General features: G+C 34.7%; 2 protein-coding genes and 2 pseudogenes across 2 annotated transcripts; all 4 read left to right on the top strand.

Annotated features, from left to right (window-relative positions):
* The first annotated feature begins 22139 nt into the window (after positions 1 to 22139).
* LOC131857786 (serine/threonine-protein kinase PBL34-like) lies at positions 22140 to 22622 on the top strand. Its single transcript, XM_059210510.1, has one exon. The coding sequence runs from the start codon at positions 22140 to 22142 to the stop codon at positions 22620 to 22622; it is 483 nt and encodes a 160-aa protein (XP_059066493.1).
* A 21089-nt stretch (positions 22623 to 43711) lies between these two features.
* On the top strand, positions 43712 to 50005 carry LOC131067066 (translocase of chloroplast 34, chloroplastic-like; annotated as a pseudogene).
* A 150-nt stretch (positions 50006 to 50155) lies between these two features.
* LOC131857787 (probable receptor-like protein kinase At3g17420) lies at positions 50156 to 51520 on the top strand. The gene is made up of 3 exons (XM_059210511.1): positions 50156 to 50764; positions 51006 to 51018; positions 51378 to 51520. Exons 1-3 carry the CDS (start codon positions 50156 to 50158, stop codon positions 51518 to 51520), a joined length of 765 nt encoding a protein of 254 aa, XP_059066494.1.
* A 15396-nt stretch (positions 51521 to 66916) lies between these two features.
* Positions 66917 to 68077, top strand: LOC131857788 (probable serine/threonine-protein kinase At1g01540; annotated as a pseudogene).
* Positions 68078 to 72089: the final 4012 nt, after the last annotated feature.

Consider the following 72089-nt stretch of genomic DNA (forward strand, 5'->3'; position numbering starts at 1 on the left):
CCACCCCGATGTGTACAAGTTGACGGTTTAGTGTCGCAACGAGCGGATTGAAAGATGGCGCATTGTGCAACTTTTCATTGAACTCATCTGACCCCTTTTGTCGCAACCAAGAAAGTGTCACCACGAGCAACTGGATCTGAGTCTACCGAAACCAAGAGAGGCTTTTTTTAGAGTGCCATAACATAACCCTGTAGGATTAGACAGATTGTTCTTATGATTAACGGGCACTGAGAAACGCGATGCTGAATATTGACAACTTTGAGCTATTTGAGCACTTAGGCGATTTTGCTGCTAGGGTGTGTCTCGCAATGATCGGGCGAGTTGGAGAGTAAAAAGAAGGCATTACTAGCATAAAACCAGCCACCTTGACACATACAAGCTGACAGTTTGGTTCCGCAACGAGCGGATTGAAAGATGGGGCATTGTACAACTTTTCATTGAACTCATCTGACGCTTTTTATCACAACCGAGAAAGTGTCGCCACGAGCAACTAGATCCGAGTCTACCAAAACTGAGAGAGGTTTTTTTAGAGTGCCATAAAAAAACCCCACAGGATCAGATGAATCATTCTTATGATTAACGGGCACTAAGAAATTTGATGCCGAATATTGACAACTTTGAGAAACTTGAGCACTTAAGCGATTTTGCTGCTAGAGTGTGGCCCGCAACGATCGGGCGAGTTGGAGAGAAAAAAGAAGGCATTCCTAGCGTAAAACCGACCACCTTGACATGTACAAGCTGAAGGTTCGGTGCCATGACGAGTAGATTGAAAGATGGGGCATTGTGCAACTTTTTCATTGAACTCATCTGACGCTTTTTGTCGCAGCGAGAAAGTGTCGCCATGAGGAGCTGGAACCAAGTCTACCGAAACTGAGAGAGGATTTTTTAGAGTACCATAACATGACCCTATAGGATTAGATGGCTCATTCTTATGATTAATGGGCGTCAAGAAATGCGATGCCGAATATTGACAACTTTGAGCAACTTGAGCACTTAGGTGATTTCGCTGCTAGGGTGTGGCCCGCAATGATCGGGCGAGTTGGAGAGAAAAAAGAAGGCATTCCTAGCATAAAACTAACCACCCCAACACATACAAGCTGATGGTTTAGTGCCTCGATGAGCAGATTGAAAGATGGGGTATTGTGCAACTTTTCATTGAACTCATCTGACGCTTTTTGTCGCAATTGAGAAAGTGTCGCCATGAGCAACTGGAATCGAGTCTACCAAAACCAAGAGAGGCTTTTTTAGAGTGCCATAACATGACCCTAGAGGATTAGATGAATCATTCATATGATTAACGGGTGTCGAGAAACGCGATGCCAAATATTGACAACTTTGAGCAACTTGAGCACTTAGACGATTTTGCTGCTAGGGTGTGGCCTGCAATGATTGGGCTAGTTGGAGAGAAAAAAGAACGCATTTCTAGTGTAAACCTGACCACCTCGATGTGTACAAGCTGACAGTTTGGTGTTGCAATGAGTGGATTGAAAGATGGGGCATTGTGCAACTTTTAATTGAACTCATCTGACACTTTTTGTCGCAACTGAGAAAGTGTCGCCACGGGCAATTGGATCCGAGTCTATCAAAACTGAGAATAATTTTTTAGAGTGCCATAACACAACCCCGCAGGATTAGATGGATCGTTCTTATGATTAATGGGCACCGAGAAACGTGATGCCAAATATTGACAACTTTGAGCAATTTGAGCACTTAGGCGATTTCATTGCTAGGGTGTGTCCCGCAATGATCAGGCGAGTTGGAGAGAAAAAAGAAGGCATTCTTAGCGTAAACTTGGCCACCTCAATGCATACAAGCTGACGGTTTGGTACTGCGATGAGCGGATTGAAAGATGGGGCATTGTGCAACTTTTCATTGAACTCATCTGACGCTTTTTGTCACAACCAAGAAAGTGTCACTACGAGCAGCTAGATACGAGTCTACCGAAACCAAGAGAGGATTTTTTAGAGTGCCATAGCATGACCCCACAAAGTCAACAATTGAAATGATTGTATGAAGTGGAAATGTGTCCTTGTGTAACTTAAATTGTGAGTCCAACCAACGAGCTTGATGGTTATGCCTTGCATACTCATACACTATATTCTCATGAAAGATGCCCATAAACTGATACACTGGAATCTTCTCACTAACCAATTCACACCTTTTTGCTTCTTTTCCATCCTTTAGCATGTAGGCCACTGTCTTATATTTTCCAAATTCTACTAATTCATTACCAATTTCTTGTCCAACATCCATATGTTGACAAATTTGTAAATGTCACAATCCACCACAATCAACACATGTGCCATCCAAGCAACACTTATTGTAATATACTTGACCATCTACTCTTTCACATAAGATGCTAGATATGAATTCCCTTGAAGATGTCAGTGGACCATTTATGTTGCATTCCTGTAAAACATTGTTAGCACGCAAATCTATACATATGTGTTGATAAACATCATAATGGTTAGAAATTCAATATGTACTCTACAACAAGAAGTTGTGCGTGTGTGATTTATTTTGACATAAAAAGGCTTTACCATTTCAAAGAATCTTTGAATAATTTTTATTTGAGGATACATACCTTGAAACTTGGCAAAAAATTGTGTTTGAGTCATAACCAAAAAATGTTTCGGATGTGGATCACAGATTTTACTACCAATCCTCCTTCTTACAACATCTCTTTGATTTTGAGAGACCCTTGTGTTATTCTTCCAAAAATCTTCAATTAGGGATCTTGAGGCTTCAACAATTGCTTTATCTTTCCGTGGTAATCTACCGAAAAATGCCGATAACTCATTGTTATATGGATCCTCCGCTCTTTGTCACCTTCCCATAGATCTCATTAGAGTTTGTCTACTTATCTTCAATTGTTTTCTTGTCTTTCTAAGGAGCTGAGCTTTCTTAGTTTGAGTGCTTACAATTGTTGATGTAATGACACATTGTGTGGCATTACTATCTTTTGTGCGTGAGTTAGAACCAACAGTATCATATGCATTCATCAGATTCTTCACAATAGATTTGTCGCTTGATTCAATCGATGTTCTTAGCCCAAGAATCTTCATTATAGGCCTAAATTTTAGATTTCTCATCATTTCAACAAATAGTTGACATCTTCCTGTCTCATTTAAAGGCTTAAAAAATATTTTCCATATCTGGTTAGCATGTCTTTGACAAGTATGCTTCGGAAACTTGTCAACCATTGGGGTCATATGGTGTCCTATGGGGCCATAGAACACCATATGACCCCTTAGGTGTCGTTAGGGATCATATTGTGTCTTAACGAGTCATATGGTGTGTTATGACCCCTTAATACGCGTATGACTCCTTAGGACACCATACGACCCATAATGACACCATATGGTGTCCTAAGGGGTCATAGGACACCATATGACCCCTTAGGACACAATGTGAACCCTAATGACACATAAGGGGTTATATGGTATCCTAAGGGGTCATAGGACACTATATAACCCGTTAGCACACCATATGACCCCTTAGGACACCATATGACCCATAATGACAGTATATGGTGTTGGAAGGGGTCACATGGCATCATAAAGGGTCATATGGTGTCCTATGACCCCTTAGGATACCATATGACCCCTTAGGACATAATATGGTGTCGTTATTAGTCGTACGATGTCCTAAGGGGTCATATGGTGTCCTATGGGGTCATAGGACACCATATGACCCCTTAGGTGTTGTTAGGGATCATATTGTGTCTTAACGGGTCATATGGTGTGATATGAACCCTTAAGACACCATATGACCCCTTAGGATACCATATGACCCATAATGACACCATATGGTGTCCTAATGGGTCATATAGTGTCCTAAGGGGTCATAGGACACCATATGACCCCTTAGGACACAATGTGAACCCTAACGACACGTAAGGGGTTATATGGTATCCTAAGGGGTCATAGGACACTATATGACCCGTTAGGACACCATATGACCCCTTAGGACACCATATGACCCACAACGACACCATATGGTGTTTGAAGGGGTCACATGGTGTCGTAAGGGGTCATATGGTCTCCTATGACCCCTTAGGACACCATATGAACCCTCAGGACACAATATGGTGTCGTTACGGGTCGTATGGTATCCTAAGGGGTCATATGGTGTCCTATGGAGTCATAGGACACCATATGACCCCTTAGGTGTCGTTAGGGATCATATTGTGTCTTAACGGGTCATATGGTGTGCTATGACCCCTTAAGACACCACATGACCCCATAGGACACCATATGACCCATAATGACACCATATGGTGTCCTAATGGGTCATATAGTGTCCTAAGTGTCATAGGACACCATATGACCCCTTAGGACACAATGTGAACCCTAACGACACATAAGGGGTTATATGGTATCCTAAGGGGTCATCAGACACTATATGACCCATTAGCACACTATATTACCCCTTAGGACACCATATGACCCATAATGACACTATATGGTGTTCTAAGGGGTCACATGGTGTCATAAGGGGTCATATAGTGTCCTATGACCCCTTAGGACACCATATGACCCCTCAGGACACAATATGGTATCATTATGAGTCGTATGGTGTCCTAAGGGGTCATATGGTGTCCTGTGGGGTCATAGGACACCATATGAACCCTTAGGTGTTGTTAGGGATCATATTGTGTTTTAATGGGTCATATGGTGTGTTATGACCCCTTAAGACACAATATGACCCCTTAGGACACCTTATGTTGTCATTATGGGTCATATGGTGTCCTATGGGAACATAAGACACCTAATGACCGCTTAAGATACCATACGACCCATAATGACACCATATGGTGTCCTAAGGGGTCATAGGACACCATATGACCCCTTAGGACACAATGTGAACCCTAACGACATGTAAGGGGTTATGTGGTATCCTAAGGGGTCATAGGACACTATATGACCCGTTAGGATACCATATGACCCCTTAGGACACCATATAACCCATAATGACACTATATGGTGTTCTAAGGGGTCACATGGTGTCCTAAGGCATCATCTAGTATCCTATGACCACTTAAGACACCATATGACCACTTAGGACACAATATGGTGTCGTTATGGGTTGTGTGGTGTTGTAAGGGTTCATATGGTGTCCTATGACTGCTTAGGACACCATATGACCCCTTAGGACACAATATGGTGTCGTTATGGGTCATATGGTGTCCTAAGGGGTTATATGGTGTCTTATGGGGTCATAGGACACCATATTACCCCTTAGGTGTCGTTAGGGATCATATTGTGTCTTAACGGGTCATATGGTGTGTTATGACCCCTTAAGACACCATATGACCCCAAACACCTTATGTTGTTATTATGGGTTGTATGGTGTCCTAAGGGGTCATATGGTGTCCTAAGGGATCATCACACACCATAAGACTATACTGCCCCTATATTGTGTACTAGGATCTCATATGGTATCCTAAGGGGTCATAGGACACCATACGAACCATTCTAAAACCATATGGTGTACTAAGGGGTTATATGGTGTCCTGAGGGGTCATAGGACACCATATGACCCCTTAGGTGTCGTTAGGGGTCCTATGACCCATTAAGATACCATATGGTGTCGTTATGGGTTGTATGGTGTCCTAAGGGGTCATATGGTGTCCTATGACCACTTAGGATAGAATATGGTATCGTTTGTTGGCATTTTTGATGACTGATGTTGTGATTGTCATTGATGGACACACACTTGCTTTGAGATCACCTTTTTATATGTATGAGCTAAGCTCAACTGGTATTTGTTCCAACCGGTATCTTGTGTTAGTATTTAGACTATTGGTGTTTTGCAGAAAGTGTTTACCGATCTCAAGCGGTATGAAGACCCCAAGCGGTTCGAGGATCTCAAGCGGTACGAAGGTTCAAAATGGTAGAACACATATTTCCCAGTCTTTATTTTGCATAAACCGATATTTTGTATGAACCGGTAATACTCCGTGATGAGTTACCAACCGACATTTTGTGATGAGTTACCATCCACCGATTGTTTGATGGTGTTGACACTTTGGCGGTGCTTTTTGTGTCGTATGTCTAGATGCACTGAACCTAGGAAATTGTATTGTAATCCTATTGGACCGACATAAAATCAGATTCCTTTATAAGGACATCATGTCTAGGGTTTTATGTAGTTGTTAGGTTTTTGAAAGAGGTTGATGAGTTTTTGTAAGTGCAATCAATGAAGAGAAGTTTAGGTCTGCAAGAGAAGGCAGAGTGTGAATGTGTTGAAGACTGAAGTAATGTTTGAATGCATTAAGAATGAGCTATCAAGGATCTAACCAAGCAATCTGTGCTATCTGCTAGATCACTCACTTGTTGATTACTAACATCTTCGGCAAGTCTGAAGCCCTTAACCGGGTAGGCCCATAAAGCCTTTTGTAAATCCTCTAACAAGGTGGTTCACATCTATGGATCTAAAATCCTCCAGCAAGGTAGTCTTTAATCGGACTTATCTCCTAACAGAGATTGAGATTCCTAATAGGATCTGTTCTGGTAAAGAACATTATATGACCATAACCGGTCTGACCTTAACCAGTCTGGTTTCTATTCTGTAGATAGTTACTTGTGAGTTTCATCTCACCGTGGTTTTTCCCATTTGGGTTTCCACATCAAATATCTTGTGTTATGGTGTTATTGCTCCTGTGGGTGAATGTATTATTTTCTATTTGGTTTGCATGTGTGTTAGCTAGTTTGTTTGTTAAACTATTTTACTGGTTTACTTCTGGATTGTTTAAGTGTCTAAGTTTAGTATTTTTTGGCATACTAATTCACCCCCCCTCTTAGTATTCATCAATTGGTATCAGAGCCAACCTTTCTATAAGTCTAACCACTTGGAAAGAGATATGGGGGAATACACTGTGAGGGAACTTACTCATCAGCTCACTTAGTCTGAGCAAGCCTATAATGAACTTATGGTCAAATAAAAGGCCTCTCAGGCAAAAAGAAGAGAGCATGTTGAAAAACTAATGGAGCTATCTGAAAATAGTTCTTTTGATGAAGCGAACATGGAAGCCCTAATTCAAGAAGTACAAAAGCTAAATGAATCCAATTCCAACCTGAGAAAGGAGTTGGAAGGACTGACTATCTGAATATGTCAAGAGCTTGAGAACAGAAGGAAAGATGAAGATCTGGTAAAAGACAAAGATCATGAAATCTCTAAGTTGAAGCAAGAGATTAGTGCACTTACCGCTAGTCTTCATGAAAGAAAAATGAAAAAAGAAGGAGTACAAGGTGAACTAAACATGGCTATCTTTGAGAATGCAACCTTGAAGGAATCCAGTATTGCTATTTCTAAAGAACTCACCGTATCAAAGGGAGTACTTGCTAAATTCAATAAGAGCACTGTCAAGCTAGAGCAAAAGCTAGAATCAACTAAATCGGTAAAGAATACCAATGGACTCGGTTTCTCTGATTATAAGAAAGGTGAGACCTCTGAAACAAAAGATTGAGCATCAAAGAAACAACCGACATCAAAGGATAAAGGTAAGCAAAAGTTCAAATCTGTTTGCTTTAACTGTCTCAAAGAAGGACACACTGCTAATGTATGTAGAAGTAGAGCTTAAAATAATTTTCCTTATTTTCTAAATGATAATCCTAGATCCAATAGATTCAATGGTAATTGTTATGCATGCAACAATTTTGGGCAAAGAGCATTTAAATGCAGGTCTGTCATGCACAATATCGGAAGGTATCCTCAAAGAAATCAGGGAATTTTTCCTGAACCCTCTGAGAACCGGAACCCAAACCAGTTTAATACCTATAATCATCAGTCAGGTAGTGGTGGCTATTAAGCGACAACCAAATGGAGAGAAAAATGTTGGATTTGTCATGGTCATGGTCACACTGCTACAACATGCAGAAGGAAGAATGGAAACATGAATAATGGACCTCGGAGAGCACCTAAAATGGTTTGCTATCATTGCAACAAACCAGGTCATTCAACAAGATTCTACAGAAGTAGAAAGATCATATTGGATGACATACCGGTCACTCTCGAAGGAAAGATTGATGTTGAAACTATTCAAGCGGATATGAACAAAACCTGGAAAAAGAAACCAGGAGTGTTGCAAGAAGAATCGGTTTCTGCACCTAGTGTGGAAATTTTAGAACCGACAAACTAAGCATCAGAAAAACTTAGGGGGAGCAAATGGTCAAATGTTTCGAACCCTCGGTTGACACCGATAAAAGACCTTAACCGGTATGTGATACCTGTCAGATTGGCAGAAGGCCGAAAACGATAAAAGACAAATTAGGGTTTATGCCCTAATAGTGGAGCATTTATTATGGTAGGTGGAGAAGCTGTTTAAAAGGAATTTTCAAATCATCTCTCACCATCGTTTTTCGAGCGAAGAAGTATTTCAAGTGCAGAATGAAGAAAACCAATTTACACTGCGATTCAAAGAATTTATCAAAATCCTGAACAAGAATCTGAAGCAAACATCTGTTGGAGGAGTGTAGAATGCAAAGCGGCAATTCAACAACTGAAGGAGTGTGTGGCTAAGTTGAAATTGCGAAACCCTAAATTTTGATTAATGAAGGTATTTTTCAAAATTCTTTGTTTATCATGGATTCCACATCACATACTAGTTCCAGTGCACCCATTGATTCTGTAGACTTCATTCAATGGAAGTCAAAATACAATGCCCTATCTCAAATACCCATTGGTATTATAGTGGAAGAAGGCATTTCCGATTACATAGAATGTAAAATCAAAGACCTAGGGTCTCTTGTGATCCATTCTCAGTTGAGTTTGTTCTGCAGAAAGGATAAGAAGATTAAATCAGAATTTAGCGTTCTGGAAAAGAAGAAACTCCACAACGCAGTCTATTTTCTTGAAGAATTTTTAGATGATCACATTCACATCATTATGAGAAGAGTTCATGGTGATAAGATGTGCTTAGAGTGGATGCATGACATCACACTAGAAGTGATTCATACTGTCACCAGTTTTTGTAACATTGGGGAAGTGCCAGCCCTAAGGAAAGTCAGCAAGACTAAAATGTCCAAGATCACCAGTTCAGTGAGCGACTCACATGGAATGACTATCAACTCAATCAAGGACGATTTGGTCAAGTATGCCTGCATGGTGATAGGCTAATAGACTTTCTCTGCTAGTAGAATTAACTCTGTCTCTACTGTAGCGGTAAATGCTGCTTATAGGATGATCAAGGAAGATGCATCGTTTGATCTGTGCACTTGTATGCAAAGACAACTTCTGTTGAACCTTAAGTCAATCAAACAAGACAATGCATTGAGATTTAAGTTTGGACAACTATTGGTTGGGTTGTTCTTCTACTTCCAAGGTTACTTCCCAGGAGTTGGAGATATTCAGTGGTTTGCCGACCAAACGGTGTCAAAGCAAATCAAGGAAAGCCTACAAGTGGTTGGAACAGGTTATCCGGAAGTGCTAAACAAATAATTTGATGAGTTCAGACCCAAGATGAGCCAAAGGAAAATAATATTCGGTGATATAGTCAAAAAGTACGAGGAGGACATCTGCTTAACCATCAAAGTTGATGTGTGTATAATGGAGGTGGCTGAGCCTAGACAGGAAGAAGTGGAACCAATGGGATATGAGGTAATGAATGATATGCTGGACGGGTATGCCTCTACCCTACTTGCCTCACCTCTTGATCCAAAGGCAAAAAGAACTGACACCTATCTAGAAAGGGTTACACTGGTTAAAGAACCCTCAGTAAAGAAGGGAAAGGCAGTGCCTTCAGCATCAACACTAGTTACTCCAACAAGTCCCAAAGTGACCAAGCGGTCACCAGTAAAGAAGAAACCAGAAGCGGCACCTGCCAAAGTCTTCGAGAGGAAGTGAAAGGCAAAGAACAATTCACCAGACTCAGAGGATACTGTGTCTCAAGAACAACCTAAGAAGACTAGGCAAGTGAAGAAAAAGACTAAGAATGAACCAACAACATCGGCACCAGTAAATATTGACATGTCTTCTTACAAACCTTTGACACATTGTCAAAGAACCATTAAGAATATTAGGAGAAAATTGCTGAATGATTTAATAGATCATTTTGATAATTTCAATAATGATGAAAAGGAAGAAGTTGAATAGGAAATCATTAAGTATTTATGTATTAATGATCGGTCACCATCAGACATCAAATCTGTGATACCAGATTCTTTGTATTATTCTTTAGACATCAAATGGTGCATTGCCATTGAAAAAGAACAGGAAATAAGAGAGGAAATATTTGCACAATATTTTCCCGATGTATCTAATTCATGAGAAGAAGAAGACTCATGTTGCTTGAAGGAAAAACCTCTGAAGTGGTGAAAGATACTCACTCTCATACCAAAGCCACTTTGAGATTACATCAAGTATTTGAGGCAAACCATAAAGCTGAAAAGGAACCGAAAATCAAAAAACCGGACGAGGTCTTCGACAATGAAGGAAACCCGGTTACTGAATCGGTAGACAATATTGACATTGATGCTCTAGATGTAGATGATGTTTCTCTGGATGCACTAGAAGAAACAGAAGGTCAGGAGAAATAGGAGGAAGACAAGAGAAAACAGGTAGAGGAGGAAAGGAAGAAACAGGAGATGGAAAAGACAAAACAGGCAGAACAGGAAAAGGAGAAAGAGGAAGAAAAGAAAAAGAAAGAGGAAGAAAAGAAAGAGGAAGAGAAGAAAAAGAAAGAGGATGAGAAGAAAAAGAAAGAGGAAGAAAAGAAAGAGGAAGAAAAGAAAGAGGATGAGAAGAAAAAGAAAGATTAAGAAAAGAAAGAGGAAGAAAAGAAAGAGGAAGAGAAGAAAAAGAAAGAGGATGCGAAGAAAAGAAAGAGGAAGAAAAGAAAAAGGAAGAGGAGAAAAAGAAACAAGAAGATAAGGAGAAGAAGAAGGAAGTGGAAAAGGAAGAGGAAAAGAAGAAAGAAGAGGAGAAGAAGAAGAAGGATGAAGATGAAGTGAAGCGGAAAGAGCAAGAGAAAATGAAGGCAGAAGAAGACAAGAAAAGAGAAGTGGCACAGAGCACTCAGATGGAAACTCCAAAGGCAACCGGTAGTCAAGCCAAACTGGCTGACATTACTAGTACTATTGACCTCCAGTCTACAAGTGAATCAGAGCTACTGTAGAGCATTAAACTTTCTCAAGAGCGATTGGATGCTCTAAGGAGGAAAAAGGAGGAAGATGTTATCCAAACTGCGGTGGAAACACTCACCAATCTGATACCTAGTATGAACCTCCCCAGTACCGATTCCTCACTTACCTGATTAAAGCTTCTATGTATAGTTGTGGATGACTAGGTCCAAAGCTTGGAAGAAGTTGTAGAATCAAATGCCAAAAAGGAGCATGAAAAGGCTCTGAACATTGCCTTGGTGAAGAAGTTGAATGAACTTCGGTCAGGACTTCACAAGGCACAAAAGGAAATCAGAGATGAAATGGATGAGGGCAATCTACTACTTAGTAAGATTTGTCAACCTCATTTATTCTGTGATGATGTGCTCACTCAGAAGAACAAACTGCGATCTGATATGCAGTCATTTATTAGCACCTTGAAGATGCCATATGATTCCTTTTCCACATATGGTCAAACTATTCACCGGCTTTAACTCTAGTCTGCAAGACTTGAGGCATAGATAAGCATCCAGACACATAACTTGCAGGAACTTCAACTGATCCTACTGCCACGATTGCAAATTCTCCAGAAATTCTATCTAAATCTAGATGCCCTAACGGTCACTCAAGAGATGAGTACGATAGATGCCATGGAAGAACAGGTATCTCAGATGCAGATAGAGAAAGAGGTGACTACCTCCCTACTTGAGTCATGGTCCTTATCCATGAAGAAATTTTTGCAGGACTTTAAATCAGTTTGTGACAAGTTTTACTCTTTATTGTCATAAACATTTATTATTTTAATACTAATAAAATAGGGGTTAGTCTACAATGTTTTTGTCATTATTAGCAAAGGGGAGAAGTATATAAAATTTTGATGGTTTGATGTATACTTTCATGTTTATCTCTGATAAGGAATAGTATACATTGTATTTTCTGCAAAAGGGATAGTGTATATGCTTAGGGGGAGTAATTTTGATTATGGCATATTTTTGTTGTAAAACATTTAGATGTCAAAATTTTCTTGTGTTGCCATCAATGCCAAAGGGGGAGATTGTTGGCATTTTTGATGATTGATGTTGTGATTGTCATTGATGGACACACACTTGCTTTGAGATCACCTTTTTATATGTATGAGCTAAGCTCAACTGGTATTTGTTCCAACCAGTATCATGTGTTAGTCTTTAGACTATTGGTGTTTTGCAAAAAGTGTTTACCAACCTCAAGTGGTATGAAGACCCCAAGCGGTTCAAGGATCTCAAGCGGTACGAAGGTTCAAAATGGCAGAACACATATTTCCCAGTCTTTATTTTGTGTAAACCGGTATTTTGTATGAACTGGTAATACTCTGTGATGAGTTACCAACCGACATTTTGTGATGAGTTACCATCCACCGATTGTTTGATGGTGCCAACACTTTGGCGGTGCTTTTTGTGTCGTATGTCTAGATGCACTGAACCTAGGAAATTGTATTGTAATCCTATTGGACTGACATGAAATTAGATTCCTTTATAAGGATATCTTGTCTAGGGTTTTATGTAGTTGTTAGGTTTTTGAAAGAGGTTGATGAGTTTTTGTAAGTGCAATCAATGAAGAGAAGTTTAGGTTTGCAAGAGAAGGCAGAGTGTGAATGTGTTGAAGACTGAAGTAATGTTTGAATGCATTAAGAATGAGCTATCAAGGATCTAACCAAGCAATCTGTGCTATCTGCTAGATCACTCACTTGTTGATTACTAACATCTTCGGCAAGTCTGAAGCCCTTAATCGGGTAGGCCCATAAAGCCTTTTGTAAATCCTCTAACAAGGTGGTTCACATCTATGGATCTAAAATCCTCCAGCAAGGTAGTCTTTAATCGGACTTATCTCCTAACAGAGATTGAGATTCCTAATAGGATCTGTTCTGGTAAAGAACATTATATGACCATAACCGGTCTGACCTTAACCAGTCTGGTTTCTATTCTGTAGATAGTTACTTGTGAGTTTCATCTCACCGTGGTTTTTCCCATTTGGGTTTCCACATCAAATATCTTGTGTTATGGTGTTATTGCTCCTGTGGGTGAATGCCTTATTTGCTATTTGGTTTGCATGTGTGTTAACCGGTTTGTTTGTTAAACTATTTTACTGGTTTACTTCTGGATTGTTTAAGTGTCCAAGTTTAGTATTTTTCAACATACTAATTCACCCCCCTTCTTAGTATTCATCATTGTTATGGGTCCTATGGTAACCTAAGAGGTCATATGGTGTCCTATGACCCCTTAGGACACCATATGACCCCTTAGGTGTTGTTAGGGGTCATATTGTATCCTAAGGGGTAATATGGTTTCAAATGACCTCTTAGGACCTAGAGAGAAGAGGGAGTGAGGAAGAAACTGCGGGAAAGACATGAGAGAGGGAATTAGATGGGTGTAAGGATGAAGAGGGAGGTAGCTTGAGGGATAGGAGAATAAGGGATTTGTGAGAGCTAGAGAGGGGAGGGACAAAGAAGAGTATGTATCTATAAGAATGAAGAGCCCGAGAAGAGGTAAGGGGAAAGAGAGAATATGAGATCTAGTTCATAGAGAGAGATGGAACTATGAGGGAAGGGAGGTAAAGAAGCGAGAGGTGAGATGGGGGTTTCTATGTACACATTTGGCACTCTCCCTATTTGGCGCACACCAAATAGGGAAAATCCATTCATCACATTTGGCGCTCGCCAAATAGGGCGAGTGCCATATTTGGTGCGCGCCAAATGGCTCAATTTGGGAAACACCAAACCTATGGGTTGGATTTGCCTTGGGCATCCAGCCCAAAGGTTTGGATGACCATTTCAGGCTAGAGACGTGTTTTTATCAGAACATTGAAAATTTTGACATATTTTTGGTCGTGCTCTCCGTTAGGTTTGCACGTGTTTCAATGAAGTTAAAAAAAACACTGTGGTAAACTTGAGCTCCCTCTTAGCTATCCAACAATGTAATTTATTTCAAATTTTGATTTCGTTAAGTCTTTCGTCTATAATTTCTTTTGTCAGTGTGTCCGTTTTTTGTCAAAAACCAACATGCACTATTTTGGGTATAGATTTTTACACGTTCATCAAATTTTAAAAAAACTTACATTTTTAGAAAGTAGACTCCATTCTACACAATTTAAGAATTTTTTTTTGATTTTTGATTAGTTTTCAATGATTTTAGGCAGGAGCATGCTCAAATTTGTATTTTTAAGGATGTGTCCACTTCGAAAATTAGTAAAAAATCATATACTCTTTAAAAAATTAGCTAAAAAATCTGGCATAAACTATAAGTTGTTAGCTAATTTCTCATTGAAGCGATTTTAAAAATTCAAAAAAATAGTTAACATTTTAGGGGGGCCACAACAGATGCTATGTTATGTTTTTTGCATAAAAATAGGACCACTTTTTGTGGCCCCCCTTTTTGAAGCCCTTAATCTCCACCATTTTCAAAAAAATTAGTAGTTTAGAAAGTAGACTCAAAGCACTCTAACTCTTGTTCTTGTTGCATCTTTAAATTTGGAGTGTAACTATCTTTAATTTGTCGTTGAATTTCAGACTTTGCTGATTTCAGAAAAAAAGTTACTATCTTAAGACCCCGTTTTGGTACCACAACTTGGTGCACATACCCATATCTATCATATGAAACTCTATTCTAGTAGTAATCCCTGATCATCAAAAAGTGCTGCTATTATCTTTTAGGGCACCTAATTGAGTGTATCCTCTTGAGTAGTTTATCCAATTGGCAACGTATGTTCTATAATAAAATTGTCAATTTCAACCTTATCCAATTGGCAACGCATGTTCTATCACATAATTGTCAATTTATATGGTACTTTCTGTTCATCACAAAGTGCCTCGCTATATTCTATCCTAGGGCCCCTGCTTGGGTGTATCCTCTTGAGTAGTTTCCTGATTGGTAATGTATGTTCTATCACAAAATTGTCAATCCTAGCCCTCTTTGCTATCCTAGTCTTTCCTAGAGGCCCTGTTTGAGTGTATCCTCTCAACAACTTATCCAATCGACAGTGTATGTTTATCACAAAACCATCGATTCAACCTTGAAGACATAAACATGCGTTCATGACACAAAAGCACTTACATACTTCACAAACGTTTCTGCATTTCACAAACACGCCTGAAATACACAGCCGCGCCTCTGTTCTGCACAGATGTGCCTGCCTTGCATAGACGTGCATGCACTTCGCAAACGTGCTCACATTTGACATAGACACTTTTACAATCATAGATGCAGTTACATTCTACACAAACATGACTAACCAACCCAGATGCACCTAGTACTAACGTAGATGCACCTTCTCGTCTTTTGACCCACTTGACATTTTTTGCAACATACCTAATGCACATTTATTACCCTACCTAGCATGCATTTATGACAACAATTAATGCAACAAGGTACAAGGAGGTTTTGTGTTACTTACTGATTCTCTTGCATCTGATGGCCTCTGATATCAGCGAATGTGATCAAATGTATGCACCAATGCCATCGCTGCTAACTGCTCTTTGCTCTCTCTGCACTCTGATCTCTTAGGTGTGTGTATGAAAATGAGGATGTTTTCCCTCCTATTCTATCTTATAGACTACCCTAGCCCTAGTCTCTTGTGTTAGTCTTCTTTATCCTGTGACTCTATCACTCTATCCTATCATGTCAGTCCTTTCTAGCCTTTCTTTCTTTCTTATTGAGAGATTGTTTGCGATCTTTTTAGACATTTTCATCCAATCTCTCGAGGGGGCATATCATTCCCATCTTGGGGCAACTTTTTATAAGTTCATCTTATCTTCTTTGAGCCAACGCGACAAGCTGCATTGTCTCAAAGAGGGGCAAAATGTAGACACCTAAAATTGTCCTGTCTAATTAAATAAATATTTTTATTTATTTAATTATTTAGCCTAAGTCTTCTATTAATTAAATAAATTTTTATTTATTTAATTAATTAATTTATCCTCTTCTAACCTTTTTCCTCATTTAAATAAATACTTTTATTTATATAAATTATCCTTTTTTATAAATTAAATAAGTACTTTTATTTATTTAATTGATCCCATTTCTTCTATTAATCAAATAAATCTTTATTTATCTAATTAATTTATTAGCCTTTTCTACCCATGATACATGTCATTCATCTCTTAATTATTACACTACCTACCCTCTCATTATTTTCTTATTTCTTCTACCTACCCTCTAATCTTAGTCAACCATTTATCTTTTACACCTCTTAATCTTATCCCTCAATTTCCTAGAGTGTCTTCTATATAAGGAGATGCTTCCTTCATTATCAATCCCTTCACAAGCATTCTAGAATTCAAACTTTCGTATGCGATCACGCTATCAACCACATTTTTGTTCTTTGTTGAGCTCTTGTTAGAGACAGACATATCAGTTACCACTTTATGCAATACCAAACAAAAGGATGGGGAGTCATTTTCATCATTCTTACAAAGATGGAGGAATTTATCCAGTAGATGCTCTTGCAAAATTCCACAAAAACAAATGGTAGAGATGTTTACACAAAATGCCAACAAAGAAATTGGTTATGACTTGAGAAAAGCTTGTTTGTCCACTTTCAAGGATGTCATTGAGAAATTCTTAGTGACATAGAAGGTCTTAATTAAGAAAGGAATCATCAAGATATTCAAAGAAAATAAAGAGGATTTTAAAGGAAAGGACACACCACGATTTTGGAACAATAACAAAAACACAGTAAATGATGGCATTGTTGATGCCAACATAGTGAGACCAAAAATTATTCTTCCAGGATCAAGTTATTCTACAAACAACCAAGTAAACACTCAAGCAAATTCAAAACCATGAAGGAAATACACCCAATTGGGAGAACCACTTGAGTCAGCTTTTAGGAAGCTAGTGGAAAACAAGATAATAACAATTCCAAACAATCCTCCATATGAACCAAAAGTCATACCAAATTGGTGGAATGATGATGAGTACTGTGAATATCACAAGAGCAAGGGACATAAAATAGGAAATTTCCATCGCTTGAAGAACATTATACAAGATCTTATTGAGATCAAGGGACATACATCCAATCAAGAACATGAGATGTTTAAGGAACCATCCCCTAAACATGACAAGGGAAAATCCAAAGCCACAGATGAGCAAGACAACTATACCAAAGTGTCCTATGATAATGATTCAACCATTAATCACATTTCGATGGACAATTATGTTTCCACTATTATCATAAAGGACAAAACACCTAAAAGTTCTACTCAAAGAGCCAAAGTTGTCCTAAAAGTCATTGGACCTTCTTCTGAACCCACCTCCGAATGTAATGTCACAACTCATCGAGGTAAGTTAACCTTGCAAGGTGCTCCAACTAAAACCACCACTTCCTCATTGGCCAAACCTGAGTATGACCTAATAGAATAGTTAGGGAAGACACCCACACTTATCTCAATCTTAGAATTGTTACGTATCTCTCCTTCACATAAATCCATACTTGACAAAGTCCTAAGAGAAACCTCTATACCCATCGATATGAACGTGGACCAATTTCAAGCCATGGTGGGATACCTTTCCGTTCCACATTCTCTTACATTCATTGAAGCAAACGACACCTCCGTAAGCCAACCATATAATGCACCTTTAAACATTGACACTTTCATACACAAACATCAAATAAAATGAGTGCTGATAGATGAAGGAGCATATCTAAATATTTGTACATTGAACACTCTTAAACAATTGGATATTCTGAAAAGCCTGTGAATTCTACACATTTAATCACCATAAAAGTATATGATGACGAAGAGCGTTCATCTAAAGGCATAGTCACTTTACCTTTCAGAGTTCGGCCAGTTATGAAGGATGTGGTTTGTCAAGTCCTTGATCTAGAGCTCACATACAACATATTGCTAGGATGTCCATGGATTCATGAGATGAGCGGAGTCCCATCTACTTATCTTCGATGTATCAAGTTCCCACACAATGGAGTTGAAGTGACCATCAAAGCTGATCCAAACCCATTCATATATTGCAACAATCTACAACCTAGATCAGAAATAACAATCCTAGTCAATCAAGAGGGTGTTCTTTCATTATCATATGTTGATCCAGAATCATTGAAAGCTTCTACATCAAAACAAGTAGAGATCAAAGAAAAGTTCAAGATTAAAGATATGGGATGTGGTGAGTATATCTTTCATATTGATCAACTCCCACTATCTCCTAAGGTATTCAGTTGACAAGAACAACCTACAAACAATTTGCAATGCCAAGGAATTGGGTATGAAGCACCTAGTGTTGTATCTACTAAGTTTGAATGCAGATATCCTCTAGTGGTGCAAGCAGCTCTTGATATCAATAGTCCTAAGAGTGGTTCCAGTGAAGAATCTATTGAGCATATCGCCAACCCTCTTGAGAATTCACATAAGTTTACCATTTCATTCACTCATTCAATTTCTACTCCTCTCGTAGACTTGGATCAACAAGAATCACAAAATCCCTTACTAATTGGGGATAAGAAATCAAGCTTTGAAAAGAAAAATCTAAAACTCAAAAATAAAGAAAAGTCCTTTAGTCCAAATCAAAATCAAAAGCTATTGGACTCTGCAAAAATCAAAAGCTATTGGACTCTGCAAAAATCAAAGTCAAGGATAAAAATCCTATGAAAGAAAAAGAACAAGAGTTGATCTCCCCTAATATAAAAATAAATGGGGGAAAAAGTTCTAAATTTCAAGTTAAAAAGCATACTTGTTGATCCTAAGTCTACATCATGCTATCCTACTTTCACTTCTTTTCACAATCATAAGCCTTCACTCCTTATCCACTTGTTCCACACATCCATTCCCTTCTGGGGATACATCATGGACCTTTAATGGAACTTCCTCAAAGGAATTTATTGTCAGGGATGCCCAAAATTCTTTAGGTGACATGCATGTGGGCCTATGTAGTCCACACATTAGTAATTCTATCTTAGTTCTTTTATCAAGGAGGATAGTCACTCGAGCTACATATCATTTAGTCGAGGAACATTGAAGCTACAATCATAAGGTAAAGCCTCATACATTTTAGGTGGGTGACTTAATTCTCAAAGAAAATCCTAAAAATCAACAAGACAAAGAGAAGAAGGGCCAGTTCGAACCAAATTGGCTTGGTCCTTACATCATCACATCAGCCTATAGATTATGTGCATATCATCTCTCAACACCAGATGGAGAACCTTTGGAAGATCAAATCAACAACATGCACCTTCACAAGTTTTACGCATAGCTCTTTAGAATATCTTAATTCAAAAATACAAAAAAGTTATCAAAAATACATAAAAATCATAAACATAAAAAAAAATTGTTACTTGGTGAAAACCTAGCAAATAGGCGCCTTGTGACACACACACAAAAAAAAATAAAAATTGGTCTCATGGAAACATTTAATTCTTGACTTAGATTCAGTGGCTTTTTTTTTATGATTTGTTGGCCTGCAAACTCTTTTCAGAGGATTTTATCCTCAATTTACACACGACTTTCCCCTTAAAATGTGCGAGGTTCTAACATTAAGGAAGAGCGAAAACAACTATGCAATTGCAAATTCATCTGTAACTAGGTATGAATGGCACAAATTGGAGGCAATACGAAACTCGTGCTTAACCAAGATGCCTTCAATGACCTCCATAAAAATAAATTAAGGTTATAGCTTGACCAATGATAAATATAAGTAAACTTGCTAACTAATAAGATAATAAAGAAGAAGGGGTATCATGATTATGAAGTTTATCTGGTACATTAATAGATATAATGTCATTATTAAAAGACTTCTTGTCAATAAGAGAACCCTCCTCTTGATCTTCTATAGGATGTTGAGCATGAATAGAACAACTTACTAGTTCCAAGTGAGTGAAGTTGCTAAAATATGGATAGACAAGAATGAAAAGAGATAGAATGTGAGTAAAAGGGTTGAGTTCATCCATAGTTAGTAAAATTTATGTAAAATTACAACTAAGAGTCTTAAGATTGGGATGTATTATGTCATCTAGATAATTGACCATGACAACACCTTTGCTTCTAACATAGGGATGAAGTAAGTGTTATGGCTCTAAAAACTATGTAGGGAGTATTAAGTTAGTGGTTAAGAATATCTTGGAGATGTGGAACTTTATGATTCTATTACCTTAATTTATATTATAAAATTAGATTAAAGTATAATTTTAGTGTATAAAGAGAAGTGAACATTAAAAACAAAACTAAAAAAATGAGATAACTTTTTATCTTCCCAAATACTAAAGACAATAATCAACCTATAAAGATGCCAATTTTGGATAAAATTTAATGCAGGGCTAAGAAAATTGCCCAAAAATCCATATTCTATTTGAATGGGTTGAATTGAAAAGGACCGACAAATAATGTATCCAACTCCAAGCATCTGGACCTTTAGAATAGAGGAAAAAATGATGTTTCATAGATTCCAATTACCCACACAAAAGAGAACGAGGGTTGAGAAGTTCCATGTGAGAAAGAGAAAAACCAAGAAGGATAGTTTATGATGTTTTGTAGGCAATCTTATGGAAAGAATTCAAATTTGAAAGTGTAGTAAACAATGATTATTGAATGGTATATTGAGTTGTCTTGGAGGGTAAGGTTTTTCTGCTAAAAGGATTTTTCTTACATAATAATTGTGTTATGATTAATAATTTTTATGTTTATTTTTGTAAATATAATTTTTTGATAACTCATCTCATATATTTTTGTACGAATTGTGTTTTACACCTATGATTCCTTTCTTTGGTTCATTAGAGCTTGACCATCTTAAGTCATAGGTGAGAGGGATAATATTTTTCCTCCAATCTCAATTTTAATGAGAGGTTTTATAAGAATGTAGAAAAATTACAAGAAAATCAAGGACAGAGATGAATAGGTTCACCAAACCTAACTTTTGGCTATGAATGTTTAAGGTGGAGGATATGTTTGTAGATAGACCTAAAAATATATGTTGCACGAGTATTCAATTGTATTAATAACTAGTGGATGCATTGCAATGATTCACGTTATCCCTAGTCAACCCCTTGGTGTACCATCTTAATGACCCTTGCTGAGTAATTGAAGACAACAAGCTTACGGAAATAAAGTCCTAGATGACTTTGATACTAATTTTTATTTCTTTGGTGCTTCAAGAGACAATGTATTATTCATGTGACAAGTATTTAATGTAGATTATTAGTGACACAAAATGAATTATAAATCGCTTTAATGCAAATAATCAATGAGATTTTGATATAATTTTTTATAGGATATACCTAGTTTAGAGAATCTCAAATCCCAAGGAAATGGTTAACTGCATAAAATATGTATTATTGATGAGACAAATATATTGTTATAAGTGCAAATAGGTCAAAGATAAAATTAAATTTATGAGAATAAGTGAAAACAAAAGTAAACAACTATAAATGAACATATCAAGAAAAAATCAAACATACTACAAAAATTTATCATGCACTACTATGTAGTCAAATTGAGACATTTCATTAAAAGTAAACCCAAAACAAAATACAAATTAACATAATTACAAAATTTTACCATTAAAATAATCAAAACAAATAATATAACACAAACTAAATTGTTTAATATGCATATTTAATTTTGGATTGGCTGTCTATGTTTGTATGTAAATTGCTTAGTACGCATATTTAATTTTGAATTGGCTTTCTATGTTTGTAACTATAAAGGAAGGAAAGTGCAACACATTTTCCCAATGAGGTAATGTTTTTATCCAACTCAACCCTCTCCATTATTTAGCTTCTACTACTGTTGTGGAGAAACTGAAAGGGATTCACAAATTGTAAAGATATCTGCTTTTAAATGCAACTGACTATGTGGACTGTAAAAATGTTTTATTTCCATTGGCCTGAATCTCATTTACACCATTAGCAATGATAAATAGATTCCTACCTACATAGTTTGTTCCAGTTTAGAAGCAAATATATCCTACTTGGCCTACATGAACATAGATGGATGTTCTTTGGATGACTATTTGAGAGGAAATTGTAGAGGGTTTTCCTATAGCTGGAAGAAGCCTTAAAATGATAATGGGTATAGCCAAGGGAATTGATTTTTTACACCTTAATAAAATCATTCATGTCGATATCAAGCCACGTAACATTATGTTGGATGCTAAGGATAATGAAGCAAAGCTGGTTGATTTTGAGTTTTCTAGGCATGTAGATTGGGATGGCACACATAGGTCAACTGATAAAATAATAGGTACCAAAGGCTATTGGGCTCCAGAGTATTGCTGGAATAACAAGCTCTCTTATAAACATGATGTTTATAGTTTTGGAATTGTTGTGTTAGAGATGATAATAGGGAAAAGGCATGTTGATCAAGCACGAAGTTCCAGTCAGTTCCATATTCCAGGATACGTAAGGCACATTATAGAGAAGAATCGTTTTGAAGAAGCTGGAGATGCTAAACTTAAACAGCATGGGTGGGACATTTTTGCTGTAGAAGAAGCCTTCACCATTGCAAACATAGCCCTTAGATGTGTTCACCGAACTCATTTCGATGATTAGCAGAGCCCACAATCATATTAATCTTGGACAGGAAGAAGAAGAGATTGGAATTGTATTGTCCTGATGAAACTAGTACATGTGCAGGGTTTCTGGCCACTTTTGGATTCCCTAGTTGTTTGATTACTACAAAATTTTGAGTTTATAATTGAAAATGTTAAATAGTGAAATATTTTCCATGGATTAGAAATTTGGAGCCAAATATTATAAGCTCTATGACTTGTCTTTACCTATGGCTTCTATATTTCTTGTTTTTGATTATTTATTTATTATACTTCTTCAGCCCTATAAATTAATTTTGAATCATTATGTGTTTCAAGTAAACTACTACATTGTTCAGCAACAGAATAGAGCATAAAAAAACACACAGAAAATAGAGAAATTTGATACGATATTTTATTGATCAAGTTATATATATATATATAGAGAGAGAGAGAGAGTCAAGACAAACAACTTTTCTAGATATTTTCTAAACAGACTGACATAAAAAAATTGCAGACTGACTGGTAATTGGAAATGATGGACAACACATGTAAGTAAATGGACAGATAAATGGACTTCTTGATAGCTATCTAGATCTGGGGGACTAAACTTAAGTTAGTTATTGTTTGTGATTAAAAATCTTTGACATATATACTAATTCTATTATGATTTATTCTAACACTTCTCCTTGAAGGAATAATAGAATTTTGATTGACCTCTAACACATCCCTACAAATTGCAATTTTTTTTTTCCAATGACATATTAATTACATCAGGCATATTGTCATTGAAGTTACAATATTGTAGCTCAATATCTTTTGAATGAACCTTTTCTCTTATGGAATGATATTGATTTTCAATGTTTTTGATCATATATGATAAATTGGATTGTTTGCAACCTTGATTGTCTTGCCTTATTGGAGTTGCCTTCTTGCTTTTGTCCCATATCTTCAAGAATTTGATTTAGCCAAATTATTTCACAGGTACCATTGCACAATGCTTTGTACTTAGCTTCAACAAATGACAAGTTAGTAGTTTGCTGCTTTTTGCTGCTACAAGAAACAACACCTAATCCTATGTTGAATGTGTAGTCACATAAATCTGTCTAGTTTAATTAAATGAATATTTGCTATTTATTTGATTAAAAATCCACTAGCCATCAGTTAATTAAATTAATATTTAATTAATTCATCTTCAATCATTCTCCTATTAATTAAATAAATTATTCAATTTACTTTAATTAATTTATTAAAACCAAATTCATAATCAATTCAGTGAATAAATCCGATTTATTTAATTTAATCCTCTTTCCTCTTTTAAATAAATAAATAAAACATTTATTTAAATCATTAAATCCTCCCCACTTGCATTCTCCTAAAAATGCAACTTGCACCTATTTGTTGAAATAAATGAATTTTATTTTAATAAAAATCCTATTTTCCGTCAACCACCAAACCCATTTGCAATCCTAAACCCCTTCTAGATTCTTCTAACTCCTTCCTAATTATCCTAATCCATCCCCTAATTATTGTCACATTCCTAAGCAACTTGGAGTTGGCTTGATGTGTTCAACACTCTAACCTCTAAAGTCTTCTAAACCACTAATGGCTCTTACATGACCATTTATGGTTAAATCCAGTTGCACCCACAGTTAGGGACTTTGACCCGTAACTCAACCCTCATGTAACCCATGTGTCTTCTCAAGCATTTATTGCTTTGACAATGGTTATCCTCACTAACTCTTGCACAAGAGTTTATCCATTGGATAAAAGAATTATTCTTAAAATAATGAATTTATTCACTCAACCCAACCTTAACCTTACCTCCCAAGTTAACCCTCAGGTCATGTCAAGCATTTAATGCTTCCTCCCTCCCCTCTCAACCCATCTCATGTTGACACTTGTCATCATGAGATTGGGTTGAAAGTCCTCACATGGATCATAAACCATTCAATCCTAACCCTTGTTGAGATTACTCAATCTCAACCATCCATTGCTCCATTTTCCTTATAAATAGAGCCCATTTTTTCATAATCCAGATCCTAAAAACTTGTATGCATTTACATTATAGACATTTTTAGAGAACATTTAGCATAAATCAATCATATTCACTCTTTTGGTTTAAAATCAACACTAGCAAATTAGATAATCTCTTATTTTATCTTTTTTTCATACTTGCATAGTATTAGATTAATCATTTTTCAATCTTGAACCTCTATAAGGCATCCATAGTGCAACAAGCTACTGAGAGCTACACTAATTTGGAACTTGGAGAGGAAAGGAACAAGGGAGGAGCAGCTACAAGCATGGTGGAAGGCATTTGGAGATGCTTTATTGTATTTGCTTTCATTGTCAAATGCTTTATTATGTTTTTAGTGTCTCTCTTGGTATGCCTGCTTAGAATAGTCTTTGGTTGATTAACACTAACAACTCTTTGTTTCTTGTTGTTTCTCATATGTGTTATAACACCACAGGTTTTATCTAACATCTCCCATTTTGCAGAGCATCATTTGGTGAACCCGACATGAATCCAAAGCAACTTCTTTTCAAACTACTAATATTTTTGAATGTTTTAATTGCCACATAGGTCGCACTCTTGCGCTTTTGTTCTCAATTTAGTGCTATCTCAATTTGGTATTTTAGCACTATTGTTCCTCCAATAGTGTTGTTGTCCCCAAATTAGCATTTATGTTTATAGTCTAGCGCTATTGACCTTGAAGTAGCGCTATTGTTCTAGTATTAGCGCTTTTAGTTTTCTGTTTGACAACATTTCTTTTAGCGTTGTTGTATTTTCTGCTGCACTTTTGTGTTAAATAGCGCTTCTATTCTCACATAGAGTAGTGCTATTGTAACAGAGAGTTGTAAAAAATTCCTTGTAACCGAAAAATCAAAATTTTTTAGGCTTGTAGAGGGCCACCATGTATGTGGATTTTGCTAACTTTTTGCTTTTTGTGTAGGTTTGAACTAACCCCATTTTTCTTAGGATTTTAGAACTTCACTTATTTTATTGCAAGTTAAAAATCAACCTCAAACTTTATTTTGGTGTTTAAAACTCAACAAAACAAACTTTGATTTTCTTGCAAGTTAGGGAACTTCAAAAACTTCATTTTGGTGCTTTAAAATTCAACAAAACAAACTTTGCTTTTTTTGCAAGTTAGACAACTCAAAATCTTTATTTTGGTGTTTAAAACTCAATGAGACAAATTTTGCTTTTCTTGCATCAACTCAAACTAAAATTCATAATCCACACTTTGTTTTGGGCAAAATAAAAAGAACAAGCCACTTTTCTTTCAAGCTCAAAGCGATTTTCCTTCAAAGCAAAACGTGCTCTTAATTCAGTTGACCAGGATTTCAAATTCCTAGATTACAACACATTTTGCCATTGAAGGATAAAAAGAACACCATGATTGTTGGAGAAACATCTCCAAATAGCTGGATCACATTGCAATGATGAGTTAAAAAGAACAAGTGTCTTTTGTGTTTGGCACACTTGTGCAAAAAAGTTTGTCGAGTTGTCCTACTTCTAACACACACTATCCTCTCCCTTGGCTTTCGTGGTCCTAGGTGCAAGAGAAAAGTGTTATTAACACTCAAAGTTTATCTTTTTAGGAGAGGCCTACCAAGAGACACATCACTCTTGGGAATGACCTCACGTGATAAATCCTTCGAGCCGCTATAGAAATCAGGTGTGATTGAAAGCTGTAGCCTTGGGTATAGCTATTCCTATAGTGTAACTTACTGAAAGAACAAATGGGCCCCACCACAAGTTACAAGGCTCTTAAGTGAGTCATTGTAGAATGAACTTATGTCCAAAGATATCAAAAATTACTAAACACCTTTATGTAGTAGCCCACCCATTCTATTGATTGAGGATATTTGTGAGAAGTTCAGTGCAAGAGCATAGAAGGTTTTGCTCCCAAGATATTCACCATACATATTTCCTTGAGTAGAAACATAGCTTTTTGAAAGGTGACTTGTACCTTGATAAAAGAGGTGACTCCCCCATCATAGGGATCATCTATTTTTTATGCTCGTGCAAGACTTAGTATATCACATCCTTACCTACCACAACAGGATTCATAAGGTATGTAGTACCAAAGTTGAAGAAATATCAAGATGGCAAAAATTATCGCAATTGGCCATTTGACCTTAGGGATAAAGCATGTTTGAAGTGTCTTCATTTTGTGTCAAGACCAGTAATAAACTGTTCTGACTTCAGACTTTTTTGGAAAAAAATACTCAAAAACATTTGTAAAGAAAGGGTCATAAAAGTCCAGAGATTGGTTTGATCTAGACCCACACTTATTTGTGCCCTTTGAGGCAACATTCTTGTGTTTGTGTGCTTGCTTTGTTTTCTTGTGAAATAAAAATAAAAAATCAATTCCAAAACAAGTATTCATCCAACACAAAACATTTTCAAATACCAACAAAAGATCAAAATCAAAGTCCAAAAACAACAAAGTATCAAACTATATGACCATTCTTCACATTTTGAGAAGGAAGAATCTTCATCAACATATCAACTTGAAGAAAAGACCATTGAGCTCCAAGGCTTTCATCAAATGAAGGAAATTCTTCTATCTTAATAGACAAATCTTTGTCTCACATAGAACCTTCTTACGCCACATGCGTCTATATCTTCAAGGAAAATCAAACGAGTTTGATCAAGAGTCATTAAACCATAGAGCTTTTACTCAATATAGAGCTTTGAGTTATCATAAAAACAAGGGAGGCAAAATCAATCTCGTCTTCTTTCCAGACATTTGTATCACATATAAATTAGCTAGGGAAGAACCACCAACCCCTAAAAGAGAAGAGGAAGAGTTTATTCCTTTTGTAACATAGAGTTTCTATTGAAGTTAACATTTCATCCATTATCACATTCACACCTCATCAATCCTTTTCAACTCTCAAAAACATAAAGAGGTTTTGTCCTAAGTTCTCTTTCGGTATCGCTTGAATCAAACACAACATATCACTTTTTAGAGTGTCTCTACATCTAGGATAAACTCATCGTAAGCAGCATTTCTACATAAGTCAAAACTAGTCTATGAGTGCATCCTTTTATTACTAGGTAGTTGGGTCTGTAACACATCTCAGGTCTCTCTAAACCTTATCATATCAACATTGTCAACCAAACACAAACAAGCAATTCAAGAAAGGACTTTGGTAACATCTACCTTTAGTGCAAGAGATCCATATGCAAAACACTCCACCAAACATTAATCTCTCATTTCATCACCAACTCATCATCATTTTCACCAAACTTCAACAACACCTTGTAAACAAAATGGCTCAAACCAGATCAAGATCTAGACAGCTTGAGATAGAAGAGGAAGAGGAGGAAAATCTCAATGAATTCCAAGAAGCTCTTGGAGGAAACACAAATGATGAAAATCCAAGTACTCCTACTCCTGCAGCAATAGAAAGGGCACAACACAACCCTCTCTTTAATCGACTTTTTGATGAAATACTGAGGAGCAATGGTGATGCTCACTTTTTAAGACTTGCTCAAGAGGGGGCCAAATTACCCCCTGATTTTGATACTGCACAACTAAGGCAAGCATCAGGACACCAAAGTTGTAATGAGGATGAAAGGGGTCGAGATTACATCAGATACAACCTTAATCAAGGAAATCCCCCACCTCCTCTTCCTTCAAATGACATTGACATGTTGCAGCAACAAATTGAGAATTTAGCCCAACAACTCCACTGTGGTGTGAAAACAAACCAGTTTTCACTTAAAGATATTTGTCCCTATCCCTTTGATAGGAATCTACATGTACCACCTTTGGGACGAGGGTTTGAAACACCTAAGTTCGAAAAGTATCGAGGAAAAGGAGACCCCCGCGATCATGTTAGAGACTTTCATTTAGCTTGCCTAGAAGTGGCATATGAGGACACGTACCTAATGCGACTCTTTCCCCAAAGTTTGGGAGGAACAACCACATCATGGTTTTCCCAACTAGCAGGTGACTTTAGGACATTCGAAGAACTGGTCCAAAAATTCCTTACACATTACTCACACAACATTGAACGTGATATCACCATGGCTGATCTGTGTAACACTATGCAAAAAGCAGGAGAGCTATTTTCAACTTTCCTGCACCGATGGTGTCAAATGTCTAGTAGACATTCTCTTCAGTTACCTGAACAAGAACTAGTGGAAATATTTATTTCCAACTTGAACACATAAATGAAATTTCACCTAGACATGAAAGGCACAAAATCCTTTAATGACATGATCACCAAGGGTTTAAAATGTGAACGGGCCCTCATCCAAAAGGGGCTTATCAAGATATGCAATGAATCAAAGGATGGCCCTCGCCCGCGCTTCAACACTGATAAACCTAACTTCTGGAATAAAAATAAAAACATCGTCAATAACGGGGTTGTAGATGCAAGGACTATCAAAAGTGCACAACCTATGGTTTGATTTGCGGGATAAAACCCCCCACTCAAGAACAAAATGATTGTTCCCCCAAATCAAGGATGCAATGTACCTCAAGAGGAACCTAGACAATGCCAACAAAATTATAAACAAAAATGAATATACAATCCCTTAGAGGAACCTATTGAAACAGTGTTACGTCAGGTGGTTTCTTCAAATCTGGTGACCCTACCAAAAATATCAAATTATGAACCATAGGTCAAACCTTCATGGTGGAGTGACAACGAACATTGTGAATTCCATCAAGGGAAAGGGCATAAACAAGAAATTGTCACAGATTGAAAGATCTTGTTCAAGATCTTATTGACTAAGGTGAGATTGAAATTGAATGACATGACCCAAAAAATAGAAATAATGATCATCTTATGTTTAAGAATCCACTTCCATCACAAGATCAAAGGGGTCCTTCCACTTCAGGGTGAAACACAAATACCACTAATTATATGCGAGCCACCTATAATTACACTGTGAATCACCTATATGATGCCAATGAACAAATTGCAACCATTACCATAAAACATCCAAGCTCTACCTACAATGTTGTTACACGTCGTGGCAAGATCACCATTAAAGCATCTCCATAAGGCACACTTTCCATCCCAAAGTAGTATAACCTTGTGGAACAGTTAGATAAGATGCCCACACTTATATCCATCTTAGGGTTATTGCGCCTATCTCCATCTCATAAAACAATCTTGGATCAAGATCTCCAAGAGGCGTTAGTCCCTGCAAATCTAAATATAGATCAATTCCAAGCTATGGTTGGAAATCTAAGGTCATCACCACGTCTCACTTTCTTTGAAAGTGACAATAGATCCTTCCTGCAACCTCATAACGCCTCACTCCATATTGAAAGATTTATCAACCAGCATAGAATCAAGCAAGTCTTGATCGACAATGGGGTAGTTCTAAATATCTGTACATTATAATTGGTCACAACATTGGGATATACATTTGAATCAGTGGATCCTCACAAAAATATAACCATAAAAGCCTATGATGATGTAGAGCGTTCTTCAAAAGGAGCAGTTGTGTTACCAATCCGAGTGGGCCCAGTGGTGAAGCACATCATATGTCAAGTTCTGGACCTTCCTCTGCTGTATAATTTGTTGTTAGAAAGACCTTGGATACACACCATGCAAGCCGTTCCATCCACCTACCACCAGTGTCTCAAGTTCCCTCATAATAGTGTAGAAATTACAATCCTGGGTGATGCAAATCCCTTTGTATATTATCACAATATGAACCATCAACTAGAGATTATTGTTCCCAACAAAAGAGAAGCTATCTCATACCTCATACGTTAATCCAACCTCTCTTTCGAGTTCAAACATCACTATACCCAAGCAAGAGAACCTCAAGATGAAAATGGCAGAGGAAGGTCCTAGAGAGTACAATCTAAGCCAACTCTTTTGTGTTGGACAAATGCCCACTTCTCCTAGAACTCATGGTAAACCTCAATGGTTACTTCAAAAACCACTAGCCAAGATAGCATGCACTTTGACACCTTTCATCCTTGGAAAGAGTCAAGAAGAAGAGACCAGAGATGAGGACTTAGCAGAATGGATCTATAAAGATCCTATCACCACAAACATCCCACAAGCTAAGCTTCCCACAGATTAATATGGAAAAGGCCTTCTCATTATGGAAAGAATAGGTTATGATGGTTAGAGTGCTTTAGGACCTTGCAAGCAAGGATGACATGAGCTGCTGCAACTGGAATTAAAGCCCAAAGATAACACACGATTAGGCTTTCAAAAGGAAATCCTTACTAAGCTTAGATTCAAAGGGAAACCCAACAAACCTCTATATCAGCCTACTACAAACATAAAGAGGTCACCCTTGATTATATCTGTAGCACCACAAACCACACCAATTTCCCCAATGTGGCTAACAATCCCATCAACATCATCCACAACACCAATCATCCCACCAATCAAACCAACAACCCTATCAGCAACAACAACTGCATCAATAGCACCATTACCAGTATCAAAACCCCCAACAATATTGACAACACCAATAATTCCATCAAAAGTAGTATATTCAACAACACCGATACTTACAGTATCAGATTCACTGATCCCCATAATCCTTCCTGTAGCACCAATCATTTCCTCTACAGGTACATCAGCCAATCACACCTATAGTGTTTAACTCAAAGGATATCCTGATATGGTATAGTAATCAGATACTGGAAAGAGACTCACAGATCGATTCACATGAGTAGGAATTTGATTCAGTACACCTCAATACTTTAGATGAGGAAGACACATCACCACCTCCACCTCACAAAGAAATCCCTATTTATGGAGAAGTGCAGATTAAAACCTCTTGAGTTCCTGAATTGGAAACATCTTCCACAGACCCTATGTCACATCCTACGCCCGATTCTGATAAGGAGAGTATCATCAACGACGTTCACCACAACATCTTGACCCTCATTGACACATCTTATGAACTTAACCTGATTGATGAGGTAATGCCTATTATCCATCCTGAACTCATTGAATGGAACCAATCTAATCCCCCATGTCTTGACCATTTCCAAAACGATGAGGCAACCATTGACTTTTTGGAATTACAAGATAACATACCAAGCAGGGATCACAAATCTGGATTTGCCGTTGAACTTAATAGCGCAACATACTTTAGGGGGGATGCCAAACCTTTCAGCAACAAAAATATAACAATAACACATGGATCTTCCAGTGAAAACCACACTATGGCACTATTTGATCCCACAAAAGTAAAAAGAAAGAGCATATCCAATGGTGAAAACCTCTCTGAGGCACCTAAGGATGAAAGGTTTGACATTCTCCCCTCTAGTACACAACAGGAATGATCAACAATTCTCATTGAGGAAACAAAAGAATACAACATGGGGACTCCTGAAACTCCTCACCACATACATCTGGCATCTCTTTTAACTCCAGAGGAATAACCGAAGTTTGTTGAATTCTTAAAAAAACACCAGATCAACTTTGCATGGTCATATGTAGACATGCTTGGTCTTGATCCTGATTTAGTCATGCATCACCTCACTATGACCGAAGGAGCTAAGCTTGTCAAGTAGAAGCTTCGCAAGATGCATCCCTAGATTGTGGTACTAGTCAAAGAAGAACGTAAGAAACCCTTGGATGTTGGTTTCATTAGAACAATTGATTATGCAGATTGGATATCCAATATTGTGCCTGTCGGTAAACCAAATGGGGGAATCTGTATTTGTACTGACTTTAGAGATTTGAACAAGGCATGTCCTAAAGATGACTTCCCCTAACAAACATTGACATAATAGTGGACCTAACAGTAGGACATGCCATACTTTCTCTCATGGATGGCTTTTCAGGGTACAACTAGATAAAGATCGCACTGGAGAATCAACATAAGATGACCTTCACCTATCCATGGGGAACATACTCCTGGAATGTAATGCCTTTCGGTCTAAAGAGTGCAGGAGTGACCTATTAACGAGCAATGACAACCATCTTTCATGATATGATGCATACTATAATGAAAGATTATATTGATGACTTACTAGCAAAATCACTCACAAGAGAAGGTCATCTGGAAGTATTAGAGAAAATCTTTGATAGACTAGAACAATATCATGTGCGACTCAACCCAAAGAAATGTGTCTTTGGAGTAACCTTAGGGAAGCTGCTAGGATACATTGTCTCAAGCAAAGGCATTGAGGTTGATCATGGAAAGGTCAAAGCAATCATGGACATGCCACCTCCAAGGAACATCAGTCAACTAAGGACATTACAAGGGTGGCTACAATCCATCTGAAGATTCATTGCACAACTCATAGATAAGTGTCACCCCTTTACACACTTGCTACATAAAAACATCTTCTTTCAATGGGATACCAGATGCCAACAAGCATTCCAAATGCTTAAAGACTATCTCATGAATATACCGTTGCTGATCCCACCAGATCCAAATAAACCTTTACTACTCTATATCTCAGCAACAAATATAACATTAGGAGTGCTACTGGCTCAACACAAAGTAGAAGGAAAAGAGTGATCTATATACTACATCTCTCGCACACTGGACGACTATGAACTCAATTACACACCTATTGAGTGAGCTTGCCTAGTAGTAATCTTGGCAGCCACTAAACTGAGGCACTACCTATTGACACATAAAGTACAACTCATTGTGAAGATTGATCCACTAAAATGCTTCCTCAACAAAAAAGCATTGACAGACTGCTTGGCTAAATGGGTGATGATTCTAAGTGAATTTGATATCGAGTATGTGGACCATAAGGCTATCAAGGGCCAAGTTATTACAGATCAGTTGGCTGATGCACCCCTCATAGGCAATCATCCTCTCATTTCCAATTTTCTAGATTGAGAGATATTCACGATCATAGAAGCACAACCATGGAAACTATACTTTGATGGTTCATATATTAGGCATGGCTCAGGGGCAGGCATTCTGTTTATCACACCTGAAGGTGACAACATCCTGAAGTCTTACAAGCTCACATTTCCATGTACAAAAAACATAGTAGAATATGAGGCCTTGATCACAGGACTTAGACTATCCACACAATGGAAATTGAAAGAGTTACAAATATATGATGACTCCCAACTGGTCATCCGACAAGTAACTGATGAATATCAAACCAAGGATGACAAACTCATGCCGTACAAGAAAATGGTGGAAAATTTAAAGGTATCATTTACTACTATCACCTTTGAGAAGATACCCAGAGATCAAAATCAAGCTGCTGACGCTATGACTACCATTGCATCTCTCCTAGATCTTCCACATAATTCAACATGCTACGAGTTCTTGGTAGAACAACTTTGGATTCCTACTTATGATATCCCCAAATCCGAGATGATATGTCGCATTCTCAATTCCGAATCCCTATGGTATAGTGAGTTCTACACCTATCTATGCGATCACACACTTCCTCATAACCAATCAAATAACCAATGTAAAACTTTCATTTGCCAAACCGCTCGATATACCATCATTGCTGAAACCCTATACCAACGCAATCTTGATGGTACTCTCCTTTGATGTTTGGAACAAGATGAGATAACAAAGGCCTTGGAAGAGGTACATGAAGGAATTTGTGGGACTCACATAAGCGGTCCTTCCTTAGCAAAGAAGATCATGCGCACTAGATACTATTGGTCGTCCATGGAAAAAGACTCCTACTATATTGTCAGAAAATGCAAGAAATTCCAAGTTCATGGAGACCTGATACATGCACCAGCATAGGAATTGCAACCAATCACAACACCATGACCTTTTTTTCAATGGGGACTTGATCTTGTGGGTAAAATTCATCCCTCTTCATCCAACGACCACAAATTCATTATTACCACCATCGAATACTTCACAAAGTTGATCGAAGTTGTTCCACTTACCCAAGTCACCAACAAGCAGATCACCTCATTTATCCTTAATTACATCATCTACCGGTATGGTGTACCCATGTCCATCATCATAGATAACAGGCTTCCTTTCAAAAATCAGGACATCCGTGAACTTTGTGAGAAATTCCACATCCAACATTGCTTTTCCACTCCTTATTACCCACAAGAAAATGGCCAGGCTGAAGCATCAAACAAAAGCATATTGAGAATCCTAAAGAAGACAGTCAATGATGCTAGCCGTGATTGGCACGTTTAATTAAATCCAACACTGTGGGTGTATTGAACTAGCATTTGAAACCCTATAGGCGCAACTCCTTACTCATTAGTCTATGATGCAGAAGCTATCTTACCTATTGAGGTTGAGATACCATCTCTGCAAGTTTCCTTGCATAATCTCATAGATGATGAAGCATACAGAGTATCACATCTTCAAGACTTGGAACTACTTGATGAGAAATGACAATATGTAGACAATCATCTGAAAGCCTATCAGCAACACATGAGAAAAAGCTGTAATCATCGAGTTAGACCTCATACATTTGAGGTAGGTGATCTTGTTCTTCGAGAGAATCCTCGTAACCAACCTAACAGAGAACATCAGGGAAAGTTTGAATCAAACTGGTTGAGTCCATATGTTATTACTGCTGTATTTGGGTCCGGGACATATCAGTTGGCTACTTCAGAAGGAGAACCTCTAGCAGATGCGACCAACATCATGCACCTCAAATGGTTTTATACATAAGCTGTACAGAGCGTCAGAATCCAATACATACTTGAAAAACAACAAAAACATTCAGATAAATGTCCTGAAGAAAATATAAAAAAATCAAAATGGTAAAGAAAAATCATGCATCCAAATGGTGAACAACCACTCTGGTGGCACCTTGGGTAAGTGCGATGGTAAAAACCTGGCAAATAGGCACCACTCATAAAGGCTATGGCTCCATTGTCTTTCAAACTTGTTGCGATCACATTCATTGCATCCACACATCTATCCATCCAAACCATGGCTTGTTATTGATCTGCAATCAAGGATAGTACTTCATGCGTCTTGAATCCTGCTTTTTCATAGTCATGTCTCAACTAGGGGAAATGCCCTTAACCTATTTGATGAAAGTGAATTCTGCATTACTTGTGATTCATTGGGTTCTTCATTCAAAACTGTCTCACAAAATACCAAAAACATTGGAAAATTATCTCACAAAAATACCAAAAAAATTGGAAAACAATCACAAAATCCAAAAACATTATAAACCATCAAAAATCAATCAAAAACATGGAAAAACTTTTGTACATATGCTTTTCTTAAGTAGATACCAAACAAACATTGTGAAATACTCAAAACGATGACCACTTATTATATCAACCAAACGATCAACATCAACATGCAACCTGTCTTAGCAAGGATGCATCCTTCCTTACCAACACAAGGACATGATAACATTTTCTTTGACAAGAAACTTTTGTTTAAGCTATCAAGTACTTGGTTGATTTATAGGTTATTATTCATTTATATCAGGTTCCTCCGCTACTACGGGATATCCACAAGTAATTAGAGTTGCCGAGATGGTTCCTAAGCATTGTTTGTATGTCTTCTGCAAATTATTCCAATGAAGTTCTAGGGCATGTACTAATGGTGTCTACGTGGGAAGTTCACTAAGCTACGTGATCATACACAAAATGCAGTCATGGATCACTACGACTTGCTGACTACAGCGTATACCTCAACCATATGAGCATGAACCATTATGGAGTGTCCATATTCTTTATTATTTATTTATGCTACTTGTTTGGAGGTACAATGCTCCATCCTTGGTTCCTACTGCCTCGTCCAAGATTGATACTATCATACTCAATGATGAAAAATAAAGCACTATGGATCATCATTCCATCTCATCTGTGTATATTGCATTCCGTTGCATTCCACCCATCCATACATCCATATAGTTGCATACCATACATACATAGACATAACAATGCATACTCTATTTTACTCATCTTCCTCCACAGGACTCGATCCTAGGTCCTCCATATTTTCTATCTAACACTGAATCCCCCCTCACCCTTTGCAAAATGGGAGATGTTAGACAAAACCTATGGTGTTATAACACATATGAGAAACAAAAAGAAACAAAGAGTTGTTAGTGTCAATCAACCAAAGACTATTCTAAGCAGGCATACCAAGAGAGACACTAAAAACATAATAAAGCATTTGACAATGAAAGCAAATACAATAAGGCATCTCCAAATGCCTTCCACCATGCTTGTAGCTCCTCCTCCCTTGTTCCTCTCCTCTCCAAGTTCCAAATTAGTGTAGCTCTCAACAACTTTTTGCACTATGGATGCCTTATGGAGGTTCAAGATTGAAAAATGATTAATCTAATACTATGCAAGTGTGAACAAAAGCTAAAATAAGAGATTATCTAATTAGCTAGTGTTGATTTTAAACCAAAAGAGTGAATATGATTGATTTATGCTAAATGTTCTCTAAAAATGTCTATAATGTAAATGCATACAAGTTTTCAAGATTTGGATTATGAAGAAATGGGCTCTATTTATAGGAAAAATGGAGCAATGGATGGTTGAGATTGAGTAATCTCAACAAGGGTTAGGATTGAATGGTTTGTGATCCATGTGAGGACTTTCAACCCAATCCCAGGATGACAAGTATCAACATGAGATGGGTTGAGAGGGGAGGGAGGAAGCATTAAATGCTTGACATGACCTGAGGGTTAACTTGGGAGGTAAGGTCAAGGTTGGGTTGAGTGAATAAATCCATTATTCAAAGATTAAACTCTTGTGCAAGAGTTAGTGAGGATAACCATGGTCAAAGCAATAAATCCTTGAGAAGACACATGGGTTACATGAGGGTTGAGTTAGGGGTCAAAGTCCCTAACCATGAGTGCAAGTGGATTTAACCATAAATGGTTATGTAAGAGCCATTAGTGGTTTAGAAGACTTTAGAGATTAGAGTGTTGAACACATCAAGCCTTAAATGTTTTTCAAAGACTTTGAAGTCTTTGAGAAGTGACTCCAAGTTTCTTAGGAATATGACAATAATTAGGGGATGGATTAGGATAATTAGGAAGGGGTTAGAAGAATCTAGAAGGGGTTTAGGATTGCAAGTGGGTTTGGTGGTTGAGGGAAAATAGGATTTTTATTAAAATAAAATTCATTTATTTCAACAAATAGGTGCAAGTTGCATTTTTAGGAGAATGCAAGTGGGGGGGATTTAATGATTTAAATAAATGTTTTATTTATTTATTTACAAGAGGAAAGGGGATTAAATTAAATAAATAGGATTTATTCATTTAATTGATTGTGAATTTGGTTTTAATGGATGAATTAAAATAAATTGAATAATTTATTTAATTAATAGGAGAATGATTGAAGATGAATTAATTAAATATTAATTTAATTAACTGATGGCTAGTGGATTTTTAATTAAATAAATAGAAAATATTTATTTAATTAAACTGGACAGATTTATGTGACTACATAATGAATAGCTAGTTGTTGACTTACGATCATCTAGATCAACTGCCCAATTAGAATCTAAAAAACCTAGCAACTCAACATTCAAATGGTTAGTATATTTAATGCCAAAGTTTACAATACCTTGTAGGTACCAAATGACTTTCTTTCTTGATTCCAATGAGGCTCAAAAAGGTTTTGACTGAATATATAATATTAGGCCTTGTAGTGACCAAGTAGTTCAAACTTCCCACCATCTGCCTATACAAAGTCCCATTGACTTTTCAAGTATTTTTATCACAAAAAACTAGAAAGTTTGTTCTAATGGAGTACATAACACTTTACAATAGTACATATTAAACCTTTGGATCAACTTCTTTGCATACTTACTTTGAGTAATCAAAGTCTTACCATTTTGTCTCCACACTTCAATTCCTAAAAAATATTATATTTTTCCAAGATTCTTCATTTCAAATGCTTGTTATAAATCTTCTTTGCTTTCACCAATCAAATCTATAACACTTCCTAGAATAATTAATTCATCCACATACAATGAAATCAAAACAATATTACCATGTACATCACTCTTTTATGTACAAGTTTGGATACTTTTTACTCTTGATATACCATTGTTGAAAGAAGAATTTATTGATTTTCTCATACCATGATCTTGGTGCTTGTTTGAGACCATACAATGCTTTCTTTAACCTACATACCAAATGTTTCTTTCCCTTCTTTACAAAGCCTTTACATTGAACAAGGTAAATTTCATCCTTTAAATAACCATTTAAAAATGCTAACTTAACATCCATTTGATGAAGGTCCCAATTAAAATTAGTAGAAAGTGCAATCTTAAGCCTACAAGTATTCATTTTAGCTACATATGCAAAATTATCTTGATGGTCTATTCCTTCCTTTTATGAGCACCCTTTTACAAGTAATTCAACTTATTCCTAAGTACCATTATCCATAATTAAATCATATTCTTCTTGCATTGCATTCATCCATTCTTTATGGTCCTTAGCTTCTTTAAAATTTTGAGGTTCATCTACACTCATTACTTGAGCCATTATGAGCATAGTCATTATACCTAATTGGTGCCTTGATTTGTCTTGTTGATCTTCTTAATGCTTTATGCTAGCTAGAGTAACTTCACCTTGCCTTAATTCATGTCCACTTTGATCACAAGTTTGCTAATCAACAATATTTGAACTTTCATTATCTTCTTCAAGTAGTTTCCATGAACTAGATTTATCCTCCTTTTCTTCCTCTTGAACATCATCCACAAGCTCATGAACTATAACATCCCTATTAGCAAACATCTTGTGAATAGTTAGATTATACATCCTATAGGCCTTATGATCAAAACAATAACCAATAAAAATACCTTTGATTGACTTTCCATCTCTCTTATTCTCTTTTGGAATATGACAAAATGTCTTACTTCCAAAAATTCTCAAATGGCTAATAATAGGTTTAGCACCAATAAGAGCTTTATAAGGAGTTTAATTTCATAGATACTTGATAGGTCTTCTATTGAACAAATAAATAGCTATAGTAATTGTTTTAGCCCACAAATTGTTAGGAAGGTTCTTTCCTTGTAGCATACTCCTAACACAATCAACACTTGTCCTATTTTCTTCTTTCAACAACACCATTTTGTTCTGGACTATAGGCAATTGTGTATTATTTAATAATGCTTTTAGATTTACAATAATTCAATTTTTCTTTTTGAAGTATATTTCCCCCTTGATTTGATCTAAAAATCTTAATATTGTGAGATCTTTGTTTTTCCACCATACTTTAAATTCTTTGAAATATTCAAACACTTCATTCTTATCTATTAAGAAGTACACCCAAGTATATCTAGTGCAATTGTCAATAAATATAAGAAAGTAGGAATCTCTCCCAAGTGATTAAGTTTGCATAAGACCACATACATCTAATTATACTAATTCAAGAATATCTTTTTGTCTTTGATTAGAACTTATTGAAAATTCATTTCTATATTGTTTACCTAATACACAACCATCACAAATAGTAGAGTAATAAGATCCTTAAGATTTAAATGGCCATAGCTCCTGTGCCATAGCTCTTCGGTGGATACACATGTAGAAGTCATTTCTTGATAACTTTCAAATTTTACATCAAGTTTATACAAGCCTTTTGTTCTAATTCCTTTAGCAATCACATTACAATGATCCTTCATATCATTTACTTGTCAACTTGTCTTCAAAAACTCAACTTTAAGACCTTGATCTATAATAGCTGAAACTAAAATTAAAATTTTCTTGATTCCTAGGACATACATTACATTAGAAGTTGTTTTAGATATCTATTAGGTAGTTGAACACTAATATCACAGTATCCTTTTATGTCATGAAACCTATTATGTCCTTAATAGATCTTACTACCATCATTTTTCTCATTAAACATTTGTAAACCAATTTCTATGACATGACATATAAATTGATGCCCCTGAATCTATAAACTTGTTATTACACTCATCTATTTCAGATGAAAGAGCAACATTAGAAATAAAAAACTTTAAATCCTAAAGGTTATCACTTATTTCAGCCTCACCATTCACATAATTATGTTCATATTTGTTGTTTTTAGACTCATTATTCTTCTTTTTCCAACATTCATAAGAATAATGTCCAAATTTACAACAATAATTAAAATTTCTATTTTTCTTTACATTTCATTTGGATGATGCCCCTTATTGATATCTTTTATCTCTTTATACCTTTGGTTCTTGAATCTACCTCATTCATTGTTCTTTCACCATTGCTTTCCTTTGGATGATTTATTGTCTTTGCCCATGAAAGTTGAATTTGCACTTTGAATTATTTTGTCCATATGCTTCTTCCTCTCTTCTTCTTCTAGGAGGATACCTACCAAATTCTCAAAATAAGGTGGCTTTTCTCTTGCAACCAAACTAGTAATATCATTATTAGAGAAGTGTATATCAACTAATTTATCTATGAATTCCTTAACTTTGGATAAGTAATCACTAATATTTTTATTTACTTCTATATTAATTGAAAGCGATTTTGTTTTTAAAAATAAAATTATGTTTGTGTTTGTAATCTCATACAAAGCTTTGTAATAGAAGTAAAAACATTTCTTGAGAAATTCCAATGATCCAGAAAAAATTTAATTGAGGCTCAAGAACATCCAGGTGAGCAAGGTGAAAATCAAGATGAAGGTTTTATAATAACTTTTGTAGGTGCTCTTATGCTACAATAATTTGTCCATCTTTTTTTTGTCATTCTTGTTGAAATACTTAAACTTTGCAAGTGTATTGTAATCATTGTTTATTAATTTGAAACTAGGGTTATCTAGAAAAAAACATTGTAAAGAAATGACAAAAACATTAGCGATAAAGATAAAGATGTTCACCAACACTAACTTTTGGTTATGAAAAGTTAAGATGGAGAATATGATTATAGGTAGACTAAATAGATATGTTGTATGAGTATTCAATTGTAATAATAAGTAGCTGATCAATTGCATAGGTGCACTCAACTAGTCAAAAACAACAAGCTTAAGCAAACAATATCCTATATCAATTTGATGCATATTATTATTTATTTGCTGCTCTAAGAAAAAATATATTACTAATGAGAGAAATATTTAATGCAAATTATTAAGGCGGCAAAGCTACCATGGTAGGAACAAGGAAGATAAGGATCAAATTAAATATGTCAAAATAAAAAAAAATAAACATTGATAGACCAAGGTTTTTAAAAAAATCAAACAAAATACATTACTATATCGTATTAATATGTAATCATATTAAGACATTCCATTAAAAATAAAACAAAAATAAAACAAAAATAAAATAAAAAAATGATATAATTATACAATTTTATCATTACAATAGTCATAAATTAATTGTTTAGTCTGCATATTTAATTCTGAATTGGCTTTATATTTTCTTACCACGAAAAGTCGCCGTTTTGTCCAATTCAATCCCCCTCTCATTATGTTACTTCTACTACTGTTAGAGAGAAATACAGAGGAATTCACAGATTGTGAAGATATTGCAAAAGTGCAATTTACATAATTTTCAATGTTAAAAATCTGCCTAACTATATAGTTTAACCTAAGTTTAGAAAGAGAGGCATCCACTTCAAACTAAGAAGCTTCTCCCTCTGCTACATTAACTTTAAATGAGTGAGAATAAAGAAAACAATGATAGATAAAGATCAAAAAGGAAAAACCAAACGTTGTAAGGTAATGTCTTACGTATTATTAGTTCCTGCCAGCAGGAAACTATAGCCGAGGCAGTTGTTTTAAACAGTGATTAAAAGCTTTCCTTTCAACCAATCAGCATGTTCGAAAGTTTTGTATATCTTTATTTTCAACAATGTATTATGAAAGAAGTTGCTTTCTTTTTAAACGAAATTTTGCTGAAAGGTATCGTGGTAGCCTCTCATTTGCATTGCAGATTGCTGGCAGCTACTTTCCCATAGACCAAGATGAGAGAACGCACGTCTTCCCAGAAGAGGGCCTGCAAAACAGGTCTTGGGCTGCTCTAGCCTGCAATTTTTCAGGTCTGCAAAACTCCTGGGAATCACCGTAAGGTACAAGTGGAACAAACAGTTGGCAATTACTTGGCGATTAGGGCTTAAATTCTTTTGCATGTTTTTGAAAGGTGGAGGATGCTGGTAGAAGTTGCAGTCCATAGGACTAGTGACGCTGCAAACAAAATTTTATTTCAAACATTATCAATAAGGTACCAAATTTTACTCTCCTGATATTATGTTGCGGTGCTATACCCTACAGTTTCCAAGCACCAAATTTTACTCTCTTGATATTATTTGGCGCTGCTATACCCTACAGTTTCCAGAGAGTAAACACAATTTGCAGGGAAGATGATGAAAATGAAAGGCGAAATAGAGTGTGATTTGCTGAAAGACTGTTGAATAGATGAGAAAGATAAAGCATGTATTCAACGGAATGCTCTGCGAAAGATTTGAATTCATCAGAGGAGGTGTTCACACCACATTTACAGGTTTTGAATTAATCACTCACATTAGGATGGTCATGTTAGAGTATGATTTAGTGTATATTTCACTCAACAAAATATTTTGATCTTCCTATCAATAAACCAAATGCAAATCTTGGACTGAAAGTGTGGAGCATTTTTTCAACGCTGTATGCATAAATTGTTTCAAACAAGATATCTCTACATCCAATATGTCCATGTGTATTTGTTCCTCTGAAAACACACATGTATGTTCTATACACCTTAACCTTTGTTATATAGACTGTGTTATAGTCAATCTTAATGCATTGTGGGGATTTAAAAGTAGTTTGCTACTGAATTATCGTGCTTTGCACTGCACCACGGTCCTTTGGAGTACACTTTTCAATTTATCAAATTCATGGGGTATGCAATTAACTTGAGTTCTTCAGACAACCCTGGTTCATCTAGCCTCCATTAATGTAGTCCCATAATCATGGAGAGCGTGTTCAGCTGGCTCATCATCATGGCATCTGCTCCACCTTACTATTATGGCATGACCTGCCAGATTGAAACAATGGCAATTTATCCGAAGCAGTTGAAAACTATATTTAAACTCATTTGCCCTGTTGCAGTAGCCTCTAACTTGAACATGATCTAATCTGAGTTTGCTTTATAGGGTCTTGACTCTTGAAAAAAAATTCAAAATATTACATGCTAATTCAAAATATTACATGCTATATTTGGTTTGGCATACTTGTTCTAAAAATGCAGATGGTTTTGCAGGCCTACCTTAAGCAGGTTCCATGGCATCTCAATAGGCCCGGGAGTGGATGGGTATTCAGCAGTTTCCAGTTGCTACCCAGAATGCACTATACGGGTTGCTGAGTAAATTGAAGCAAGAGGTTGCTGAGTAAATACTGTTATTTTGCTCATCATGGATTCTTTTTTTTATTGTTTAATCTAGATGATGCCTTATTCAAGCATGAAATGCATTCAAGATGTGAACTCTCTTACTATTCTTGTTATGGGAAAAGGCGGTGTGGGAAAGTCTTCAACAGTTAACTCTCTTGTCGGGGAAAGAGTAGCTGTTGTCAGTGCCTTCCAAATATAAATATATTTTTGGAGAACATTCAGTTACAGGGCCTTAAATGAAAAATTAACCTCATTTGTTTAACAATATTGCTTTTTCTAGGATGTTATATTTCAGCCCAATGAATTTGTATGTGATTAATGTTTCTGATCATATTTTTTATTTCAAACTGTGCAGGCTGAGGCAATGCGACCTGTATTATGTTCAAGGTCAAGAGCAGGTTTTACATTAAATATAATTTACACACCAGGGTTAATAGAAGGTGGTTTTGTAAACGATCATGCTCTCGACCTTATAAAAAGGTAGTGATGTTTGAATTTTAGTACTAGTGTCATTCTATAAAGCCTACTTGCCACTCTTGAGTTTATGTACTTCTGATTTGTAGTTTGCCTGGTTGATATTTGTTACCAAGAAAATGTTGTTCCAGTGTATTACTTTGTTGCAATTACTTGTGTTAATAACAGTTAATGTTATTGTGGCAGGTTTCTGACAAACAAGATTATTGATGTCCTTCTTTATGTGGATCGGTTGGATAGTTATCGAGTTGATAACTTGGATAAACAAATTATCAAGGCCATTTCTGATACTTTTGTAAAACAAATATGGCAGAGAAGCCTGGTGGTCTTTACACATGCTCAGCTCTCTCCTCCAGATGGCTTAAGTTATGCTGACTTTGTTGAAAGGAGATCAGCTGCATTGCATGATGCAATTCTTGAAGTAGCTGGGTTCAAGAAATCTGATATCCAGGTGACTTACAATCATACTATGGATGCAAATATATTTTTTGATTCCCATGGTTGAAATTTCGTAACGATACAATCAATTTGTCATGTTAATATTCCTAGGAAATTTCTCTTTTTCTTTCAATATATCTGGCAATTGACAATGTAAAGGTTTTGATGTATGTTTTGATCTCAGCTGGGCAAATATCATGGTCTTTGTAAATGATATACTTAAGTTGCAATATTGATAAGTGCTTTATTGTGTTATTGAATGCCAATATGCAATATGATAGCTTCCTTCTTATATTTTTGTATGCTATGGTAGTTCTTTAATTGATAATCTGCATGGTATTGCCCTAAAAATGGGCTGGAAATGTCATGATGTTTTCAGAAAGGTACATGATGATTATGAGAACAGCCTGATGTGTTGGGCATTTCTTAAATAGTTCCGCATTTCTTAAATAGTTCCCACAAGGATCAGGATCAGGTCTAGAACCTGAAATGCTTTGGTAGTCAACTGGGAGGGGCACCTGGAGTTTTTTGCCAGGCAGAAGTTTCAGCAGTTTCTTTTAGTTTTATTAACATTCTTACTCCATCTTCGTTGGATGCATATATAGTGAAAATAAAATATCAAACTGAAACAAATGAAAAAGGGAGTATATCCAAATTTTTTATACATTTCCTCTACACTAAAGACTATTCAAAAGTTAAAACCTAAAACTTAAATTCTCAAATTGCAAAATAACAATAGATGGCATTCTTTTTCAAATTTCAAGTTTCTAATATGAAATATCAAATATATTTCAGTTGACAACTCATAGAAAATGCCAAAGTATGATGCAAAATCATAAAATATGCAATGATAAAGCTTTAAGGTCCAAAATATGCATCACTATACTAGTATCTACATGGATACTTTAGAGAATGTACCTGTAGTTATGCTTGGGCTCTCTTGCTTAAAAGAATTCTGGTCTTCATTATTGTGATTTATGCATCTCTTATTTTTGAATTGAACAAGAGAATGTTTCACATCTATATACTGAAAGATTACATTTGGTTTAGGATTTATGCATCTCTTATTTTTGAATTGAACAAGAGAATGCTTCACATCTATATACTGAAAGATTACATTTGGTTTAGGATCACATACCAGAATATGGCATTAATGAAGTCATCTACTAATGCAACTAAACAAATAATTTTTCTCAGAAGCTTTACACTAAAAATTCATATTTGTCACTGGCATCCCACATCTGTATATTCAACCCATTACTGTTATATCTTTTCCAATTTGACTTTGTATTCTAGGAAAAAATATACTTACCACCTCCTTAAATCAAAATTGTTCTTAGAATTTAAGAGTTTTTCTTTTACTTTTTATTATTGATGATATAAAATTAATAGTTTTTAGGGAGAAATGCTAGCATGCCAAACTGTTGGTAAATCATGTGGGCACCAACAACAACTCAGACGGTCCACTAGACTGAAACACATTTTTAGGATAAAACACCAAGCAAATATATGATAATCATGTGCAACATTGATCATTTGTTTACTCCAGTTACAATTCTTGAAATGTTTAATATAAGCTTGTTTACTTTATAAAAATTCTTTGCTTTGCCAATCATATTCACCAAATAAAACAAAGATATTGGTGGTTCTCTCGTGTAAGATATGAGGTTGGACTATATTATTTCTCTATTTTAAAATAGTTTATTAATTTTCTTTAAGAGAAATGGCTTTTGTTCACAATTGAACTCCAAATACCTATTCTTGATTGTTTCAAGAACTGCCATATTTTATCATTCAAAAAAATACCTATTCTTGATTGTTTCAAGAACTGCCATATTTGATCATTGAAAAAATAATACTGTATGTGCATTATTTATACTAAAATAATCTAATTTTCTAGACACAAAATCAAATACTATTTTTCTAGTCTTAGGCAGGAACTTCGCTGCCTGCAGCTCTTGTTATGTAATCATACTGAGACATTTTATAAAAAAAAAATTTAAAGAAAAATTAAACTAGTATAACTATACAATTTCACTTTTACAGTAGTTCAAACAAATAATATAACATATAAAATTAATTTCTTAACATATTTAATTTTGAATTGGCTTTATATGTTTGTACCTATCAAGGAAGGAAAGTTCAAAGCATTTTCCTTCCTTATTTCTTTTCTACTACTGTTGTAGATCGCAGAAATGATTTATTTCTGTTGGCCTGCATTTCATTTATACCATTTGCAATGCTAAAAAGCTGTGTGCCACTTTTAGAAAGAGAGGTACCCACTTCAAACCAAGAAAATCCTCACTCTGCTACACTGTGAGATCTATAGTTTAAAGGTATGAATATTATGCAATTCAATCCTTTCAAAAGACTGAACTAAGCTTTCCTATGTGTTTTTGTACTTTATATTTTAGAATCCATCAATTCAGTAAGTTTAAAAGATCTGTAATTTTGATTTTGTTGTTGTTTATCTAATGATTACAGTTTCTGAAACTTTGGTGATTGGATTACGAATGTGTATTTGGCTTAGTTGCTTTGTATAACTTTATAATTGAAATTTAAAAGATCTATAGTTTTTACTTCTGTTGAATGCTTTCTACAGCATTATATTATTGGGCTTTAAACTTATACAGAGTGGTCTAATTCGAAAGGCTAATTTATTAAGGAACTAGAATACTAAATTGTAACAATTTAATACAGGTTATCCTAATCTAGTTTGCAAATTGAGTACAAATAATGAATACTATATACATCTGAATTAACTTGTGTAAAACACAATTAGTTTGAAATTTTGAGCCTTTATTTGTAAAATTTTTAACTTGTAAAGATTTTTTTTTTAATATATTTTTCTGTTCTTCTCGGTAATAGACTACTGATATTTACACATTCTTTATCATATATGGAGCAGACTGCAATGGCTAGTTCTCCATCGAATAATTCTGGAGGTTCATCTGTAGCGGTTGTTATTGTAATTATAGTAATTGGTAAGTAATCACAGCTTTGTATATTTACATTTCCAATCCTAACTAATCTTTTTCAACCATTGATAAATGTCTTTTATTTAAGAATTATAAATGTAACGTTAATGAAGTTTATGGAGTATCCATTCTTTATATGAAACCACTAGAATTATGGTCCTCTCAAGCTACCTACTATACAATCAAAAGTAGGGATGGAGATTAGAGTCACAAATGTGGACATATGCTTCTAAATCGTCTCTGGTGGATTACTCTCAACAGCCTTCGTTTAACCTCAATAACCGAGAATTAATATCCTAGACATTTAATTCTATAGACTTAGATTCTAAAATATAAACTATTTAAAACAGCACTAAGTTTAGATTGAAGAAAATACTTTATTATATCTATTCATACATGAACAAACAAAAGTCTATCTCTATTAGAAGCTTAAAACTAAATTGTATATTCAATTTTCTTTATGAAAAACTTAATAGTAATACAATATCAACGAACTGTATTATAGACTGTTCCGCTAAGAAGAGGAAAAGATAAAAACACAAAACAAGATCACTTTAAATTAAAAATTGTGAAGATCTTAAGTTGTATTATTAAAAAAACAAAAAATAAGCAGAAATCAGATCTGAAGTCTCCAATGCTTAACATGATCATGCATATCTTCTAACTCCTCCATTGATCAATGGAGATGAGTAATTGATGTATAAAGGCAACAAAATTAGTTGTATGAAGAGTTTTGGTGAGCACTGTAATTCTATTTGCCCACCTTAAATCAAATCATGAATGTAATGATGTTGGATCTTTATGTGTTTCGTTTTAGTATGATTACAAAATATCTTTTGTAATAGTGCTACTATTATTATAATAAATCGTTGCTAAATATTTCTGAAACAAATTTAGACCTTACAACATTTATCTAATCCTATTGCTTTAGAACTTGCTGATGTTACTGCAATATATTCCTCTTTTGTTGACGAGAGAGCTATTGTTGCATTTTCTACATAAAACTCTAGAACCAAGTGAGAAAACATAATTAGATGTAGATTTTTATCATCTACTGAATCAACCAAATCAAAATCTATGCAACCAACTAGCTTAAATTTTTTAATGGGAGAAAAATAAATACCAAAATTTTTGTGTACCACTCACATTCCTCATAATTCTTGTAGCAACACGCTATTGAGACTCGTGTGTTTGCAAAACACATAAGTGTCTCATGGATCTAAGGTACATAGGGTTCTCAACCAAACTTTTATACAAAGTAGCATCAACATTGGAACTTACATCTTCCTTGGTGAGGTTTCCACCTAGTGCTACAAGAGATACTTAGATTGTGAAATTTAAATACCTTCTAAAAATCAGAATGGTTAAAACCGAGAGAGGCCCAAATCATTACATAAGCACTATTAAGATGAAAGAGAGAAAATCCATGGACCCACAAGGAGTGAGATCCCAACACCCAAGAGCCAGCTACCAAAAAAGAACACAACTAGCGGCTCCCAAATAGAAGCAACAAAAATCCAAGACAAGGGGGGGATTCTCAAACTTCCTTTCCTAACTCAATGACTTCACCTTCTCAGAAAAGGAGAGTCGTTTATTGGATCCCTTGCCAGACAAGTAGCAGGTGACTCTGGAGTTGCAATCACAAACCAACGCCTCCAACCCTATAGTGGGAGAAGAGTCCAAGTCCCTCTTCTTTGAGACTTCTTCTTCTCAATATATCTTCCGATATATTGACATTTAAAATTTATAATTTATAATTAATACATGATTGATAAATAATCACAACTTTGTAAATTTAATTTTCTATTCATAATTACTATTTTTTAATTATTGATGAATATTTTTTTATTAAAATTATGAATCTATTAGAAATGAATTTTTGAAAGGACCCACACTATTTCAAATGAACGATGGTTCCCACAAATAAGTACCTACTACACAATCAGAACTACTACTGTTGTTAGTCTAATTTGTTTTCGTAAAGCAAGTAACTAATGTGTGAACGAATTATAGAAGTATTTGGCATTTACGTTAGTTTTCTATTTTCATTTCCTCCATTGCAGTTATACTATCATGTAAATTCTTCATCGCGTACAAGATCGTGACAAGATTCATGTACAATCGTGAGCAGAACCATAACGGAAGAAATTCCTCCTTACCTTCGTCAGCTATAAATGTGGAGGGGAAACGAGCTGTTGAACTTCAAATGGGATTGTAGATTTGCCTCCAGGTCTATCCTTCAACCAAGAACTGGTGCCTACACAAATTTATACAAACCTCACATTAGATCAGATAGCTTATATCAAAAGCAATTGCCATGAGTCTCACCAAATCGGGGAAGGAAGCTTTGCACGAGTTTGTCGGGGGATATTCCAGGGTAAAGATTTGGCAATAAACAAGCTCTATGCTTGGTGTATAGAAGCCTATAAATCCTACTTGGCCTACATGTATATAGATGGATGTACTCTGGATGACTATTTGAGAGGAAATTGTATAGGTTCTACCTACAGCTGGAAGAAGAGCTTCCGAATGATAATGGGTATAGCCAAGGGAATTGAATTTTTACACCTGAATAAGATCATTCATGTTGATATCAAGCCGCAGAATATTATGGTGGACGCTAAAGATGATGAGGCAAAGCTTGTTGATTTTGGGTTTTCTAGGCATGTGGATTGGGAGGGCACACACCAGTCAACTGATAAAATAATAGGTACTAAAGGCTATTGGGCTCCAGAGTATTGCTGGAATAACAAGCTTTCTTATAAACATGATGTTTATAGCTTTGGAATTGTTGTATTGGAGATAATAACAAGTCAGAAGCATGTTGATCAAGCACGAAGTTCCAGTCAGTTCCATATTCCAGGATATGTAAGGCACATGATAGAGAACAACCGTTTTGAAGAAACTGTAGACACTAAACTTAAACAGGATGGGTGGGACATCTTTGTTTTAGGGGAAGCCTTCACTGTTGCAAACATAGCCCTCAGATGTGCTCATCCTGATAAGGCCGGAAGACCCGATATGAATCTTGTGGTCACAGAACTCAATTCGATGGTGAGCAGCGCCTACAACCATATTAGTCTATGAGAGGAAGAAGAAGAAATTGCAATCTTAAAGTCCATATGAAACTAGTACACATGCAGGTTTCTGCCTAACTCACGGTTCCTTGGTTGTTGATTGTTTTAATGGAATATATTGTCTTCTATGTATAAGCCCTCAGAGCAAAATATTAGGAGCTCTGTAATTTGTTTCTGCCCATGCTCTTTTAATTTCTTGTTTCCTGTTATTTATTTAGCTTCTTCAGCCCTGTAAGTTAAATTTGAATCATTAGAGTGGAAATTAAACTATAAAATGGTATCTACTTCAATGTGAAATCCGATGTCCAAAAGCAAATATGTTTTGGGGAAACTATTCCATTGTTCTAAGTTTGGTGGCTTTACTTTTGAGCGAAACTAAACAGTAGCTAGATTTCTAATTGAATTTTCAATTCGAATTGTACGGAAGAAAACAGGGATGGATTACTCTTACCAACAGGGATGGCTTAAACAACACACACTAAGCCTTTGACCGTTTAGGTGGCAGTTGTGGGCCCATTCCCTTTGCCAAGGTCTGCTTTCAGCCGTTTCCGTTTCCGTTACAAATTCAAACTAACATTTCTCCCGCGCAGATTTGGATGGATGGCTGTGGCGTATATATTTGATCGCAGCCCGTACGCATCTTTTATTTCGCTGTGTTTTGGCGGCCTATGCTGAAATGCGAGCTTTGGAACAGGGTTTGGACATCCAAGAAAGCGTAATGGAAGGGAATTGATTTGAATAGGGCGCCGCTTACTCTCCATAGAAGGGAATCGACACTGAAGATCCCTGAGCAGCAACAACACAGAGAGCATACTCTCCATTCCAGGACCTTCAACCCGTAGTGGGGCAAGCCGACTTAGCAGCAGCTATGCTGTCATCTTTTACCCCACATGATTACAGGATATGCACAAAATGCATTCCTTGAATAGGATTTAGTAGCTTTGAATTAAAAGTGATTAGTAGGAGTAAAGCCAAACACCGCAACCTCTGCCAACATCTTCACAGCATGTGTGAAAATGGGAGCTTTAGAACAGGGTATGGAGGTCCATCACACAATAAACGGTAGAACATCTTTGCAGATGTTGTAGCTGAAACTTTTCTGACACACACGTATGTAATATGTGTAAGCATAGTAAAGGAATGTGAACTGTTTGACAGAATGCAAACAAAAAATGTTTGGCAGAGGGATATGTAAAATGTTTAAGCATAGACAAGGGACCTGAACGGTTTGACATAATGATTCAATGAAACATGTTCTCGTAGATTCCCCTGATTGTAGGATATTAACAAAATGGATTGAGGATCTCTTCTTAGGTATACGGAGTGCCAAAACACCCAATAATGGGCTGTAAAATCTCATAACTGTAATATCACTAGTGTGGAAGAAAGAAAACTTTTCTCAATCTGCTTTGTTGATCTTCCCATTTACTATAACTCACCACCAAAGTGAATGAGCAACTCCATTGTGAATTTTAAAGTAAAATAAATGATGATTATATATTTATGAAGTGAAAAACAACTGATACAAAATAATGAGGCCAAAACCTTTTTGAATTAAATCAAACATGTGGGAAGTGTCACTCCTACGCAAGAAAGTGGAATTATTATAAAAACATCAAGATTAAATGTATGATTGGTTACCTGTTTTGTTAATGCTAGGCCAACCATTGAGAGCAATATGTGACAATTAAAGATTTGAAACTACCAATTATACCAGAAAATTCATTCAAAGTGATATTTATTCTTCAATTGATAGAGCATCTTTTCTATATACATAGAATGATCAGCATAAAATTGGACTTAATTATTATTGTGTCAATGTTACATGATTCAAACAATAAGAAACTAAGCAAAAAAGGCTTCAACTTATACTTCATTCGAAGATCAATTCCCTCAAATTAGCATAGAAACAAACTTTTTTTAAGGATTTTCATGAGTAAATTCAATTACTCCATCATATGATTTGCTACTATTATGCTTGATTATCATGCTTTTTTTATTTGTATTGGAAAGTGAGTGATTTCTTTAATGTCTACTGTTGATACCTTCAATGATGAATATCTCAAAGATTAAGCTAGTTTGTTGTTGGGAGATTAGAAAAGGGAGTGTGTATTTTTAGATGTTCCTTCATTGACTTTTATAGGACTTTATATAGAGTGTCACAAAGGGAGATTTTTCAAAAATCTATAAAAGACTCAAGAGAAGCATTCTCAGGGGTTAATGCAATGAATATAGAATTAAGTTATTTTAGTACTTTTTGAATCTTTGTGCTTCACTACAAGCCACCATGACTTATTTTTCAATGAAATGCCAACATCACTAAAAGGAAACATGAAATCCATTAGGCCTTTGGGCTTTGTTTGAGTTCAATTTGAATAAATCCAAATTCATCCCCTCCTTAACAAAAGGAGCCATTTATATTTGAATATCTTCATTTGGGTTAGTAAAGGGAATGGAATATAAGAAGTCCATTTGCTCCTACAATCTTGAATCCCCCTCACTTGCAAGAATTTCACTGAAAAAGAAGATGATTCAACTCTATGGGTTTAGGATCAATGAGAGATTCTCCACTAGGAAAGTTTACAAAAGTGTTTTTCTAGCTCCTCCTTTCCCTAGTTGCATTGTTAAAAAATTTATGCTCTTTTCATCATTAGCTAGCTAAATTTTTGAAGATTTTTACCTCTAGATTTTATTTTCTTTTGCTTGTACAATTATTAAATTTGAGATAAAAGATTTTTCTTGATGAATTTATCCTAGTCCATCCCTCTAACTATGATAAATCTATTGGGAGTGTTTAGTTCCATTTTTGTCCATTCTTTTATCAACAAACTGTTCTTGAAAATTAGAATTATTATTCTAATCTTTATGGATTATTTAAGACAATGAGTTATTTAGTAGAGCATTTAGATTGGTGATTCTTATTTCTATAAGCTCACTTCATCAATGTTCAACAAGATCTATGAAAGGTTGATCTTCAAACTACATATTTTTAAAGTTGAAGGTGCATTAAGACAATCTTCAATGAATTGTAAAGTCAACAAAAGGTGATATTAAACAAAGCATATATTTATTTAATATTTTTAAAAATCATTATGTTCAATCCATTTAGGAAATATAAAATTAATATCCAATCTCTTTGCTATTTTACTTAAATTGGGCCTTTTGTTTGTCCATGTGAGTGTTCCATTCCTAGGTGTTAAATCTAAGAGTGTATTCATTTATATAAAGGGACTAAAATCATGACTAAATGTTGTATAGTTCCCTATTTTTCATTTGAGGTTAATATTGTAGTAAAATATTCACATATCATGTATAATTAATTTATGAGTTTTATAATATACCATATAATCTCCCATAGTTATCTCCTAATGGTGGGGCTCTTAGGTCCTTTTATGGTGTAAATAGAAAATTATAGTTTAGAGATAATTTTAGTTGCCTAAAAGAGTTTCCAATTAATTATTTTGTTGATTAGACCTACTTTGATTAAAAATTGAAACCATGAGAGGAACCTTTTGGTTTGATAGTTGAGGTATACATTCATCCTAAAGAGTTTCTCCCAATTTAAGGGAGCAAGCCATCTTGAAGAAAATGAATTGACCAATTTCAGTAAGGTATTTGTAATCTCCTTATTTCAAGTATAATACTTTATGTTGTGGATAATTTTAATTGAGGTTTCCTTAGGCTCAACTAATGCTTTTTAAACCCATTTCACCATAAATTATGGGATATTCTATCTATTTTGTTCCAATAGATTTTAATTTATAATGCCTGCATAAGATTTGTTTTACGTCAATTCCTATTAGCAAGGTATCTACCAGAGCTAGAATTGCGATGAATAACATACCACAATCCACCACAAAAGTTGCAAAGCTCTTAAATGAGTAGACACGCTTGGAGAAAATAATAGAATGTAAGGGACACGTCACATTAGGTGTCCATATATATATATATGTATATATATATATATATATATATATATATATATATATATATATATATATATATATATATATATATATATATATATATATATATATATATATATATATATATATATATATATATATATATATATATATATATATATATATATATATATATTGTGTAACAATGTAGAGTAGTAGAAGAAGGAATGATAGGGAAAGATATGAAAAGCCACAACTTTTCTAAATGATCATTACAATAGACTAGGTTAGTGGTTATCATTGAGAGAGAGAGAGAGAGTAAATTCTTATCCTAGTGGATAATCTTTGAAGCTTGCATATTTATGGAAAGGAATCAGTATTGTGTGGAAGCTATAATACAGGCATGAGGATTCTACCTTCTTTTTTAGTAATGTTATATATAGGTTATGTTGTTGCATAAGCTTGATTTAAAGTAATGATTGAAGTTGAATTATTGGTAGGATATGCATTCTTGAGCTGATAGAAACTTTATATTCCTTATAATACAGAATTACATATATGTATGTCATAGCTAGGATAATTTATGCTATGAAGTATATTTAGAATGTAGGAATCATTGATTTGGTTAATCCTGGGGTTAGGATAATCTGTGGATGGGAATAACCTAGATAGACATTCTATCATTCAACCTTATGGAAAAGGTATGGGAATAGAATTAATGTCCAGTTTACCAAATAGAGCAATCAAGTGGGTGGAGATACAACTCTCACTTGAAATACTGGGTGACAAATTCTTTGGCCAAATTAGTATAGGTTGCCACTATGTACATTATTGGTTCACTATGATCCAGGTTTACATTCTAGACATGGAACACCATACATGTAGGTTGTAGCCAATGTATGGCAGCTCTATTTATTTAGGACACAACACTATGCTCATAAGGCTGTATTATTATGAGGTCACCAAACCAAACTCTTTGTTGAAGGGTTGGGTCGGCTATATTAGAAGAGGCATAGGGGACTGTAAAGTCCTGGTTGGGTGGAAAAGCGCTTAGTGATGCTCTTCCTCATTTAGTCGGCGGCCAATATTTGAGGATGTATGCCAGTAAGGACATCTGGACCACTTTGTATCTTTTATGTTTCTTTAAGCTCCTAGAAACATTATATGTATTCAAATATTCCTAAAGTAAATTGAAATTTGAAAGGTAAAATGTAAATGTATTCACATGTTTATGAATATGATATTGTCTATGATTCATGATGAAATGAAAATTGAAAAGAGATTTATTTCAAATATGTATCTTACTTTTGAAAGGAAAGAGAATTTTTTTATTACTTGTATTTTGCAATGTATTTCTTTCATTTATGGGTTAAAATTTCGTAAATCGAATGGGTAGAACAATGGGCATGTTAAATTCAAACCATTAAAAACTTTATTTTTTATATCAACACATTATAAACCATCATAATAATTATTTAAAGCTATGAACCAAAGAGTCAAGACACTAATATTCAACAATAGCTTTTAAAAATCCATGTGAATGCCAAAACATATATACATAGATACTCTTTTTTCTTATAATATAGTTTTTATTGTATCAAATTATTTCATTTGTTCATATTAAGTATTTACCATCTTTGTTTATAATTACGAAAACATGCATTTTATTGTTTTAGAAAAAATGAGTAATCTTATTAGTATTAATTTTTGTGATGTTATATGCTAATTATTTTCAATGAGTTTTTTAACAAAATTTAAATATAATATATATTTTCTAAATTAAAAAAAGTATTTATATTAATTCGTGGTTTTATTAGTATAGTGTGATGCTTTTCAATTAAATCAATTAATTTTTAAATTTGAAAAGAGTTTGTACAATTCAAAATATATATGAAATATTTTAGAAAAAAAACATTTAAGATGCAAATTAATTACATAAATGGTATTAAGATAATAAACTAAATCAATAGATTTTATTGTTGATAATTTTTTCTTTAAATTATGCGTTTTTTTAGAATTTCACTTTTTAATTCTATGTACCAGAGATTATTATAAATTCAAATTATAATTCTTTAAAACCAAAATATATCATATTTTATCAACCGTTTGGTGATTATTAAAACTTGGATTTGATACATGACCTAAAATAATGATGAAAGTGTACTCTTTGAAACATCCACTATTATACAATGAATTATCACTAATAGTATTGCATCTTACATATAGCATATTGTTTTTGAATAAGGGAAAAACGGTTTTTATGTGCCCCAGAAACCCATTACAACCAAAAGATCAAAAGATATACATTAAAGCGCAAAAAAACACAAAAGATAGCAACCAAGAAAATGATAACTGGCGAGCAAAAAGCCAACAAACTAGAGACAACTAACAAAACGTAGGACCGAAAGAGAAAGAGCCCGAGTTAGGTTAAGTTATGAAGCATCTCAGCGGTTTCCAGCTCCAATTGTTCCATATTATCAGTTGCCCGCTTGATATCATCAATTTCCTTTCTTTGGCTTTGCATATTTCTGGTGCTCACATGAGTTCTTCTACCAAGCCCTGTCTCCTTATCATCTGGGGTATCTTCCTTCACATCAATGATGCCTGTAGAGGCCTTATCCCCATGCTCAATCTCAAGCTTACTGATAAGATCCTTCATACTAGCAGAGGCGCCCTTAAGGATCTTATTAATTTTCTCACCAATCTTCTTGAGCGTGTTCTCAAGTCATTCAAGTCTTCTTTTAGTAGCCTCTACTCTATTCTCCAAGGTTTGGAAGCTATTCCAATGTGCATTAATAATCTCTAAGCATTAATAATAGCTTTGGTAAGCTCACTGAGACATTCAGCAAGGGAGTTAAATTTGCCCGAGCCGATAGCTTCTAAGGTCTCAATTTTTCTGGCTTCCTAGGCTTGCTTGGTTTTTATGCCAGTAATTTCCTTATGCAGCCAAAGGAACATTTTGTTGAGGCTTTCCGTGCCATTTTGGATGCAAAGATCAATATCCAGATGATGGCCTTCCTAGGCCTTGTCACCAACAAGTTCTAAATTAGCCTTAAGACCCACTTCGCTGACATCAGAGCTATGAGCTTCTTTCATGGCTATGTCCTCTTGTACTAGACCCATATCCTTTGAACCAGTCATGAGAGGAAACTGATTCTTAGTTCCCACATCCTCAATTTTAGGAGTTTTCTTTTTCTACTTCTAGCTTGAGAGGATTTGGAACTCATCACTTTCAGTATCCATGTCATCATCCATCTCATTTTCCTACTCATACTAGCTATCATCATCCTCCGCCCTCTACTTCCTTTTGGCCGACCCTTTGTTTTGTGCTCATGCCCTATTTTTCTTTCTCTCTTGCTCGACCCAACAATTTAGGGGTCATCCTCCACCTCAACTTCTGTATCATAGCCATTACCATACTCATCATCAGAGTCATCAAAATCATCTTCCGACTTAGAAACCTCAACAATGTTCAAAAGGATGGTAGTATTCTTGATGTGATTATACAAAATCACCATCAGACCCTCATGCATAGTTGGATTGGTATTGGGGTTGGAAATTACATCCTTAATCCCAAAGTTTAGGGCGCAAAAAAGATAGTATGGAATGGAAATTTTCTCTTTATACCAAAAATGGTTAAGAATGACAAAATGATAGCTGTAAACCTTAGTAAATCTACCATATAAAGTGATAAATTCCATAATAGCAAGCAAAACCCTTCACCAAATTAACTCAATTACCTTTGGCGAGTAGTAAGTATGGTTGCCCTTCACCAATATGTCTTTCTCCTCATCATCCTTAGGAAATTTCTTCATAGTTGCATCTAAAATCTTCCTATCCCTATAAAATTAGATTTCATCCATCGGAAGACCCATAGCCTCATCGATCATAGTTTTAGTCACCTTGACCTTCCTGTTACCAATGGTCAATGTGCCTTTATTTCAACCCTTTTTGAAAATTCTTGTAATTTTGAGTTGTTTCTCTTGCATTCTCTCCATGAACTCAATCAACTTGGTAGCTTGAAGTACCTCCCAGACCTGAGGATGGTTCCTCCATTTGTCAATAGTGGTAGCCTTTATTCTCTTGCGCTTTCCACCCATATTGTTATTGATATCCGTCAATTGTGAATTTCTGCAAATACCTTTATTCACTATGAACTTTTTTTGAGAAACCACTAGAAGCCTATGGAAATTTTTAATGTTTCCTCTCGATAGGGCAAAATCACCCATAAAGCTTGTGAGTTGATCTTGCAATTATTACTATACCTCCTTCTCGACTGCATATAAAATTGACTCCTGCTGCCATGACCTCCTCTATCATCTCGGTAAATGATTTCAAATCTGGCCTTTCTTACCACGCAATCTTTCATAAGTTAAGATGTCACGTGCCACGGAGCTCCCCCTCGCTATTCCAGATCTTGATTTTCTCACTCCATACTGCCTCATTGGCAGCCCAGTCAACACACCTATTGGCCTCTCTGTACTCATGGGAGACGTGACACCTATCAAACCCCTCAAGCAACTCCCTGGTAGAATCAATGATGTTTTTAATCGTCCACAAGAGTTGGTGTTTACCAAGGAGGAAATTAATAATGTTTTTAGAGTCACCTTCCAACCATAACACTTTGACACCCAAGTTATAACCTAATTTAATGGTTTGGAGGACATATAACACATTGTTGTTGTTCATCTTTTTTACATTTTTTTCTCTTCTAAACATCAAAATTTAATTCACAATATTATATCTTTAAAATTATCCAACCATAAAGCTCTTAATTTTTTACCTTTTTCTATGTCACAATACAACAATGTGTCATATTTTTTTGAGATTACGTGTAGGCATGTATTAAAACATGAATATATAATCCTTAAACCACATGTTTGACAAGAAATTATTATATTGGTTTTAACGTAATTTTTCCTATATTAGATTTTTTTGTATTAGTAATACTTATGATAAGATTTTGTAGATCATTGTATGCAACATTTATGGGCATGCCATGTTTTCCTTATAGATTATGTGTTTTTGGTTTGATGTATTTTTATCTCTTTATCTAGTTTTCTAATGAATTTCTTTTTATGCAAATATTGAGTAAGCATATTTAAGAAAAAAGTAGATTAGAAATACAATTATTGAAAAAAATTATTTTATATAAGTATGCTCAATATTTTTATATAATTGTTTATATCTATTATGTTAAATGTGATATTATATGTTTGTCTTATAATGTTATCTAAATAATTAGATTTATATCACCATTATCAGTTTTTTCATGTACATCTACATGAAATCTAAATAATATTATCATGATTAATTATACATATGAATATAAATAAAAATAACCAAACATAAGAAATTAAAACTTGTTTAAAATTAAAAGAAATTTGACAAAATCTTGAATTTATTCTGACTATTGTGATTAAAATTATATTTACCAAATGTCAAAGCTAAGTGAAATATAATATCTTTCTAAAGGAGACTTTTGAAAGAGAACACTATTACAGTCTTAATTAATGTATTTGTTGTGTTTGCGTGGACAATTTTTGCACAAGATACCTCCATGGTGATTATATTATACCAATATTTATTACTGCATTCTATGACTGAGTGGTAAAGATTAAAAAATAGTTTTAGCCCATCCAGATTGGAAAAAAGCCACACAACATGGAAGATTATTTTTACTTGTAGGTAATATTGAAAGAGGGGAAGTGGAAAAAATCAACAATAACACATGTTGAATATGAAAAATGAGAGCTGTGAAATATTAAATGATGGCTGCTAAGTAGATGTCTGACGTTTGCCATTTGCTTTGTCCAAAGCAATCAAACAGGCGAGGACATCGTTAATCGAATTTGAATGTTAATAGCAATAATTTTTGAACGGAAATAGATGGAAGTCCGATAAGAGGGAAAGAATGGGCCCATAGCCACCCAAGCAGTCAAAGCTAGATGTGTGTTGTTTAAGTCTGGCAATTGATTTGGCTTTGAGTCCCTTTGCCTCTCATCAAAATTTGGGCGTTGCTTCTCCTCTGAGTTCTCTAGTTCTAGTAAGTGTGCTTCTTATGCAAATTTTCCTAGGAAAATATTGGCTATTACTTCAAGTACTAAGATTGCTACCTTTGGGAATATGAAGGGTTTTGTTAATTCTATACCCTATCCTACTGCCACTCTTGTGATTCCTCTAGGGAAGGCAATGTTGGACTATTAAGAATATTTTTCCAAGAAGGTTAAATCTACCATTTTTTTTCTTTTTGGCTTTCTCTTCTTGATTTGCACCAATTTATTGAGGAGGTTTGGTGTCCGTTAGTTGACGAGAAAATAGTGTTTTATGCTAATGCTAGAGTTTTTTTTTGGGTGTGTTTTCATTCTGAGGATGAACGATAGGCTATGCTTAATGGTGGGTCTTGGAGATGGGATTTTTCATCTCCTCTCAATGAGACCCTAGATCTCTTCTGTCAACCCTTTGAAATATTTGATTGATATTCTACTTGTATGGGTAAGGTTACCTTATTTTCCCTTTCATTTTTGGTGCGATGAAGCATATGAGGATATTTGTAATTCTTTAGATAGATTCTTGAAGGTGGATCCTATGACTAAAGCCTTTGGTCACAGGTCTTTTGCTTGCATTTTGGTTGAAGTGGATATTTCAATAGATCTACTTGGAGAAGTCATTCTATAAGTTAGTCATAGATCATGGTGTCAATTGGTGGACTATAGAGGGATTTTCTTTCACTATAGATTCTATTTTTCTATAGAATATTTGGCTTCTAAGTGCTCCTAGAATGCTCACAAGCAATATTCCTTGAATTGGTAGAAGAATATATTTCATGATAACCTTAATATTTTTTCTAATTTTGTTTTTGAGGATGATGTTGTTTTAGAGGATTCGAATCCACACACTCCTATCTTTCTCTTCTTGGTTTTCCTATTTTTTCTGTTGATCTGGAGCTATCTCTTACTCCTATCCATCTTGTTGCTAATTTACCAGTAGGAGTTGTTTCTGATGATAAAATTTGTGGTGGTAGGTATGCCATTTTTTCAACTAATGTTGTCAATGAATTTTCTACTGGTTCTACTAGTAATGATTCTTATGGTTTTTTACTATTAATGTTATTACCCTTAATAATATTGTTTCTACTAGTAATGGTATTGCCCCTATTTATGTTAACCCACCTTTCTCTTTGGATCAACGTTGTTCTGATTGTAATAATGGATCTACTTGGATAATTGTCCACTGTAAGAAGACGCTTCCCACTAATAAGTCTTCTTAGGTTAAGATGGTTGATTAGAAATCTCAAAGTTGTATTTTAAAATAAGATTTAACCTATTTGGCTCTAGTTATATTATTTGGTTAGTTGTCTTGTTTTCCTATCTTAGTGACTGGTTTTGTTCTAATTTTATTTTTTGATGGTCAATGCTAGATCTGTAATGGGTTGGCACCCTCCTCCACTTACTTTAATAAAAGAAAATGGTTTAGCAACTAAGTTTGTTAGGATTACCAAGGGCTTTAATAGGGCTATCCATTGTTATCCATTCATTTTCTTCTAGTTCTTCATGGACTATGCAAGGCTTTTGAAGAAGCTTAGAAAATTAGAGTATTTAAAGATATAAAGATGGGTATTAATTTGTGGGAATCCATCCACAACTGTTATATTTTATCAAAAAAATAAAGTCTATAAGGTCTAGCGAATATTCACTTTGGTCATGAGGAATTCCTATGCCACTACCATGATAGAGGAATCCATAGTGAGAGGTTTTCTAAACATAAATAAAGCCTAATTTAAGTGGGTTTCTATTATTAAAATCCATCTTTGTTTATAATTTTAATTTTCTATTAGGGGCCAACGTGATGAAACGTAGGTGATATTTTGTTTTAATTTTTGTATTTTATGGTGACGTGTAGATAAGTTTATTTTTGAGATAAATTTTGATGTTGCATTGAAAGATTAATTATTAATTTTATTAAAGGTCGAGGATATTGAGAAAGTTAATTATAAGTTTGATTATTAAGAAATACATGCATGATACCCTTAATGTTTAATACAAGATATACCCTAGGAAAACCCTTTTAAAAAAAATCATTTCACAAAAGCATTCACACTATATGTATTATTCAACAATTAAACATTATAATACACTTACGAGTTTTGATGAATACTTTTAACTTTGATTGAAATTTTTATTCCTTTTAATGCTTTGAAACACAATGTATTATTAATGAGACAAGCATTTAATGCAGATTATTAATGACACAAAATGTATTATAAACAACTTTAATGCAATTTATCAATGAGATGACCTAGCTTAAGGAGTCTAGAATCCTAAGGCAATGATTAAGTGCATAAGATGTGTATTATTAAGGGGACAAATAAATGGTGATAAGTGCAAGTAGAACAAGGATGAAATTAAATGTATGAAAACGAGTGAAAACAAAAGTAAACAATTATAGAAAAACATCTCAAGAAAAAAATCAAACATAATTAAAAAATGTATCATGTACTACTATGTAATCAAATTGAAATATTCCATTAAAAATAAACCCAAAACAAAATACAAATTAATATAATTAAAAAATTGTGCCATTAAAATAATCAAAACAAATATTATAGCACAAAATAAACTGCTTAATATGCATCTTTAATTTTGGATTGGCTTTATATATTTGTATGAATAAATTGCCTAGTACGCATATTTAATTTTGAATTGGCATTATATGTTTGTAGCTATAAAGGAAGGAAAGTTCAACGCATTTTCCCAACGATGTAATTTTTTTGTCCCATGCAACCCTCTCCATTATATAGGTTCTATTGATGTTGTGGAGAAACACGAAGGGATTCACACATTGTGAAGATATCTGCTTTTGAATCTCATTTAGACCATTTTCAATGTTTAAAAGCTGCCCACCCAATAGTTTGTTCATCTTCAAATCAAGGTATGGAAATGCTTTCAAAAGATTGAACTATGCTTTCTTATGCAAGTTGAAAAGATCCGCAATTTTATCAAAAAAAAAACATCAAATCAATTCTACGGAAATTGTAAATAATGTGGTTGAAGACCTTATAATGAGCTGTCGGCAGTGTTGTTGAAAGCCTCTTCTTTGAGTTATATAATTTATTATCATCTTCAATATTGTGGGAAGCCTCTTGTTTGAGTTAAATAATTTATCATCTTCGTCCCATCTACAAGTCCGACTCCAAGCAATATGTTGAGAAGAAAGCTCCATTTGTGGTACAGAACGCGGTTTGTTCAGAAAAAGACTATTATATTGTGAACGTGGTTTCTTCAAAAGTTGAAGGTTTTGGCCTATTCTACACTAGTCTCCTTATTTGGCTTGGACTGCTCTTGAGAAACAGCCACGAAATTCAGAAAATGATTCGCTTATTGTGAAGGTTATATAGGTTAGTTTATCATTGCAGTTGAGTAGTGTAGAAAGAAGTTTTCATTATGTTTCTTCATCATTCAAAAGGGTTTGTTGTTGTGTCATTTGCAATTCGAAGAAGGTTCCTTTCGACTTCAAGAACAGAGGGTTATCCATTTCAAAGATTGTCAGATCTGATCTTTCAAGGTGCGAAAACTTAGACTCTCCAATATTGGATTTCTGTGTGTTTTGAAAGATTTATAATTTAGTTTTTCTTTGCTTATCTAATCTATTAGTGGCTGAAACTTTTATGATTTGCTTAGGAATTTCTACTGTGTTTTTATGTATATAATTACTGGGATTTACCTAGCTGTAAAAAGATTAGTTTCTTTAAACATGTGGAATTAACGTATTAGTATAAGAAGGGTTCTCAAAACAAGGAAATAGATTTTTAGTCATGGAGTTTTCATTAATATTAAGGAGGGTTAGAATCAAAATATAAATGTGGGTAAAGTAAATTTTTATAAGAATTGATTTGAATGCTTTTCAAATTAGTAAGAGAATTTTTATGTGTTTATAGATTTTTTTAATATATCATTTTTTATATACAATCTATATCAATTGTATTATCATTTTTTTTTTCATAAATGAAATTTGTTATTTAAACTATAGTGAATTTTTTGAAAGTCTTAGATAAATTTTATTTGGTTGGTTTTAAAGAGATGGAGAAATAAGTCACATTTGATTATTCAAAAACTTTATTTATAGTTTAGTGGTAGAGTACGCATGCAAATGAGATGTTCTAGGTTAGCTCAAGAAAGGGCATTGGAGTAATAAGTCACACTCAAACAAATAAGGATTGGTCACAAAGTGAGTTAGTAGTCCATTAGTAGAGACACATATAGAAAATGGGAGGTTCTACAATTGAATCTCTACTAGTCAATGGAAAGTTGAATAACTTCAATCATTATTATACTTTACCAAACAATTTGAACCTTCACATTAAACTAGTTTTTCTATGAGCATAATTTTAGCTTCAATGCATAGCTAATATCCTTGAAATGATTTTGGTTTTCATTATAATAATAGATTTTTTTTAGTAAAAAATAAATTATAAATCTCTATTGATTTAACATAAAAGTCACGTTACTAAATATTTATTTAAAAAATTAATTATGTTTAATAAATTTAAAATATTTCCATCACTTCTAAAAATAATTCTTTTATATAAATTAAATTTATTTAAAAAAATTATTTAATATGCATGAAAGAAACTTATTTAATATTCTTAAATTTTTTTTTTTCTAAATTTAAGAAACAAAACATAAATGAATAAATTTATATTAACTCAAGTCAATATTAATCTCTCAATTAAAAAAATAATTGAATTCTATATTTATAATAAAATATGATATTTCAAAGAAAAAAGACAAGTCAATAAACTCACATTAACTTAGATTATTTTTTTGCAACGAACATGATTTTAATAAAAGAGTTATAAAAACTATAGGTGTGTTATTTTTTTCTTAAAGTCCATCTATTTATGTTAATGATTTAAAAAGATATTTTGGGAGTCTAGCAAAGTTAAAAATAAATCCATCAAGTCTTGGATGGTTAAATATGTGTTTTTAAATAAATAAAAATGATAAGAAGACAGTGTGAGGAAATTAGAAAAATGATTATTATTATTGAAATCAATAGTTAAATAAACTTAGATAATTAATTAATGCTAAGTTTTTTATGCTTATTATGTTATTATTTTAGTGACCTTTTCAAATATTTGACCAATTTCAGTTTGCAAATCATCTATTTTTGAAAATGAGCCTCTAGAGAGATGGTTCACTTTTTTTTATCACATAAAACTTAATTGTAAACCATTTTTCATAATGAGAAAAGGGTAGTTTGAAAATGTAAGCTAAATCTATAAGATGGTGCACAAAATTTTAACTAACTATTTTGACACACGTTCAATAAAGCACCTAGTCTTTTGCTCAACTTGAAATTCGACATGTTCAAACATCAATATTTTGCATAAAACTGTGTATTTAATGTTATAAGTTGCTGCAAATGAGATATCTATTCAAGAAAAATATGAATCAATAATCTATTTAGACATAAAAGAGCATGCTTTTCAAGATAATAGTACTGAATTTGATTGATATAAAAGATTTCAAATGAAGATAATTAAATGCTTTCTATTGGTTCATCTCAATCGAATATCCTTTTACACCATTGTATGATCTTGAAAGACTTTCTTTCCAATAAAAACTTCATGCCTATATCCTCCCATGCTGCCTTGTTAATGCCTTAGCTGCCATTGTAGATTAGTGAAAAGGTAAGTGAGTAATCGAACAACCCTAGTAGTAGTTGATTAGTTAAAAGAATTAAGCTTTTCTCAAAACACTCTCCCTCAAAAAATTTAGATAATTAATTTTATAAAAGACTTGAATGTATGTATTACTCTGAAAATATTGAAGAATTTATTTTTGCAGGTAATAGCGCCAATGTCACAGCGGGATACAATTTGGCCTCCTTCCCAGGGTAAAATCTGATCGTTCTAGGAAAAATACAAAGATCCTTATCTTTCTCCATTCCAAATAATTATTGGCTAATTACATTTACATATCTTTTAATCAGGCGAATCTTCTGGACCACCATTTAAAACAAGTATTATCATATTTGGTAAATAACTGTAACTTTCCAAATTTATTTTGCTCCGGTACCAGTATTTGTTGTTAACACTGAAGCAAACGACTGCCATAATAGTTACAGAAGCATTTTGCAGTAGCACTATTTTATTATTTTTATTTTCATCTGTTGCAGTTGTTGTGGTAGGGGTACCGGTTGTACTCACCTTGTTATACAAGATGTACAAACAAGAGGGCACAACTTCATCAACTATAAATGGGGAAGGGAAAGATGATGCTCAGCCTCAACAACAGCCTCATTCAGATGAATCCTCCAAACTGCAAATAGTGTCTCATAGAGCAAATACTACTCCTAACACAATTCAAAGAATTGATATTCCAGATAGAGGTATAATTGCAGACATGCATGAACTAGTGCCTACACATATTTATGCAAACCTCACACTTAATCAGATAGCTTATATCAAAAGCTGTTGCCACAAGTCTCACCAAATTGGGGAAGGAAGCTTGGCACGAGTTTATAGGGGCATCTTTCAAGATAGAGATCTGGCTATAAAGGAAAGAGAACACAGATCCCCTGACACCAAAGTATGGGTGGAGGATGAAGTTGAACTTCTGCAGGGAAAAGAACACATAAACATAAACAGGTTGTATGCTTGGTGTATAGAAGCAAATATATCTTACTTGGTGTACATCTATATAGATGGATGTTCTCTGGATGACTACTTGAGAGGAAACTCTAAAGGGTTTTCCTATAGCTGGAAGCAGAGCTTCAAAATGATAATGGGTATACCGAGTGGAATTTAATTCTTACACTTGAATAAAATCATTCATGTCGATATCAAGCCTCAAAATATTATGGTGGATGCTAATGATATCCAGGCAAAGCTTGTTGATTTTGGGTTCTCTAGGCATGCAGATTGGGAGGGCACACACATTTCAACTGATAAAATAATAGGTACTAAAGGCTGTTGGGCTCCAGAGTATTGCTTGAATAACATGATCTCTTATAAAAGTGATGTTTACAATTTTGGAATTGTTGTGTTAGAGATGATAACAGGGCAGAGGCATGTTGATCAAGCACGAGGTTCTAGTCAGTTCCATAATCCAGGATATGTACGACACATGATAGAGAATAACCGGTTTGAGGAAGCTGTAGATCCTAAGCTTAAAAAGGATGGGTGGGATATCTTTGCTTTAGAAGAAGCCTTGACTGTTGCAAATATAGCACTAAGATGTGCTCACCCAGATAAGGCCGAGCGACCTGATATGAATCTTGTGCTCACAGAACTCACTTTGATGATGAGCAGCGCCCACAACCATATTGGTATTAATCAGAAAGAAGAAGAGATTTCAATTATAACGTCTATATCAAACTAGTACATGTTTTTGTAGCTGACTTGAATTCCTCGGATGTTAGTTGGTTTACAGCAAAATTTTGAGCTTATAGTTAAAAATGTTGAATAGTGAAGTATTTTCCATGAATTAGAGATCTGGACTCAAATGTTGAAAGCTCTATGATATGTTTTTACCCAGGTCTTTTTAATTTCATCTCTTTTATTATTTATTTTACTTCTTCAATCATATAGATTAATTTTGACACAAATCTAAAATAAGGAAAGAGCAAACCTCTCTACGCAACTGCGAATTTCAGCTGTAACAAGCTATGAATGACACAAATCGGAGGCTAATATGGAACTCCTCAACCAAGAAGGCTTCAATGACCTTCATTAGATTCACTTTTTTAACAAATTTAGGTACATAGTACAGCCGAGTTAAAGTTGCAGTGCGCACGTTCATCAAATTGTCACAATTTTCGTCTTTCAAGATTGCCAACCAAATGTAAATGCTTCAATTAATCGAAGGTAGCTTTGTTTTTCAATAAACATCCACACTACTGATTGTATAATAACTAAGTCTAAAATTTAATTTAGAGTATGTGAAAAATTATTTTAAATTTGAAATTGTAAATATTGTATTTTTTATAATCTAATTTAATTGATCAAGCATCTCTCAATTAAATTAGAAGTTCTGAATTTATAGCTTTATCAATTGTAGTCTTGGTGGCAACTCTTTATCATTAATCCCAATGCCAAGCTTATTCCTAGCCCCATATCTAAACTACAAGGGTTCATTTATAATATCTTTTCTTACATATCCATTTTAAAAATTAAAGAATTCGTAGTTTGTATTCTCATATTGGAGAAATTACATATTCAAACTCAGGATGATATCTTTGACCTTGTATTGAACATTGATTCTTCATTGAGCTTATACTTTCAGTTGAATCCAATTACAATAAATTGATAGCAACATATTCCCATAAATTATTTGTTTCATGCAAACATTGGTTTATAGACACACACAAAATCACATAAGGACTATACCATTCCAACATTACATGCTCTCACAATGATTAGCTCAAGAGTAGATAATCTATACATCATATTTGTAGCTCTTTGTTATGTCCTATACTCATAGGTGACTATCTCTCATGGACCTTATAGGCACACCTAAGCATTAGGCACAATATGCATCATCTACACAACTTAGAGTTACTAGTGCATATAAACTTCGCAAGTACACCCAATGATTAACTTAGCCATATGTCACATATACATTGTGTGACTAGCTCAAGCACCCAACACCTATATACAGTGACACTAACTTAACAATCTTACAAGTACACACAGTGACTAGTTATCAAAAGGAATTAGTTGTAACTCAATAATAACTCATAAACATGTAAATACATCCTGGATATAGAAAAGAAATGTCGATGCATCCCTTAGTAGAATATGAGTCCTATCCTTTATTAGAATCCACTACCACTTATGCTGAAAATTAAGCATCCCATACTAGTTGTTATCATAAGTTGTAAGGGTATAAGTATAACAACATTGACAAATACTTAAGGTTATTTTAACATAATTATACATTTTTTAACTCATAAATATATACCAACAAAATAGCATAGGAAGAGGATGTGATTCTACTACATACAAAATATTGGTGTACCTCATACTACTTTGGATCTCTTCCTTAGGGATAATAGCTAGGCCTAGTTTTGTTCCAAATGTTATGAAAGGAATTAAGATCTTTAAATTGCATTGATTAGCCTAGAGATCCATTTTTCCCCATCTCACCTAGTAATCATGACATGAAATAACCAGTTCTCAATAAGTATTAACAGAGCCTATCAAACCTTTAAAATGAGTATATCTTGAAGTAGATAACCACTAGAAAATTTTGATCTAACTCTACATGATGGGTAACTGCTAGTATTTATCACTTACACATTAGAAGCAAAAGTTGACTAGCCCTCATGATATGATTGGTTGATTTTTCTTGTAGAGCATGCTCCCTAACTCTTGTTGTTTGAGAAGAAATTATAATATTATTTTTTAATAGGATATAGGACATGGGATCCATAATCAAATTGGGATGAGGGGAACATGTTGCATTTATAAGATAATATTAACCTTCTATATATTCCCTTCTATGCCAAAACTCAACCATATATGTGTTGTTATAGAATATGACTCATTTATCTATCTCAATTCTCATTTGTAGTGAGCACATAGAATCAATTAACTCATTTTAATTTTTTTTTTTTTGATAATTAAACTACTAGTTAGGGCCAGTCCCCTTCATTAGGTAATCAAAAGATACATTTTCAATTTCCATATTTCATAAAAGTAGTTCTATTTGCAGCATAAACTTCATCTCTAACTAAATATACCTTATGCATAGTTCTAGATTTCTTAATTATAGACAGAGGCTCATGTTGAATTTTATTACACTAGGATCACAAGCAGATGACCATGCATAGTAATCATAGGGTGTGCTCCATTAACCACGAGAAATAATTCAAAATATTGTTGCCCTCCCAACCATACATGATATAAGGCTATCGTCTCCCTCGAGCACAAAATTATCTGCCTCTCTATATATATCAAATATGAACAACAAGATGCTTTTACAATGATCAAGTTTAAAGGCCAAATTGAATCGCTTGAAGAATAAAATCTGCCCAAGTAGTGTATTTTCTCTATCAATTTACAATGCACAAATGTGTATGTAGTCTGCACTGCATTAATGTATCAAACCTATGAAGAAGTGTTCAATCAAGCAAGGAAGAATAAAATCTGCCCAAGTAGTGTATTTTCTCTCCCAAGGAATGATTTCGTTGATGATAATTTAATTCGATCTGAGATATATGAAAGTTGATCTGCTATGGAAGTCAATCTACTATGGAAGTTGATCTATTGATGATAAACACAGACTGCATATAGGAAATCTTCCACACAATTGGAGTATCTTCCAAAAATTCATCAAATGAAAGAGGTAGCATCCCTCTTATACATGCCACATTGAATCTTCATGAAGAGTTAGATTCTTCAAGGGCAACATGATCCTTCATCAAGGGGTGGTAGACAATATAAATGAGGAGACGTGTCTAACCATGGGTGACAGGTGTGTGTCTTAACCAATGCTTAGTTAAGGACTTAAAACAAAACCGCTTCATAATGTATATTACCTGCTTTCTCTAGAGTATACAGAAGTTTATGATTATCTAATGCCGATAGGCCAATTAGACAACATGTTTTCTATGTGAGATAAGGGAAGGATTTGACCATAGCTACAACTTCTACACTCCTTAGCTAGAGAGGAATCCTTCTAGATGTTTATAAGTCACATCACCTCAATGTGATGACTAACACAATGACTACACGCATGTGTATGAAATCAATTCATCATCTCATTGTGATAGCATATCACCTCATCATGATGTTTGACTATAATTTCAACTCCCATATGTGGAAAGGAAATATATCTCCTCACCATGATATCAACCATCATGGATTCTCCCATGGATGGTGAAGATTAGATATCACCTCACCATGATATCAACCATCATGACTTATCATTACATATCACCTCATGTTATATCCACCATTATGGCTTACATATAGATATATCCTCATGTAATATCCACCATTATGGCTTATCTATAGATATCACCTCATGTGATATCCACCATTATGGCTTATCTATAGATATCACCTCACGAGATATCAACAATTATTGTGAGATCATCACCTCACAGTGATATTCACCATGGCTTATCCAGAGGATAAACACTCAAGTACAAGAAGATCAACATAAAATCTCTCACGTGGTGTTGTCTATTGGCAATTGATACTCATTCAATGACTTCAGGTAACTTCTAGTGGTTGATTATTTGTTTAGGGTTTTCATTGATGGAATCTCTTCTTGGTGGTTTGATCCAACAGTTGTGATCCATCTTATCCAGAAGTTGGTGATAACCGATAGGCAGTTAACCGATAAAACAGGGTATTTCAGTAATGTTTTGATCCAGAATGATCTT

This window comes from Cryptomeria japonica, chromosome 8, assembly GCF_030272615.1.
Source record: "Cryptomeria japonica chromosome 8, Sugi_1.0, whole genome shotgun sequence".
In the NCBI taxonomy this organism is placed as follows: domain Eukaryota; kingdom Viridiplantae; phylum Streptophyta; class Pinopsida; order Cupressales; family Cupressaceae; genus Cryptomeria; species Cryptomeria japonica.

Bases quoted from the DNA above. Each gene is read 5' to 3' on its own strand.
- LOC131857786 (XM_059210510.1), top strand. From the start codon at position 22,140: ATGGGTATAGCCAAGGGAATTGATTTTTTACACCTTAATAAAATCATT.
- LOC131857787 (XM_059210511.1), top strand. From the start codon at position 50,156: ATGTATATAGATGGATGTACTCTGGATGACTATTTGAGAGGAAATTGT.